General features: G+C 41.2%; 2 protein-coding genes, 1 long non-coding RNA gene and 1 pseudogene across 3 annotated transcripts; all 4 read right to left on the reverse strand.

Moving 5' to 3' along the window:
- Positions 1-46673: 46673 nt before the first annotated feature.
- On the reverse strand, positions 46674-51712 carry LOC131365756 (uncharacterized). The gene is made up of 5 exons (XM_058409560.1): positions 51573-51712; positions 50537-51124; positions 50416-50451; positions 48064-48150; positions 46674-47932 (listed from the first exon to the last, which is right to left on the reverse strand). The coding sequence occupies exons 1-5, from the start codon at positions 51587-51589 to the stop codon at positions 47089-47091; spliced, it is 1572 nt and encodes a 523-aa protein (XP_058265543.1). The 5' UTR covers positions 51590-51712; the 3' UTR covers positions 46674-47088.
- A 523-nt stretch (positions 51713-52235) lies between these two features.
- Positions 52236-58145, reverse strand: LOC131365746 (apolipoprotein L4-like). The gene is made up of 5 exons (XM_058409548.1): positions 57690-58145; positions 54362-54936; positions 54241-54276; positions 53254-53346; positions 52236-53176 (listed from the first exon to the last, which is right to left on the reverse strand). The coding sequence occupies exons 2-5, from the start codon at positions 54922-54924 to the stop codon at positions 52237-52239; spliced, it is 1632 nt and encodes a 543-aa protein (XP_058265531.1). The 5' UTR covers positions 54925-54936; positions 57690-58145; the 3' UTR covers position 52236.
- Positions 58146-60807: 2662 nt separating this feature from the next.
- Positions 60808-62466, reverse strand: LOC131364611 (uncharacterized; annotated as a pseudogene).
- Positions 62467-66311: 3845 nt separating this feature from the next.
- Positions 66312-67515, reverse strand: LOC131365786 (uncharacterized). The gene is made up of 4 exons (XR_009206745.1): positions 67463-67515; positions 67114-67367; positions 66683-66797; positions 66312-66578 (listed from the first exon to the last, which is right to left on the reverse strand). It is a non-coding gene; the product is annotated as an uncharacterized LOC131365786 (long non-coding RNA).
- Between the last annotated feature and the right edge of the window lie 4574 nt (positions 67516-72089).

Raw genomic sequence — 72089 nt, forward strand, 5'->3', positions numbered from 1 at the left:
TGTGTTAGCATTCAGTCTCTGTGTTCACATTGTACCACTATCTGTGTTAGCATTCAGTCTCTGTGTTCACACTGTACCACTATCTGTGTTAGCATTCAGTCTCTGTGTTAGCATTCAGTCTCTGTGTTCCACATTGTACCACTATCTGTGTTAGCATTCAGTCTCTGTGTTCACACTGTACCACTATCTGTGTTAGCATTCAGTCTCTGTGTTAGGCATTCCAGTCTCTGTGTTCACACTGTACCACTATCTGTGTTAGCATTCAGTCTCTGTGTTCACACTGTACCACTATCTGTGTTAGCATTCAGTCTCTGTGTTCACACTGTACCACTATCTGTGTCTTAGCATTCAGTCTCTGTGTTAGCATTCAGTCTCTGGGTTCACACTGTACCGACTTATCTGTGTTTAGCATTCAGTCTCTGTGTTAGCATTCAGTCTCTGTGTTCACACTGTACCACTATCTGTGTTAGCATTCAGTCTCTGTGTTCACATTGTACCACTATCTGTGTTAGCATTCAGTCCTCTGTGTTCACACTGTACCACTCATCTGTGTTAGCATTCAGTCTCTGTGTTCACACTGTACCACTCATCTGTGTTAGCATTCAGTCTCTGTGTTAGCATTCAGTCTCTGTGTTCACACTGTACGACTATCTGTGTTAGCATTCAGTCTCTGTGTTAGCATTCAGTCTCTGTGTTCACACTGTACCACTATCTGTGTTAGCATTCAGTCTCTGTGTTAGCATTCAGTCTCTGTGTTCACACTGTACGACTATCTGTGTTAGCATTCAGTCTCTGTGTTAGCATTCAGTCTCTGTGTTCACACTGTACACTATCTGTGTTAGCATTCAGTCTCTGTGTTAGCATTCAGTCTCTGTGTTCACACTGTACCACTATCTGTGTTAGCATTCAGTCTCTGTGTTCACATTGTACCACTATCTGTGTTAGCATTCAGTCCTCTGTGTTCACACTGTACCACTATCTGTGTTAGCATTCAGTCTCTGTGTTAGCATTCAGTCTCTGTGTTCACATTGTACCACTATCTGTGTTAGCAGTCAGTCTCTGTGTTCACACTGTACCACTATCTGTGTTAGCATTCAGTCTCTGTGTTTCACACTGTACCACTATCTGTGTTAGCATTCAGTCTCTGTGTTCACACTGTACCACTATCTGTGTTAGCATTCAGTGCCCTCTGTGTTCACACTGTACCACTATCTGTGTTAGCATTCAGTCTCTGTGTTCACACTGTACCACTATCTGTGTTAGCATTCAGTCTTCTGTGTTAGCATTCAGTCTCTGTGTTCACACTGTACCGACTATCTTTGTTAGCATTCAGTCTCTGCGTTAGCATTCAGTCTCTGTGTTTCACACTGTACCACTATCTGTGTTAGCATTCAGTCTCTGTGTTCACACTGTACCACTATCTGTGTTAGCATTCAGTCTCTGTGTTCACACTGTACCACTATCTGTGTTAGCATTCAGTCTCTGTGTTAGCATTCAGTCTCTGTGTTCACACTGTACCACTATCTGTGTTAGCATTCAGTCTCTGTGTTCACACTGTACCACTATCTGTGTTAGCATTCAGTCTCTGTGTTAGCATTCAGTCTCTGTGTTCACACTGTACGACTATCTGTGTTAGCATTCAGTCTCTGTGTTCCACACTGTACCACTATCTGTGTTAGCATTCAGTCTCTGTGTTCACACTATCTGTGTTAGCATTCAGTCTCTGTCTTCACACTGTACCACTATCTGTGTTAGCATTCAGTCTCTGTGTTCACACTGTACCACTATCTGTGTTAGCATTCAGTCTCTGTGTTCACACTGTACCACTATCTGTGTTAGCATTCAGTCTCTGTGTTCACACTGTACCACTATCTGTGTTAGCATTCAGTCTCTGTGTTCACACTGTACCACTATCTGTGTTAGCATTCAGTCTCTGTGTTCACACTGTACCACTATCTGTGTTAGCATTCAGTCTCTGTGCTCACACTGCACCACTATCTGTGTTAGCATTCAGTCTCTGTGTTCACACTGTACCACTATCTGTGTTAGCATTCAGTCTCTGTGTTCACACTGTACCACTATCTGTGTTAGCATTCAGTCTCTGTGTTCACACTGTACCACTATCTGTGTTAGCATTCAGTCTCTGTGTTCACACTGCACCACTATCTGTGTTAGCATTCAGTCTCTGTGTTCACACTGTACCACTATCTGTGTTAGCATTCTCAGTCTCTGTGTTCACACTGTACCACTATCTGTGTTAAAGCATTCAGTCTCTGTGTTCACACTGTACCACTATCTGTAAGTTAGCATTCAGTCTCTGTGTTCACACTGTACCACCATCTGTGTTAGCATTCAGTCTCTGTGTTCACACTGTACCACTATCTGTGTTAGCTCAGTCTCTGTGTTAGCATTCAGTCTCTGTGTTCACACTGTACCACTATCTGTGTTAGCATTCAGTCTCTGTGTTCACACTGTACCACTATCTGTGTTAGCATTCAGTCTCTGTGTTCACACTGTACCACTGTCTGTGTTAGCATTCAGTCTCTGTGTTAGCATTCAGTCTCTGTGTTCACACTGCACCACTATCTGTGTTAGCATTCAGTCTCTGTGTTCACACTGTACCACTCATCTGTGTTAGCATTCAGTCTCTGTGTTAGCATTCAGCCTCTGTGTTCACACTGCACTACTATCTGTGTTAGCATTCAGTCTCTGTGTTCACACTGCACTACTATCTGTGTTAGCATTCAGTCTCTGTGTTCACACTGCACCACTATCTGTGTTAGCATTCAGTCTCTGTGTTCACACTGCACCACTATCTGTGTTAGCATTCAGTCTCTGTGTTCACACTGTACCACTATCTGTGTTAGCATTCAGTCTCTGTGTTAGCATTCAGTCTCTGTGTTCACATTGTACCACTATCTGTGTTAGCATTCAGTCTCTGTGTTCACACTGTACCACTATCTGTGTTAGCATTCATTCTCTGTGTTCACATTGTACCACTATCTGTGTTAGCATTCAGTCTCTGTGTTCACACTGTACCACTATCTGTGTTAGCATTCAGTCTCTGTGTTAGCATTCAGTCTCTGTGTTCACATTGTACCACTATCTGTGTTAGCATTCAGTCTCTGTGTTCACACTGTACCACTATCTGTGTTAGCATTCAGTCTCTGTGTTAGCATTCAGTCTCTGTGTTCACACTGTACCACTATCTGTGTTAGCATTCAGTCTCTGTGTTCACACTGTACCACTATCTGTGTTAGCATTCAGTCTCTGTGTTCACACTGTACCACTATCTGTGTTAGCATTCAGTCTCTGTGTTAGCATTCAGTCTCTGTGTTCACACTGTAATGACTATCTGTGTTAGCATTCAGTCTCTGTGTTAGCATGCAGTCTCTGTGTTCACACTGTACCACTATCTGTGTTAGCATTCAGTCTCTGTGTTCACATTGTACCACCATCTGTGTTAGCATTCAGTCTCTGTGTTCACACTGTACCACTATCTGTGTTAGCATTCAGTCTCTGTGTTCACACTGTACCACTATCTGTGTTAGCATTCAGTCTCTGTGTTAGCATTCAGTCTCTGTGTTCACACTGTACGACTATCTGTGTTAGCATTCAGTCTCTGTGTTAGCATTCAGTCTCTGTGTTCACACTGTACCACTATCTGTGTTAGCATTCAGTCTCTGTGTTCACATTGTACCACTATCTGTGTTAGCATTCAGTCTCTGTGTTCACACTGTACCACTATCTGTGTTAGCATTCAGTCTCTGTGTTCACACTGTACCACTATCTGTGTTAGCATTCAGTCTCTGTGTTAGGATTCAGTCTCTGTGTTCACACTGTACGACTATCTGTGTTAGCATTCAGTCTCTGTGTTAGCATTCAGTCTCTGGGTTCACACTGTACCACTATCTGTGTTAGCATTCAGTCTCTGTGTTCACATTGTACCACTTATCTGTGTTAGCATTCAGTCTCTGTGTTCACACTGTACCACTATCTGTGTTAGCATTCAGTCTCTGTGTTAGCATTCAGTCTCTGTGTTCACATTGTACCACTATCTGTGTTAGCATTCAGTCTCTGTGTTCACACTGTACCACTATCTGTGTTAGCATTCAGTCTCTGTGTTCACACTGTACCACTATCTGTGTTAGCATTCAGTCTCTGTGTTCACACTGTACCACTATCTGTGTTAGCATTCAGTCTCTGTGTTCACACTGTACCACTATCTGTGCTTAGGCATTCAGTCTCTGTGTTCACACTGTACCACTATCTGTGTTAGCATTCAGTCTCTGTGTTAGCATTCAGTCTCTGTGTTCACACTGTACGACTATCTTTGTTAGCATTCAGTCTCTGTGTTAGCATTCAGTCTCTGTGTTCACACTGTACCACTATCTGTGTTAGCATTCAGTCTCTGTGTTCACACTGTACCACTATCTGTGTTAGCATTCAGTCTCTGTGTTCACACTGTACCACTATCTGTGTTAGCATTCAGTCTCTGTGTTCACACTGTACCACTATCTGTGTTAGCATTCAGTCTCTGTGTTCACACTGTACCACTATCTGTGTTAGCATTCAGTCTCTGTGTTCACACTGTACCACTATCTGTGTTAGCATTCAGTCTCTGTGTTCACACTGTACCACTATCTGTGTTAGCATTCAGTCTCTGTGTTCACACTGTACCACTATCTGTGTTAGCATTCAGTCTCTGTGTACACACTCGCACCACTATCTGTGTTAGCATTCAGTCTCTGTGTTCACACTGTACCACTTATCTGTGTTAGCATTCAGTCTCTGTGTTCACACTGTACCACTATCTGTGTTAGCATTCAGTCTCTGTGTTCACACTGTACCACTCATCTGTGTTAGCATTCAGTCTCTGTGTTCACACTGTACCACTATCTGTTTGCATTCAGTCTCTGTGTTTCACACTGTACCACTATCTGTGTTAGGCATTCAGTCTCTGTGTTCACACTGTACCACTATCTGTGTTAGCATTCAGTCTCTGTGTTCACACGGTACCACTATCTGTGTTAGCATTCAGTCTTTGTGTTCACACTGTACCACTATCTGTGTTAGCATTCAGTCTCTGTGTTCACACTGTACCACTATCTGTGTTAGCATTCAGTCTCTGTGTTAGCATTCAGTCTCTGTGTTCACACTGTACCACTATCTGTGTTAGCATTCAGTCTCTGTGTTCACACTGTACCACTATCTGTGTTAGCATTCAGTCTCTGTGTTAGCATTCAGTCTCTGTGTTCACACTGTACCACTATCTGTGTTAGCATTCAGTCTCTGTGTTCACACTGTACCACTATCTGTGTTAGCATTCAGTCTCTGTGTTCACACTGTACCACTGTCTGTGTTAGCATTCAGTCTCTGTGTTAGCATTCAGTCTCTGTGTTCACACTGTACCACTATCTGTGTTAGCATTCCAGTCTCTGTGTCTACACTGTACCACTATCTGTGCTAGCATTCAGTCTCTGTTTTAGCATTCAGTCTCTGTGTTCACACTGTACCACTATCTGTGTTAGCATTCAGTCTCTGTGTTCACACTGTACCACTATCTGTGTTAGCATTCAGTCTCTGTGTTCACACTGTACCACTATCTGTGTTAGCATTCAGTCTCTGTTTTCACACTGTACCACTATCTGTGTTAGCATTCAGTCTCTGTGTTCACACTGTACCACTATCTGTGTTAGCATTCAGTCTCTGTGTTAGCATTCAGTCTCTGTGTTCACATTGTACCACTATCTGTGTTAGCATTCAGTCTCTGTGTTCACACTGTACCACTATCTGTGTTAGCATTCAGTCTCTGTGTTCACATTGTACCACTATCTGTGTTAGCATTCAGTCTCTGTGTTCACACTGTACCACTATCTGTGTTAGCATTCAGTCTCTGTGTTAGCATTCAGTCTCTGTGTTCTACATTGTACCACTATCTGTGTTAGCATTCAGTCTCTGTGTTCACACTGTACCACTATCTGTGTTAGCATTCAGTCTCTGTGTTCACACTGTACCACTATCTGTGTTAGCATTCAGTCTCTGTGTTCACACTGTACCACTATCTGTGTTAGCATCTCAGTCTCTGTGTTCTCACACTGTACCACTCATCTGTGTTAGCATTCAGTCTCTGTGTTGACACTGTAGCACTATCTGTGTTAGCATCCAGTCTCTGTGTTCACACTGTACGACTATCTGTGTTAGCACTGAGTCTCTGTGTTAGCATTCAGTGTGTGTGGTCACACTGTACCACTATCTGTGTTAGCATCTCAGTCTCTGTGTTCACACTGTACCACTATCTGTGTTAGCATTCAGTCTCTGTGTTAGCATTCAGTCTCTGTGTTCACACTGTACGACTATCTGTGTTAGCATTCAGTCTCTGTGTTCACACTGTACCACTATCTGTGTTAGCATTCAGTCTCTGTGTTCACACTGTACCACTATCTGTGTTAGCATTCAGTCTCTGTGTTCACACTGTACCACTCATCTGTGTTAGCATTCAGTCTCTGTGTTCACACTGTACCACTATCTGTGTTAGCATTCAGTCTCTGTGTTCACACTGTACCACTATCTGTGTTAGCATTCAGTCTCTGTGTTCACACTGTACCACTATCTGTGTTAGCATTCAGTCTCTGTGTTCACACTGTACCACTATCTGTGTTAGCATTCAGTCTCTGTGTTCACACTGTACCACTATCTGTGTTAGCATTCAGTCTCTGTGTTCACACTGCACCACTATCTGTGTTAGCATTCAGTCTCTGTGTTCACACTGTACCACTATCTGTGTTAGCATTCAGTCTCTGTGTTCACACTGTACCACTATCTGTGTTAGCATTCAGTCTCTGTGTTCACACTGTACCACTATCTGTGTTAGCATTCAGTCTCTGTGTTCACACTGCACCACTATCTGTGTTAGCATTCAGTCTCTGTGTTCACACTGTACCACTATCTGTGTTAGCATTCAGTCTCTGTGTTCACACTGCACCACTATCTGTGTTAGCATTCAGTCTCTGTGTTCACACTGTACCACTATCTGTGTTAGCATTCAGTCTCTGTGTTCACACTGTACCACTATCTGTGTTAGCATTCAGTCTCTGTGTTCACACTGTACCACTATCTGTGTTAGCATTCAGTCTCTGTGTTCACACTGCACCACTATCTGTGTTAGCATTCAGTCTCTGTGTTCACACTGTACCACTATCTGTGTTAGCATTCAGTCTCTGTGTTCACACTGTACCACTATCTGTGTTAGCATTCAGTCTCTGTGTTCACACTGTACCACTATCTGTGTTAGCATTCAGTCTCTGTGTTCACACTGTACCACCATCTGTGTTAGCATTCAGTCTCTGTGTTCACACTGTACCACTATCTGTGTTAGCGTTCAGTCTCTGTGTTAGCATTCAGTCTCTGTGTTCACACTGTACCACTATCTGTGTTAGCATTCAGTCTCTCTGTGTTCACACTGTACCCCTATCTGTGTTAGCATTCAGTCTCTGTGTTCACACTGTACCACTGTCTGTGTTAGCATTCAGTCTCTGTGTTAGCATTCAGTCTCTGTGTTCACACTGTACCACTATCTGTGTTAGCATTCAGTCTCTGTGTTCACACTGTACCACTATCTGTGTTAGCATTCAGTCTCTGTGTTAGCATTCAGTCTCTGTGTTCACACTGTACCACTATCTGTGTTAGCATTCAGTCTCTGTGTTCACACTGTACCACTCATCTGTGTTAGCATTCAGTCTCTGTGTTCACACTGTACCACTATCTGTGTTAGCATTCAGTCTCTGTTTTCACACTGTACCACTATCTGTGTTAGCATTCAGTCTCTGTGTTCACACTGTACCACTCATCTGTGTTAGCATTCAGTCTCTGTGTTAGCATTCAGTCTCTGTGTTCACATTGTACCACTATCTGTGTTAGCATTCAGTCTCTGTGTTCACACTGTACCACTATCTGTGTTAGCATTCAGTCTCTGTGTTCACATTGTACCACTATCTGTGTTAGCATTCAGTCTCTGTGTTCACACTGTACCACTATCTGTGTTACCATTCAGTCTCTGTGTTAGCATTCAGTCTCTGTGTTCACATTGTACCCTTATCTGTGTTAGCATTCAGTCTCTGTGTTCACACTGTACCACTATCTGTGTTAGCATTCAGTCTCTGTGTTCACACTGTACCACTATCTGTGTTAGCATTCAGTCTCCTGTGTTCACACTGTACCACTATCTGTGTTAGCATTCAGTCTCTGTGTTAGCATTCAGTCTCTGTGTTCACACTGTACCACTCATCTGTGTTAGCATTCAGTCTCTGTGTTCACACTGTACCACTATCTGTGTTAGCATTCAGTCTCTGTGTTCACACTGTACCACTATCTGTGTTAGCATTCAGTCTCTGTGTTAGCATTCAGTCTCTGTGTTCACACTGTACGACTATCTGTGTTAGCATTCAGTCTCTGTGTTCACACTGTACCACTATCTGTGTTAGCATTCAGTCTCTGTGTTAGCATTCAGTCTCTGTGTTCACACTGTACCACTATCTGTGTTAGCATTCAGTCTCTGTGTTCACATTGTACCACTATCTGTGTTAGCATTCAGTCTCTGTGTTCACACTGTACCACTATCTGTGTTAGCATTCAGTCTCTGTGTTCACACTGTACCACTATCTGTGTTAGCATTCAGTCTCTGTGTTAGCATTCAGTCTCTGTGTTCACACTGTACCACTATCTGTGTTAGCATTCAGTCTCTGTGTTCACACTGTACCACTATCTGTGTTAGCATTCAGTCTCTGTGTTCACATTGTACCACTATCTGTGTTAGCATTCAGTCTCTGTGTTCACACTGTACCACTATCTGTGTTAGCATTCAGTCTCTGTGTTAGCATTCAGTCTCTGTGTGTTCACATTGTACCACTATCTGTGTTAGCATTCAGTCTCTGTGTTCACACTGTACCACTATCTGTGTTAGCATTCAGTCTCTGTGTTCACACTGTACCACTATCTGTGTTAGCATTCAGTCTCTGTGTTCACACTGTACCACTATCTGTGTTAGCATTCAGTCTCTGTGTTCACACTGTACCACTATCTGTGTTAGCATTCAGTCTCTGTGTTCACACTGTACCACTATCTGTGTTAGCATTCAGTCTCTGTGTTAGCATTCCAGTCTCTGTGTTCACACTGTACGACTATCTGTGTTAGCATTCAGTCTCTGTGTTAGCATTCAGTCTCTGTGTTCACATTGTACCACTATCTGTGTTAGCATTCAGTCTCTGTGTTCACACTGTACCACTATCTGTGTTAGCATTCAGTCTCTGTGTTCACACTGTACCACTATCTGTGTTAGCATTCAGTCTCTGTGTTAGCATTCAGTCTCTGTGTTCACACTGTACGACTATCTGTGTTAGCATTCAGTCTCTGTGTTAGCATTCAGTCTCTGTGTTCACACTGTACCACTATCTGTGTTAGCATTCAGTCTCTGTGTTCACATTGTACCACTATCTGTGTTAGCATTCAGTCTCTGTGTTCACACTGTACCACTATCTGTGTTAGCATTCAGTCTCTGTGTTCACACTGTACCACTATCTGTGTTAGCATTCAGTCTCTGTGTTAGCATTCAGTCTCTGTGTTCACACTGTACGACTATCTGTGTTAGCATTCAGTCTCTGTGTTAGCATTCAGTCTCTGTGTTCACACTGTACCACTATCTGTGTTAGCATTCAGTCTCTGTGTTCACATTGTACCACTATCTGTGTTAGCATTCAGTCTCTGTGTTCACACTGTACCACTATCTGTGTTAGCATTCAGTCTCTGTGTTAGCATTCAGTCTCTGTGTTCACATTGTACCACTATCTGTGTTAGCATTCAGTCTCTGTGTTCACACTGTACCACTATCTGTGTTAGCATTCAGTCTCTGTGTTCACACTGTACCACTATCTGTGTTAGCATTCAGTCTCTGTGTTCACACTGTACCACTATCTGTGTTAGCATTCAGTCTCTGTGTTCACACTGTACCACTATCTGTGTTAGCATTCAGTCTCTGTGTTAGCATTCAGTCTCTGTGTTCACACTGTACGACTATCTGTGTTAGCATTCAGTCTCTGTGTTAGCATTCAGTCTCTGTGTTCACACTGTACCACTATCTGTGTTAGCATTCAGTCTCTGTGTTCACACTGTACCACTATCTGTGTTAGCATTCAGTCTCTGTGTTCACACTGTACCACTATCTGTGTTAGCATTCAGTCTCTGTGTTAGCATTCAGTCTCTGTGTTCACACTGTACGACTATCTGTGTTAGCATTCAGTCTCTGTGTTAGCATTCAGTCTCTGTGTTCACACTGTACCACTATCTGTGTTAGCATTCAGTCTCTGTGTTCACACTGTACCACTATCTGTGTTAGCATTCAGTCTCTGTGTTCACACTGTACCACTATCTGTGTTAGCATTCAGTCTCTGTGTTCACACTGTACCACTATCTGTGTTAGCATTCAGTCTCTGTGTTCACACTGTACCACTATCTGTGTTAGCATTCAGTCTCTGTGTTCACACTGTACCACTATCTGTGTTAGCATTCAGTCTCTGTGTTCACACTGTACCACTATCTGTGTTAGCATTCAGTCTCTGTGTTCACACTGTACCACTATCTGTGTTAGCATTCAGTCTCTGTGTTCACACTGCACCACTATCTGTGTTAGCATTCAGTCTCTGTGTTCACACTGTACCACTATCTGTGTTAGCATTCAGTCTCTGTGTTCACACTGTACCACTATCTGTGTTAGCATTCAGTCTCTGTGTTCACACTGTACCACTATCTGTGTTAGCATTCAGTCTCTGTGTTCACACTGTACCACTATCTGTTTGCATTCAGTCTCTGTGTTCACACTGTACCACTATCTGTGTTAGCATTCAGTCTCTGTGTTCACACTGTACCACTATCTGTGTTAGCATTCAGTCTCTGTGTTAGCATTCAGTCTCTGTGTTCACACTGTACCACTATCTGTGTTAGCATTCAGTCTCTGTGTTCACACTGTACCACTATCTGTGTTAGCATTCAGTCTCTGTGTTAGCATTCAGTCTCTGTGTTCACACTGTACCACTATCTGTGTTAGCATTCAGTCTCTGTGTTCACACTGTACCACTATCTGTGTTAGCATTCAGTCTCTGTGTTCACACTGTACCACTGTCTGTGTTAGCATTCAGTCTCTGTGTTAGCATTCAGTCTCTGTGTTCACACTGTACCACTATCTGTGTTAGCATTCAGTCTCTGTGTTCACACTGTACCACTATCTGTGTTAGCATTCAGTCTCTGTGTTAGCATTCAGTCTCTGTGTTCACACTGTACCACTATCTGTGTTAGCATTCAGTCTCTGTGTTCACACTGTACCACTATCTGTGTTAGCATTCAGTCTCTGTGTTCACACTGTACCACTATCTGTGTTAGCATTCAGTCTCTGTTTTCACACTGTACCACTATCTGTGTTAGCATTCAGTCTCTGTGTTCACACTGTACCACTATCTGTGTTAGCATTCAGTCTCTGTGTTAGCATTCAGTCTCTGTGTTCACATTGTACCACTATCTGTGTTAGCATTCAGTCTCTGTGTTCACACTGTACCACTATCTGTGTTAGCATTCAGTCTCTGTGTTCACATTGTACCACTATCTGTGTTAGCATTCAGTCTCTGTGTTCACACTGTACCACTATCTGTGTTAGCATTCAGTCTCTGTGTTAGCATTCAGTCTCTGTGTTCACATTGTACCACTATCTGTGTTAGCATTCAGTCTCTGTGTTCACACTGTACCACTATCTGTGTTAGCATTCAGTCTCTGTGTTCACACTGTACCACTATCTGTGTTAGCATTCAGTCTCTGTGTTCACACTGTACCACTATCTGTGTTAGCATTCAGTCTCTGTGTTCACACTGTACCACTGTCTGTGTTAGCATTCAGTCTCTGTGTTCACACTGTACCACTATCTGTGTTAGCATTCAGTCTCTGTGTTCACACTGTACCACTATCTGTGTTAGCATTCAGTCTCTGTGTTAGCATTCAGTCTCTGTGTTCACACTGTACCACTATCTGTGTTAGCATTCAGTCTCTGTGTTCACACTGTACCACTATCTGTTTTAGCATTCAGTCTCTGTGTTAGCATTCAGTCTCTGTGTTCACACTGTACGACTATCTGTGTTAGCATTCAGTCTCTGTGTTCACACTGTACCACTATCTGTGTTAGCATTCAGTCTCTGTGTTCACACTGTACCACTATCTGTGTTAGCATTCAGTCTTTGTGTTCACACTGTACCACTATCTGTGTTAGCATTCAGTCTCTGTGTTCACACTGTACCACTATCTGTGTTAGCATTCAGTCTCTGTGTTCACACTGTACCACTATCTGTGTTAGCATTCAGTCTCTGTGTTCACACTGTACCACTATCTGTGTTAGCATTCAGTCTCTGTGTTCACACTGTACCACTATCTGTGTTAGCATTCAGTCTCTGTGTTCACACTGTACCACTATCTGTGTTAGCATTCAGTCTCTGTGTTCACACTGCACCACTATCTGTGTTAGCATTCAGTCTCTGTGTTCACACTGTACCACTATCTGTGTTAGCATTCAGTCTCTGTGTTCACACTGTACCACTATCTGTGTTAGCATTCAGTCTCTGTGTTCACACTGTACCACTATCTGTGTTAGCATTCAGTCTCTGTGTTCACACTGCACCACTATCTGTGTTAGCATTCAGTCTCTGTGTTCACACTGTACCACTATCTGTGTTAGCATTCAGTCTCTGTGTTCACACTGTACCACTATCTGTGTTAGCATTCAGTCTCTGTGTTCACACTGTACCACTATCTGTGTTAGCATTCAGTCTCTGTGTTCACACTGTACCACCATCTGTGTTAGCATTCAGTCTCTGTGTTCACACTGTACCACTATCTGTGTTAGCGTTCAGTCTCTGTGTTAGCATTCAGTCTCTGTGTTCACACTGTACCACTATCTGTGTTAGCATTCAGTCTCTGTGTTCACACTGTACCACTATCTGTGTTAGCATTCAGTCTCTGTGTTCACACTGTACCACTGTCTGTGTTAGCATTCAGTCTCTGTGTTAGCATTCAGTCTCTGTGTTCACACTGTACGACTATCTGTGTTAGCATTCAGTCTCTTTGTTAGCATTCAGTCTCTGTGTTCACACTGTACCACTATCTGTGTTAGCATTCAGTCTCTGTGTTAGCATTCAGTCTCTGTGTTCACACTGTACGACTATCTGTGTTAGCATTCAGTCTCTGTGTTCACACTGTACCACTATCTGTGTTAGCATTCAGTCTCTGTGTTCACACTGTACCACTATCTGTGTTAGCATTCAGTCTCTGTGTTCACACTGTACCACTATCTGTGTTAGCATTCAGTCTCTGTGTTAGCATTCAGTCTCTGTGTTCACACTGTACCACTATCTGTGTTAGCATTCAGTCTCTGTGTTCACACTGTACCACTATCTGTGTTAGCATTCAGTCTCTGTGTTCACACTGTACCACTATCTGTGTTAGCATTCAGTCTCTGTTTTCACACTGTACCACTATCTGTGTTAGCATTCAGTCTCTGTGTTCACACTGTACCACTATCTGTGTTAGCATTCAGTCTCTGTGTTAGCATTCAGTCTCTGTGTTCACATTGTACCACTATCTGTGTTAGCATTCAGTCTCTGTGTTCACACTGTACCACTATCTGTGTTAGCATTCAGTCTCTGTGTTCACATTGTACCACTATCTGTGTTAGCATTCAGTCTCTGTGTTCACACTGTACCACTATCTGTGTTAGCATTCAGTCTCTGTGTTAGCATTCAGTCTCTGTGTTCACATTGTACCACTATCTGTGTTAGCATTCAGTCTCTGTGTTCACACTGTACCACTATCTGTGTTAGCATTCAGTCTCTGTGTTCACACTGTACCACTATCTGTGTTAGCATTCAGTCTCTGTGTTCACACTGTACCACTATCTGTGTTAGCATTCAGTCTCTGTGTTAGCATTCAGTCTCTGTGTTCACACTGTACCACTATCTGTGTTAGCATTCAGTCTCTGTGTTCACACTGTACCACTATCTGTGTTAGCATTCAGTCTCTGTGTTCACACTGTACCACTATCTGTGTTAGCATTCAGTCTCTGTGTTCACACTGTACCACTATCTGTGTTAGCATTCAGTCTCTGTGTTAGCATTCAGTCTCTGTGTTCACACTGTACGACTATCTGTGTTAGCATTCAGTCTCTGTGTTAGCATTCAGTCTCTGTGTTCACACTGTACCACTATCTGTGTTAGCATTCAGTCTCTGTGTTCACATTGTACCACTATCTGTGTTAGCATTCAGTCTCTGTGTTCACACTGTACCACTATCTGTGTTAGCATTCAGTCTCTGTGTTCACACTGTACCACTATCTGTGTTAGCATTCAGTCTCTGTGTTAGCATTCAGTCTCTGTGTTCACACTGTACGACTATCTGTGTTAGCATTCAGTCTCTTTGTTAGCATTCAGTCTCTGTGTTCACACTGTACCACTATCTGTGTTATCATTCAGTCTCTGTGTTCACACTGTACCACTATCTGTGTTAGCATTCAGTCTCTGTGTTCACACTGTACCACTATCTGTGTTAGCATTCAGTCTCTGTGTTAGCATTCAGTCTCTGTGTTCACACTGTACGACTATCTGTGTTAGCATTCAGTCTCTGTGTTCACACTGTACCACTATCTGTGTTAGCATTCAGTCTCTGTGTTAGCATTCAGTCTCTGTGTTCACACTGTACCACTATCTGTGTTAGCATTCAGTCTCTGTGTTCACACTGTACCACTATCTGTGTTAGCATTCAGTCTCTGTGTTAGCATTCAGTCTCTGTGTTCACACTGTACCACTATCTGTGTTAGCATTCAGTCTCTGTGTTCACACTGTACCACTATCTGTGTTAGCATTCAGTCTCTGTGTTCACACTGTACCACTATCTGTGTTAGCATTCAGTCTCTGTGTTCACACTGTACCACTATCTGTGTTAGCATTCAGTCTCTGTGTTCACATTGTACCACTATCTGTGTTAGCATTCAGTCTCTGTGTTCACACTGTACCACTATCTGTGTTAGCATTCAGTCTCTGTGTTAGCATTCAGTCTCTGTGTTCACATTGTACCACTATCTGTGTTAGCATTCAGTCTCTGTGTTCACACTGTACCACTATCTGTGTTAGCATTCAGTCTCTGTGTTCACACTGTACCACTATCTGTGTTAGCATTCAGTCTCTGTGTTCACACTGTACCACTATCTGTGTTAGCATTCAGTCTCTGTGTTCACACTGTACCACTATCTGTGTTAGCATTCAGTCTCTGTGTTCACACTGTACCACTATCTGTGTTAGCATTCAGTCTCTGTGTTAGCATTCAGTCTCTGTGTTCACACTGTACGACTATCTGTGTTAGCATTCAGTCTCTGTGTTAGCATTCAGTCTCTGTGTTCACACTGTACCACTATCTGTGTTAGCATTCAGTCTCTGTGTTCACATTGTACCACTATCTGTGTTAGCATTCAGTCTCTGTGTTCACACTGTACCACTATCTGTGTTAGCATTCAGTCTCTGTGTTCACACTGTACCACTATCTGTGTTAGCATTCAGTCTCTGTGTTAGCATTCAGTCTCTGTGTTCACACTGTACGACTATCTGTGTTAGCATTCAGTCTCTTTGTTAGCATTCAGTCTCTGTGTTCACACTGTACCACTATCTGTGTTAGCATTCAGTCTCTGTGTTCACACTGTACCACTATCTGTGTTAGCATTCAGTCTCTGTGTTCACATTGTACCACTATCTGTGTTAGCATTCAGTCTCTGTGTTCACACTGTACCACTATCTGTGTTAGCATTCAGTCTCTGTGTTCACACTGTACCACTATCTGTGTTAGCATTCAGTCTCTGTGTTAGCATTCAGTCTCTGTGTTCACACTGTACGACTATCTGTGTTAGCATTCAGTCTCTGTGTTAGCATTCAGTCTCTGTGTTCACACTGTACCACTATCTGTGTTAGCATTCAGTCTCTGTGTTCACTTTGTACCACTATCTGTGTTAGCATTCAGTCTCTGTGTTCACACTGTACCACTATCTGTGTTAGCATTCAGTCTCTGTGTTAGCATTCAGTCTCTGTGTTCACATTGTACCACTATCTGTGTTAGCATTCAGTCTCTGTGTTCACACTGTACCACTATCTGTGTTAGCATTCAGTCTCTGTGTTCACACTGTACCACTATCTGTGTTAGCATTCAGTCTCTGTGTTCACACTGTACCACTATCTGTGTTAGCATTCAGTCTCTGTGTTCACACTGTACCACTATCTGTGTTAGCATTCAGTCTCTGTGTTAGCATTCAGTCTCTGTGTTCACACTGTACGACTATCTGTGTTAGCATTCAGTCTCTGTGTTAGCATTCAGTCTCTGTGTTCACACTGTACCACTATCTGTGTTAGCATTCAGTCTCTGTGTTCACACTGTACCACTATCTGTGTTAGCATTCAGTCTCTGTGTTCACACTGTACCACTATCTGTGTTAGCATTCAGTCTCTGTGTTAGCATTCAGTCTCTGTGTTCACACTGTACGACTATCTGTGTTAGCATTCAGTCTCTGTGTTAGCATTCAGTCTCTGTGTTCACACTGTACCACTATCTGTGTTAGCATTCAGTCTCTGTGTTCACACTGTACCACTATCTGTGTTAGCATTCAGTCTCTGTGTTCACACTGTACCACTATCTGTGTTAGCGTTCAGTCTCTGTGTTAGCATTCAGTCTCTGTGTTAGCATTCAGTCTCTGTGTTCACACTGTACCACTATCTGTGTTAGCATTCAGTCTCTGTGTTCACATTGTACCACTATCTGTGTTAGCATTCAGTCTCTGTGTTCACACTGTACCACTATCTGTGTTAGCATTCAGTCTCTGTGTTCACACTGTACCACTATCTGTGTTAGCATTCAGTCTCTGTGTTAGCATTCAGTCTCTGTGTTCACACTGTACCACTATCTGTTTTAGCATTCAGTCTCTGTGTTCACACTGTACCACTATCTGTTTTAGCATTCAGTCTCTGTGTTAGCATTCAGTCTCTGTGTTCACACTGTACGACTATCTGTGTTAGCATTCAGTCTCTGTGTTCACACTGTACCACTATCTGTGTTAGCATTCAGTCTCTGTGTTCACACTGTACCACTATCTGTGTTAGCATTCAGTCTTTGTGTTCACACTGTACCACTATCTGTGTTAGCATTCAGTCTCTGTGTTCACACTGTACCACTATCTGTGTTAGCATTCAGTCTCTGTGTTCACACTGTACCACTATCTGTGTTAGCATTCAGTCTCTGTGTTCACACTGTACCACTATCTGTGTTAGCATTCAGTCTCTGTGTTCACACTGTACCACTATCTGTGTTAGCATTCAGTCTCTGTGTTCACACTGTACCACTATCTGTGTTAGCATTCAGTCTCTGTGTTCACACTGCACCACTATCTGTGTTAGCATTCAGTCTCTGTGTTCACACTGTACCACTATCTGTGTTAGCATTCAGTCTCTGTGTTCACACTGTACCACTATCTGTGTTAGCATTCAGTCTCTGTGTTCACACTGTACCACTATCTGTGTTAGCATTCAGTCTCTGTGTTCACACTGCACCACTATCTGTGTTAGCATTCAGTCTCTGTGTTCACACTGTACCACTATCTGTGTTAGCATTCAGTCTCTGTGTTCACACTGTACCACTATCTGTGTTAGCATTCAGTCTCTGTGTTCACACTGTACCACTATCTGTGTTAGCATTCAGTCTCTGTGTTCACACTGTACCACCATCTGTGTTAGCATTCAGTCTCTGTGTTCACACTGTACCACTATCTGTGTTAGCGTTCAGTCTCTGTGTTAGCATTCAGTCTCTGTGTTCACACTGTACCACTATCTGTGTTAGCATTCAGTCTCTGTGTTCACACTGTACCACTATCTGTGTTAGCATTCAGTCTCTGTGTTCACACTGTACCACTGTCTGTGTTAGCATTCAGTCTCTGTGTTAGCATTCAGTCTCTGTGTTCACACTGTACCACTATCTGTGTTAGCATTCAGTCTCTGTGTTCACACTGTACCACTATCTGTGTTAGCATTCAGTCTCTGTGTTAGCATTCAGTCTCTGTGTTCACACTGTACCACTATCTGTGTTAGCATTCAGTCTCTGTGTTCACACTGTACCACTATCTGTGTTAGCATTCAGTCTCTGTGTTCACACTGTACCACTATCTGTGTTAGCATTCAGTCTCTGTTTTCACACTGTACCACTATCTGTGTTAGCATTCAGTCTCTGTGTTCACACTGTACCACTATCTGTGTTAGCATTCAGTCTCTGTGTTAGCATTCAGTCTCTGTGTTCACATTGTACCACTATCTGTGTTAGCATTCAGTCTCTGTGTTCACACTGTACCACTATCTGTGTTAGCATTCAGTCTCTGTGTTCACATTGTACCACTATCTGTGTTAGCATTCAGTCTCTGTGTTCACACTGTACCACTATCTGTGTTAGCATTCAGTCTCTGTGTTAGCATTCAGTCTCTGTGTTCACATTGTACCACTATCTGTGTTAGCATTCAGTCTCTGTGTTCACACTGTACCACTATCTGTGTTAGCATTCAGTCTCTGTGTTCACACTGTACCACTATCTGTGTTAGCATTCAGTCTCTGTGTTCACACTGTACCACTATCTGTGTTAGCATTCAGTCTCTGTGTTAGCATTCAGTCTCTGTGTTCACACTGTACCACTATCTGTGTTAGCATTCAGTCTCTGTGTTCACACTGTACCACTATCTGTGTTAGCATTCAGTCTCTGTGTTCACACTGTACCACTATCTGTGTTAGCATTCAGTCTCTGTGTTCACACTGTACCACTATCTGTGTTAGCATTCAGTCTCTGTGTTAGCATTCAGTCTCTGTGTTCACACTGTACGACTATCTGTGTTAGCATTCAGTCTCTGTGTTAGCATTCAGTCTCTGTGTTCACACTGTACCACTATCTGTGTTAGCATTCAGTCTCTGTGTTCACATTGTACCACTATCTGTGTTAGCATTCAGTCTCTGTGTTCACACTGTACCACTATCTGTGTTAGCATTCAGTCTCTGTGTTCACACTGTACCACTATCTGTGTTAGCATTCAGTCTCTGTGTTAGCATTCAGTCTCTGTGTTCACACTGTACGACTATCTGTGTTAGCATTCAGTCTCTTTGTTAGCATTCAGTCTCTGTGTTCACACTGTACCACTATCTGTGTTAGCATTCAGTCTCTGTGTTCACACTGTACCACTATCTGTGTTAGCATTCAGTCTCTGTGTTCACACTGTACCACTATCTGTGTTAGCATTCAGTCTCTGTGTTAGCATTCAGTCTCTGTGTTCACACTGTACGACTATCTGTGTTAGCATTCAGTCTCTGTGTTCACACTGTACCACTATCTGTGTTAGCATTCAGTCTCTGTGTTAGCATTCAGTCTCTGTGTTCACACTGTACCACTATCTGTGTTAGCATTCAGTCTCTGTGTTCACACTGTACCACTATCTGTGTTAGCATTCAGTCTCTGTGTTAGCATTCAGTCTCTGTGTTCACACTGTACCACTATCTGTGTTAGCATTCAGTCTCTGTGTTCACACTGTACCACTATCTGTGTTAGCATTCAGTCTCTGTGTTCACACTGTACCACTATCTGTGTTAGCATTCAGTCTCTGTGTTCACACTGTACCACTATCTGTGTTAGCATTCAGTCTCTGTGTTCACATTGTACCACTATCTGTGTTAGCATTCAGTCTCTGTGTTCACACTGTACCACTATCTGTGTTAGCATTCAGTCTCTGTGTTAGCATTCAGTCTCTGTGTTCACATTGTACCACTATCTGTGTTAGCATTCAGTCTCTGTGTTCACACTGTACCACTATCTGTGTTAGCATTCAGTCTCTGTGTTCACACTGTACCACTATCTGTGTTAGCATTCAGTCTCTGTGTTCACACTGTACCACTATCTGTGTTAGCATTCAGTCTCTGTGTTCACACTGTACCACTATCTGTGTTAGCATTCAGTCTCTGTGTTCACACTGTACCACTATCTGTGTTAGCATTCAGTCTCTGTGTTAGCATTCAGTCTCTGTGTTCACACTGTACGACTATCTGTGTTAGCATTCAGTCTCTGTGTTAGCATTCAGTCTCTGTGTTCACACTGTACCACTATCTGTGTTAGCATTCAGTCTCTGTGTTCACATTGTACCACTATCTGTGTTAGCATTCAGTCTCTGTGTTCACACTGTACCACTATCTGTGTTAGCATTCAGTCTCTGTGTTCACACTGTACCACTATCTGTGTTAGCATTCAGTCTCTGTGTTAGCATTCAGTCTCTGTGTTCACACTGTACGACTATCTGTGTTAGCATTCAGTCTCTTTGTTAGCATTCAGTCTCTGTGTTCACACTGTACCACTATCTGTGTTAGCATTCAGTCTCTGTGTTCACACTGTACCACTATCTGTGTTAGCATTCAGTCTCTGTGTTCACATTGTACCACTATCTGTGTTAGCATTCAGTCTCTGTGTTCACACTGTACCACTATCTGTGTTAGCATTCAGTCTCTGTGTTCACACTGTACCACTATCTGTGTTAGCATTCAGTCTCTGTGTTAGCATTCAGTCTCTGTGTTCACACTGTACGACTATCTGTGTTAGCATTCAGTCTCTGTGTTAGCATTCAGTCTCTGTGTTCACACTGTACCACTATCTGTGTTAGCATTCAGTCTCTGTGTTCACTTTGTACCACTATCTGTGTTAGCATTCAGTCTCTGTGTTCACACTGTACCACTATCTGTGTTAGCATTCAGTCTCTGTGTTAGCATTCAGTCTCTGTGTTCACATTGTACCACTATCTGTGTTAGCATTCAGTCTCTGTGTTCACACTGTACCACTATCTGTGTTAGCATTCAGTCTCTGTGTTCACACTGTACCACTATCTGTGTTAGCATTCAGTCTCTGTGTTCACACTGTACCACTATCTGTGTTAGCATTCAGTCTCTGTGTTCACACTGTACCACTATCTGTGTTAGCATTCAGTCTCTGTGTTAGCATTCAGTCTCTGTGTTCACACTGTACGACTATCTGTGTTAGCATTCAGTCTCTGTGTTAGCATTCAGTCTCTGTGTTCACACTGTACCACTATCTGTGTTAGCATTCAGTCTCTGTGTTCACACTGTACCACTATCTGTGTTAGCATTCAGTCTCTGTGTTCACACTGTACCACTATCTGTGTTAGCATTCAGTCTCTGTGTTAGCATTCAGTCTCTGTGTTCACACTGTACGACTATCTGTGTTAGCATTCAGTCTCTGTGTTAGCATTCAGTCTCTGTGTTCACACTGTACCACTATCTGTGTTAGCATTCAGTCTCTGTGTTCACACTGTACCACTATCTGTGTTAGCATTCAGTCTCTGTGTTCACACTGTACCACTATCTGTGTTAGCGTTCAGTCTCTGTGTTAGCATTCAGTCTCTGTGTTCACACTGCACCACTATCTGTGTTAGCATTCAGTCTCTGTGTTCACACTGTACCACTATCTGTGTTAGCATTCAGTCTCTGTGTTCACACTGTACCACTATCTGTGTTAGCATTCAGTCTCTGTGTTCACACTGTACCACTATCTGTGTTAGCATTCAGTCTCTGTGTTCACACTGTACCACCATCTGTGTTAGCATTCAGTCTCTGTGTTCACACTGTACCACTATCTGTGTTAGCGTTCAGTCTCTGTGTTAGCATTCAGTCTCTGTGTTCACACTGTACCACTATCTGTGTTAGCATTCAGTCTCTGTGTTCACACTGTACCACTATCTGTGTTAGCATTCAGTCTCTGTGTTCACACTGTACCACTGTCTGTGTTAGCATTCAGTCTCTGTGTTAGCATTCAGTCTCTGTGTTCACACTGTACCACTATCTGTGTTAGCATTCAGTCTCTGTGTTCACACTGTACCACTATCTGTGTTAGCATTCAGTCTCTGTGTTAGCATTCAGTCTCTGTGTTCACACTGTACCACTATCTGTGTTAGCATTCAGTCTCTGTGTTCACACTGTACCACTATCTGTGTTAGCATTCAGTCTCTGTGTTCACACTGTACCACTATCTGTGTTAGCATTCAGTCTCTGTTTTCACACTGTACCACTATCTGTGTTAGCATTCAGTCTCTGTGTTCACACTGTACCACTATCTGTGTTAGCATTCAGTCTCTGTGTTAGCATTCAGTCTCTGTGTTCACATTGTACCACTATCTGTGTTAGCATTCAGTCTCTGTGTTCACACTGTACCACTATCTGTGTTAGCATTCAGTCTCTGTGTTCACATTGTACCACTATCTGTGTTAGCATTCAGTCTCTGTGTTCACACTGTACCACTATCTGTGTTAGCATTCAGTCTCTGTGTTAGCATTCAGTCTCTGTGTTCACATTGTACCACTATCTGTGTTAGCATTCAGTCTCTGTGTTCACACTGTACCACTATCTGTGTTAGCATTCAGTCTCTGTGTTCACACTGTACCACTATCTGTGTTAGCATTCAGTCTCTGTGTTCACACTGTACCACTATCTGTGTTAGCATTCAGTCTCTGTGTTAGCATTCAGTCTCTGTGTTCACACTGTACCACTATCTGTGTTAGCATTCAGTCTCTGTGTTCACACTGTACCACTATCTGTGTTAGCATTCAGTCTCTGTGTTCACACTGTACCACTATCTGTGTTAGCATTCAGTCTCTGTGTTAGCATTCAGTCTCTGTGTTCACACTGTACGACTATCTGTGTTAGCATTCAGTCTCTGTGTTCACACTGTACCACTATCTGTGTTAGCATTCAGTCTCTGTGTTAGCATTCAGTCTCTGTGTTCACACTGTACCACTATCTGTGTTAGCATTCAGTCTCTGTGTTCACACTGTACGACTATCTGTGTTAGCATTCAGTCTCTTTGTTAGCATTCAGTCTCTGTGTTCACACTGTACCACTATCTGTGTTAGCATTCAGTCTCTGTGTTCACACTGTACCACTATCTGTGTTAGCATTCAGTCTCTGTGTTCACATTGTACCACTATCTGTGTTAGCATTCAGTCTCTGTGTTCACACTGTACCACTATCTGTGTTAGCATTCAGTCTCTGTGTTCACACTGTACCACTATCTGTGTTAGCATTCAGTCTCTGTGTTAGCATTCAGTCTCTGTGTTCACACTGTACGACTATCTGTGTTAGCATTCAGTCTCTGTGTTAGCATTCAGTCTCTGTGTTCACACTGTACCACTATCTGTGTTAGCATTCAGTCTCTGTGTTCACATTGTACCACTATCTGTGTTAGCATTCAGTCTCTGTGTTCACACTGTACCACTATCTGTGTTAGCATTCAGTCTCTGTGTTAGCATTCAGTCTCTGTGTTCACATTGTACCACTATCTGTGTTAGCATTCAGTCTCTGTGTTCACACTGTACCACTATCTGTGTTAGCATTCAGTCTCTGTGTTCACACTGTACCACTATCTGTGTTAGCATTCAGTCTCTGTGTTCACACTGTACCACTATCTGTGTTAGCATTCAGTCTCTGTGTTCACACTGTACCACTATCTGTGTTAGCATTCAGTCTCTGTGTTAGCATTCAGTCTCTGTGTTCACACTGTACGACTATCTGTGTTAGCATTCAGTCTCTGTGTTAGCATTCAGTCTCTGTGTTCACACTGTACCACTATCTGTGTTAGCATTCAGTCTCTGTGTTCACACTGTACCACTATCTGTGTTAGCATTCAGTCTCTGTGTTCACACTGTACCACTATCTGTGTTAGCATTCAGTCTCTGTGTTAGCATTCAGTCTCTGTGTTCACACTGTACGACTATCTGTGTTAGCATTCAGTCTCTGTGTTAGCATTCAGTCTCTGTGTTCACACTGTACCACTATCTGTGTTAGCATTCAGTCTCTGTGTTCACACTGTACCACTATCTGTGTTAGCATTCAGTCTCTGTGTTCACACTGTACCACTATCTGTGTTAGCGTTCAGTCTCTGTGTTAGCATTCAGTCTCTGTGTTCACACTGCACCACTATCTGTGTTAGCATTCAGTCTCTGTGTTCACACTGTACCACTATCTGTGTTAGCATTCAGTCTCTGTGTTCACACTGTACCACTATCTGTGTTAGCATTCAGTCTCTGTGTTCACACTGTACCACTATCTGTGTTAGCATTCAGTCTCTGTGTTCACACTGTACCACCATCTGTGTTAGCATTCAGTCTCTGTGTTCACACTGTACCACTATCTGTGTTAGCGTTCAGTCTCTGTGTTAGCATTCAGTCTCTGTGTTCACACTGTACCACTATCTGTGTTAGCATTCAGTCTCTGTGTTCACACTGTACCACTATCTGTGTTAGCATTCAGTCTCTGTGTTCACACTGTACCACTGTCTGTGTTAGCATTCAGTCTCTGTGTTAGCATTCAGTCTCTGTGTTCACACTGTACCACTATCTGTGTTAGCATTCAGTCTCTGTGTTCACACTGTACCACTATCTGTGTTAGCATTCAGTCTCTGTGTTAGCATTCAGTCTCTGTGTTCACACTGTACCACTATCTGTGTTAGCATTCAGTCTCTGTGTTCACACTGTACCACTATCTGTGTTAGCATTCAGTCTCTGTGTTCACACTGTACCACTATCTGTGTTAGCATTCAGTCTCTGTTTTCACACTGTACCACTATCTGTGTTAGCATTCAGTCTCTGTGTTCACACTGTACCACTATCTGTGTTAGCATTCAGTCTCTGTGTTAGCATTCAGTCTCTGTGTTCACATTGTACCACTATCTGTGTTAGCATTCAGTCTCTGTGTTCACACTGTACCACTATCTGTGTTAGCATTCAGTCTCTGTGTTCACATTGTACCACTATCTGTGTTAGCATTCAGTCTCTGTGTTCACACTGTACCACTATCTGTGTTAGCATTCAGTCTCTGTGTTAGCATTCAGTCTCTGTGTTCACATTGTACCACTATCTGTGTTAGCATTCAGTCTCTGTGTTCACACTGTACCACTATCTGTGTTAGCATTCAGTCTCTGTGTTCACACTGTACCACTATCTGTGTTAGCATTCAGTCTCTGTGTTCACACTGTACCACTATCTGTGTTAGCATTCAGTCTCTGTGTTAGCATTCAGTCTCTGTGTTCACACTGTACCACTATCTGTGTTAGCATTCAGTCTCTGTGTTCACACTGTACCACTATCTGTGTTAGCATTCAGTCTCTGTGTTCACACTGTACCACTATCTGTGTTAGCATTCAGTCTCTGTGTTAGCATTCAGTCTCTGTGTTCACACTGTACGACTATCTGTGTTAGCATTCAGTCTCTGTGTTCACACTGTACCACTATCTGTGTTAGCATTCAGTCTCTGTGTTAGCATTCAGTCTCTGTGTTCACACTGTACCACTATCTGTGTTAGCATTCAGTCTCTGTGTTCACATTGTACCACTATCTGTGTTAGCATTCAGTCTCTGTGTTCACACTGTACCACTATCTGTGTTAGCATTCAGTCTCTGTGTTCACACTGTACCACTATCTGTGTTAGCATTCAGTCTCTGTGTTAGCATTCAGTCTCTGTGTTCACACTGTACCACTATCTGTGTTAGCATTCAGTCTCTGTGTTCACACTGTACCACTATCTGTGTTAGCATTCAGTCTCTGTGTTCACATTGTACCACTATCTGTGTTAGCATTCAGTCTCTGTGTTCACACTGTACCACTATCTGTGTTAGCATTCAGTCTCTGTGTTAGCATTCAGTCTCTGTGTTCACATTGTACCACTATCTGTGTTAGCATTCAGTCTCTGTGTTCACACTGTACCACTATCTGTGTTAGCATTCAGTCTCTGTGTTCACACTGTACCACTATCTGTGTTAGCATTCAGTCTCTGTGTTCACACTGTACCACTATCTGTGTTAGCATTCAGTCTCTGTGTTCACACTGTACCACTATCTGTGTTAGCATTCAGTCTCTGTGTTCACACTGTACCACTATCTGTGTTAGCATTCAGTCTCTGTGTTAGCATTCAGTCTCTGTGTTCACACTGTACGACTATCTGTGTTAGCATTCAGTCTCTGTGTTAGCATTCAGTCTCTGTGTTCACACTGTACCACTATCTGTGTTAGCATTCAGTCTCTGTGTTCACATTGTACCACTATCTGTGTTAGCATTCAGTCTCTGTGTTCACACTGTACCACTATCTGTGTTAGCATTCAGTCTCTGTGTTCACACTGTACCACTATCTGTGTTAGCATTCAGTCTCTGTGTTAGCATTCAGTCTCTGTGTTCACACTGTACGACTATCTGTGTTAGCATTCAGTCTCTGTGTTAGCATTCAGTCTCTGTGTTCACACTGTACCACTATCTGTGTTAGCATTCAGTCTCTGTGTTCACATTGTACCACTATCTGTGTTAGCATTCAGTCTCTGTGTTCACACTGTACCACTATCTGTGTTAGCATTCAGTCTCTGTGTTCACACTGTACCACTATCTGTGTTAGCATTCAGTCTCTGTGTTAGCATTCAGTCTCTGTGTTCACACTGTACGACTATCTGTGTTAGCATTCAGTCTCTGTGTTAGCATTCAGTCTCTGTGTTCACACTGTACCACTATCTGTGTTAGCATTCAGTCTCTGTGTTCACATTGTACCACTATCTGTGTTAGCATTCAGTCTCTGTGTTCACACTGTACCACTATCTGTGTTAGCATTCAGTCTCTGTGTTAGCATTCAGTCTCTGTGTTCACATTGTACCACTATCTGTGTTAGCATTCAGTCTCTGTGTTCACACTGTACCACTATCTGTGTTAGCATTCAGTCTCTGTGTTCACACTGTACCACTATCTGTGTTAGCATTCAGTCTCTGTGTTCACACTGTACCACTATCTGTGTTAGCATTCAGTCTCTGTGTTCACACTGTACCACTATCTGTGTTAGCATTCAGTCTCTGTGTTAGCATTCAGTCTCTGTGTTCACACTGTACGACTATCTGTGTTAGCATTCAGTCTCTGTGTTAGCATTCAGTCTCTGTGTTCACACTGTACCACTATCTGTGTTAGCATTCAGTCTCTGTGTTCACACTGTACCACTATCTGTGTTAGCATTCAGTCTCTGTGTTCACACTGTACCACTATCTGTGTTAGCATTCAGTCTCTGTGTTAGCATTCAGTCTCTGTGTTCACACTGTACGACTATCTGTGTTAGCATTCAGTCTCTGTGTTAGCATTCAGTCTCTGTGTTCACACTGTACCACTATCTGTGTTAGCATTCAGTCTCTGTGTTCACACTGTACCACTATCTGTGTTAGCATTCAGTCTCTGTGTTCACACTGTACCACTATCTGTGTTAGCATTCAGTCTCTGTGTTCACACTGTACCACTATCTGTGTTAGCATTCAGTCTCTGTGTTCACACTGTACCACTATCTGTGTTAGCATTCAGTCTCTGTGTTCACACTGTACCACTATCTGTGTTAGCATTCAGTCTCTGTGTTCACACTGTACCACTATCTGTGTTAGCATTCAGTCTCTGTGTTCACACTGTACCACTATCTGTGTTAGCATTCAGTCTCTGTGTTCACACTGTACCACTATCTGTGTTAGCATTCAGTCTCTGTGTTCACACTGCACCACTATCTGTGTTAGCATTCAGTCTCTGTGTTCACACTGTACCACTATCTGTGTTAGCATTCAGTCTCTGTGTTCACACTGTACCACTATCTGTGTTAGCATTCAGTCTCTGTGTTCACACTGTACCACTATCTGTGTTAGCATTCAGTCTCTGTGTTCACACTGTACCACTATCTGTTTGCATTCAGTCTCTGTGTTCACACTGTACCACTATCTGTGTTAGCATTCAGTCTCTGTGTTCACACTGTACCACTATCTGTGTTAGCATTCAGTCTCTGTGTTAGCATTCAGTCTCTGTGTTCACACTGTACCACTATCTGTGTTAGCATTCAGTCTCTGTGTTCACACTGTACCACTATCTGTTTTAGCATTCAGTCTCTGTGTTAGCATTCAGTCTCTGTGTTCACACTGTACCACTATCTGTGTTAGCATTCAGTCTCTGTGTTCACACTGTACCACTATCTGTGTTAGCATTCAGTCTCTGTGTTCACACTGTACCACTGTCTGTGTTAGCATTCAGTCTCTGTGTTAGCATTCAGTCTCTATGTTCACACTGTACCACTATCTGTGTTAGCATTCAGTCTCTGTGTTCACACTGTACCACTATCTGTGTTAGCATTCAGTCTCTGTGTTAGCATTCAGTCTCTGTGTTCACACTGTACCACTATCTGTGTTAGCATTCAGTCTCTGTGTTCACACTGTACCACTATCTGTGTTAGCATTCAGTCTCTGTGTTCACACTGTACCACTATCTGTGTTAGCATTCAGTCTCTGTTTTCACACTGTACCACTATCTGTGTTAGCATTCAGTCTCTGTGTTCACACTGTACCACTATCTGTGTTAGCATTCAGTCTCTGTGTTAGCATTCAGTCTCTGTGTTCACATTGTACCACTATCTGTGTTAGCATTCAGTCTCTGTGTTCACACTGTACCACTATCTGTGTTAGCATTCAGTCTCTGTGTTCACATTGTACCACTATCTGTGTTAGCATTCAGTCTCTGTGTTCACACTGTACCACTATCTGTGTTAGCATTCAGTCTCTGTGTTAGCATTCAGTCTCTGTGTTCACATTGTACCACTATCTGTGTTAGCATTCAGTCTCTGTGTTCACACTGTACCACTATCTGTGTTAGCATTCAGTCTCTGTGTTCACACTGTACCACTATCTGTGTTAGCATTCAGTCTCTGTGTTCACACTGTACCACTATCTGTGTTAGCATTCAGTCTCTGTGTTCACACTGTACCACTGTCTGTGTTAGCATTCAGTCTCTGTGTTCACACTGTACCACTATCTGTGTTAGCATTCAGTCTCTGTGTTCACACTGTACCACTATCTGTGTTAGCATTCAGTCTCTGTGTTAGCATTCAGTCTCTGTGTTCACACTGTACCACTATCTGTGTTAGCATTCAGTCTCTGTGTTCACACTGTACCACTATCTGTGTTAGCATTCAGTCTCTGTGTTCACACTGTACCACTATCTGTGTTAGCATTCAGTCTCTGTGTTCACACTGTACCACTATCTGTGTTAGCATTCAGTCTTTGTGTTCACACTGTACCACTATCTGTGTTAGCATTCAGTCTCTGTGTTCACACTGTACCACTATCTGTGTTAGCATTCAGTCTCTGTGTTCACACTGTACCACTATCTGTGTTAGCATTCAGTCTCTGTGTTCACACTGTACCACTATCTGTGTTAGCATTCAGTCTCTGTGTTCACACTGTACCACTATCTGTGTTAGCATTCAGTCTCTGTGTTCACACTGTACCACTATCTGTGTTAGCATTCAGTCTCTGTGTTCACACTGCACCACTATCTGTGTTAGCATTCAGTCTCTGTGTTCACACTGTACCACTATCTGTGTTAGCATTCAGTCTCTGTGTTCACACTGTACCACCATCTGTGTTAGCATTCAGTCTCTGTGTTCACACTGTACCACTATCTGTGTTAGCATTCAGTCTCTGTGTTCACACTGCACCACTATCTGTGTTAGCATTCAGTCTCTGTGTTCACACTGTACCACTATCTGTGTTAGCATTCAGTCTCTGTGTTCACACTGTACCACTATCTGTGTTAGCATTCAGTCTCTGTGTTCACACTGTACCACTATCTGTGTTAGCATTCAGTCTCTGTGTTCACACTGTACCACCATCTGTGTTAGCATTCAGTCTCTGTGTTCACACTGTACCACTATCTGTGTTAGCGTTCAGTCTCTGTGTTAGCATTCAGTCTCTGTGTTCACACTGTACCACTATCTGTGTTAGCATTCAGTCTCTGTGTTCACACTGTACCACTATCTGTGTTAGCATTCAGTCTCTGTGTTCACACTGTACCACTGTCTGTGTTAGCATTCAGTCTCTGTGTTAGCATTCAGTCTCTGTGTTCACACTGTACCACTATCTGTGTTAGCATTCAGTCTCTGTGTTCACACTGTACCACTATCTGTGTTAGCATTCAGTCTCTGTGTTAGCATTCAGTCTCTGTGTTCACACTGTACCACTATCTGTGTTAGCATTCAGTCTCTGTGTTCACACTGTACCACTATCTGTGTTAGCATTCAGTCTCTGTGTTCACACTGTACCACTATCTGTGTTAGCATTCAGTCTCTGTTTTCACACTGTACCACTATCTGTGTTAGCATTCAGTCTCTGTGTTCACACTGTACCACTATCTGTGTTAGCATTCAGTCTCTGTGTTAGCATTCAGTCTCTGTGTTCACATTGTACCACTATCTGTGTTAGCATTCAGTCTCTGTGTTCACACTGTACCACTATCTGTGTTAGCATTCAGTCTCTGTGTTCACATTGTACCACTATCTGTGTTAGCATTCAGTCTCTGTGTTCACACTGTACCACTATCTGTGTTAGCATTCAGTCTCTGTGTTAGCATTCAGTCTCTGTGTTCACATTGTACCACTATCTGTGTTAGCATTCAGTCTCTGTGTTCACACTGTACCACTATCTGTGTTAGCATTCAGTCTCTGTGTTCACACTGTACCACTATCTGTGTTAGCATTCAGTCTCTGTGTTCACACTGTACCACTATCTGTGTTAGCATTCAGTCTCTGTGTTAGCATTCAGTCTCTGTGTTCACACTGTACCACTATCTGTGTTAGCATTCAGTCTCTGTGTTCACACTGTACCACTATCTGTGTTAGCATTCAGTCTCTGTGTTCACACTGTACCACTATCTGTGTTAGCATTCAGTCTCTGTGTTAGCATTCAGTCTCTGTGTTCACACTGTACGACTATCTGTGTTAGCATTCAGTCTCTGTGTTCACACTGTACCACTATCTGTGTTAGCATTCAGTCTCTGTGTTAGCATTCAGTCTCTGTGTTCACACTGTACCACTATCTGTGTTAGCATTCAGTCTCTGTGTTCACATTGTACCACTATCTGTGTTAGCATTCAGTCTCTGTGTTCACACTGTACCACTATCTGTGTTAGCATTCAGTCTCTGTGTTCACACTGTACCACTATCTGTGTTAGCATTCAGTCTCTGTGTTAGCATTCAGTCTCTGTGTTCACACTGTACCACTATCTGTGTTAGCATTCAGTCTCTGTGTTCACACTGTACCACTATCTGTGTTAGCATTCAGTCTCTGTGTTCACATTGTACCACTATCTGTGTTAGCATTCAGTCTCTGTGTTCACACTGTACCACTATCTGTGTTAGCATTCAGTCTCTGTGTTAGCATTCAGTCTCTGTGTTCACATTGTACCACTATCTGTGTTAGCATTCAGTCTCTGTGTTCACACTGTACCACTATCTGTGTTAGCATTCAGTCTCTGTGTTCACACTGTACCACTATCTGTGTTAGCATTCAGTCTCTGTGTTCACACTGTACCACTATCTGTGTTAGCATTCAGTCTCTGTGTTCACACTGTACCACTATCTGTGTTAGCATTCAGTCTCTGTGTTCACACTGTACCACTATCTGTGTTAGCATTCAGTCTCTGTGTTAGCATTCAGTCTCTGTGTTCACACTGTACGACTATCTGTGTTAGCATTCAGTCTCTGTGTTAGCATTCAGTCTCTGTGTTCACACTGTACCACTATCTGTGTTAGCATTCAGTCTCTGTGTTAGCATTCAGTCTCTGTGTTCACACTGTACGACTATCTGTGTTAGCATTCAGTCTCTGTGTTCACACTGTACCACTATCTGTGTTAGCATTCAGTCTCTGTGTTAGCATTCAGTCTCTGTGTTCACACTGTACCACTATCTGTGTTAGCATTCAGTCTCTGTGTTCACATTGTACCACTATCTGTGTTAGCATTCAGTCTCTGTGTTCACACTGTACCACTATCTGTGTTAGCATTCAGTCTCTGTGTTCACACTGTACCACTATCTGTGTTAGCATTCAGTCTCTGTGTTAGCATTCAGTCTCTGTGTTCACACTGTACCACTATCTGTGTTAGCATTCAGTCTCTGTGTTCACACTGTACCACTATCTGTGTTAGCATTCAGTCTCTGTGTTCACATTGTACCACTATCTGTGTTAGCATTCAGTCTCTGTGTTCACACTGTACCACTATCTGTGTTAGCATTCAGTCTCTGTGTTAGCATTCAGTCTCTGTGTTCACATTGTACCACTATCTGTGTTAGCATTCAGTCTCTGTGTTCACACTGTACCACTATCTGTGTTAGCATTCAGTCTCTGTGTTCACACTGTACCACTATCTGTGTTAGCATTCAGTCTCTGTGTTCACACTGTACCACTATCTGTGTTAGCATTCAGTCTCTGTGTTCACACTGTACCACTATCTGTGTTAGCATTCAGTCTCTGTGTTCACACTGTACCACTATCTGTGTTAGCATTCAGTCTCTGTGTTAGCATTCAGTCTCTGTGTTCACACTGTACGACTATCTGTGTTAGCATTCAGTCTCTGTGTTAGCATTCAGTCTCTTTGTTCACACTGTACCACTATCTGTGTTAGCATTCAGTCTCTGTGTTCACACTGTACCGCTATCTGTGTTAGCATTCAGTCTCTTTGTTCACACTGTACCGCTATCTGTGTTAGCATTCAGTCTCTGTGTTCACACTGTACCGCTATCTGTGTTAGCATTCAGTCTCTGTGTTAGCATTCAGTCTCTGTGTTCACACTGTACGACTATCTGTGTTAGCATTCAGTCTCTGTGTTAGCATTCAGTCTCTGTGTTCACACTGTACCACTATCTGTGTTAGCATTCAGTCTCTGTGTTCACATTGTACCACTATCTGTGTTAGCATTCAGTCTCTGTGTTCACACTGTACCACTATCTGTGTTAGCATTCAGTCTCTGTGTTCACACTGTACCACTATCTGTGTTAGCATTCAGTCTCTGTGTTAGCATTCAGTCTCTGTGTTCACACTGTACGACTATCTGTGTTAGCATTCAGTCTCTGTGTTAGCATTCAGTCTCTGTGTTCACACTGTACCACTATCTGTGTTAGCATTCAGTCTCTGTGTTCACATTGTACCACTATCTGTGTTAGCATTCAGTCTCTGTGTTCACACTGTACCACTATCTGTGTTAGCATTCAGTCTCTGTGTTAGCATTCAGTCTCTGTGTTCACATTGTACCACTATCTGTGTTAGCATTCAGTCTCTGTGTTCACACTGTACCACTATCTGTGTTAGCATTCAGTCTCTGTGTTCACACTGTACCACTATCTGTGTTAGCATTCAGTCTCTGTGTTCACACTGTACCACTATCTGTGTTAGCATTCAGTCTCTGTGTTCACACTGTACCACTATCTGTGTTAGCATTCAGTCTCTGTGTTAGCATTCAGTCTCTGTGTTCACACTGTACGACTATCTGTGTTAGCATTCAGTCTCTGTGTTAGCATTCAGTCTCTGTGTTCACACTGTACCACTATCTGTGTTAGCATTCAGTCTCTGTGTTCACACTGTACCACTATCTGTGTTAGCATTCAGTCTCTGTGTTCACACTGTACCACTATCTGTGTTAGCATTCAGTCTCTGTGTTAGCATTCAGTCTCTGTGTTCACACTGTACGACTATCTGTGTTAGCATTCAGTCTCTGTGTTAGCATTCAGTCTCTGTGTTCACACTGTACCACTATCTGTGTTAGCATTCAGTCTCTGTGTTCACACTGTACCACTATCTGTGTTAGCATTCAGTCTCTGTGTTCACACTGTACCACTATCTGTGTTAGCATTCAGTCTCTGTGTTCACACTGTACCACTATCTGTGTTAGCATTCAGTCTCTGTGTTCACACTGTACCACTATCTGTGTTAGCATTCAGTCTCTGTGTTCACACTGTACCACTATCTGTGTTAGCATTCAGTCTCTGTGTTCACACTGTACCACTATCTGTGTTAGCATTCAGTCTCTGTGTTCACACTGTACCACTATCTGTGTTAGCATTCAGTCTCTGTGTTCACACTGTACCACTATCTGTGTTAGCATTCAGTCTCTGTGTTCACACTGCACCACTATCTGTGTTAGCATTCAGTCTCTGTGTTCACACTGTACCACTATCTGTGTTAGCATTCAGTCTCTGTGTTCACACTGTACCACTATCTGTGTTAGCATTCAGTCTCTGTGTTCACACTGTACCACTATCTGTGTTAGCATTCAGTCTCTGTGTTCACACTGTACCACTATCTGTTTGCATTCAGTCTCTGTGTTCACACTGTACCACTATCTGTGTTAGCATTCAGTCTCTGTGTTCACACTGTACCACTATCTGTGTTAGCATTCAGTCTCTGTGTTCACACGGTACCACTATCTGTGTTAGCATTCAGTCTTTGTGTTCACACGGTACCACTATCTGTGTTAGCATTCAGTCTCTGTGTTCACACTGTACCACTATCTGTGTTAGCATTCAGTCTCTGTGTTAGCATTCAGTCTCTGTGTTCACACTGTACCACTATCTGTGTTAGCATTCAGTCTCTGTGTTAGCATTCAGTCTCTGTGTTCACACTGTACCACTATCTGTGTTAGCATTCAGTCTCTGTGTTCACACTGTACCACTATCTGTGTTAGCATTCAGTCTCTGTGTTCACACTGTACCACTGTCTGTGTTAGCATTCAGTCTCTGTGTTAGCATTCAGTCTCTGTGTTCACACTGTACCACTATCTGTGTTAGCATTCAGTCTCTGTGTTCACACTGTACCACTATCTGTGTTAGCATTCAGTCTCTGTGTTAGCATTCAGTCTCTGTGTTCACACTGTACCACTATCTGTGTTAGCATTCAGTCTCTGTGTTCACACTGTACCACTATCTGTGTTAGCATTCAGTCTCTGTGTTCACACTGTACCACTATCTGTGTTAGCATTCAGTCTCTGTTTTCACACTGTACCACTATCTGTGTTAGCATTCAGTCTCTGTGTTCACACTGTACCACTATCTGTGTTAGCATTCAGTCTCTGTGTTAGCATTCAGTCTCTGTGTTCACATTGTACCACTATCTGTGTTAGCATTCAGTCTCTGTGTTCACACTGTACCACTATCTGTGTTAGCATTCAGTCTCTGTGTTCACATTGTACCACTATCTGTGTTAGCATTCAGTCTCTGTGTTCACACTGTACCACTATCTGTGTTAGCATTCAGTCTCTGTGTTAGCATTCAGTCTCTGTGTTCACATTGTACCACTATCTGTGTTAGCATTCAGTCTCTGTGTTCACACTGTACCACTATCTGTGTTAGCATTCAGTCTCTGTGTTCACACTGTACCACTATCTGTGTTAGCATTCAGTCTCTGTGTTCACACTGTACCACTATCTGTGTTAGCATTCAGTCTCTGTGTTCACACTGTACCACTATCTGTGTTAGCATTCAGTCTCTGTGTTCACACTGTACCACTATCTGTGTTAGCATTCAGTCTCTGTGTTCACACTGTACCACTATCTGTGTTAGCATTCAGTCTCTGTGTTAGCATTCAGTCTCTGTGTTCACACTGTACCACTATCTGTGTTAGCATTCAGTCTCTGTGTTCACACTGTACCACTATCTGTGTTAGCATTCAGTCTCTGTGTTAGCATTCAGTCTCTGTGTTCACACTGTACGACTATCTGTGTTAGCATTCAGTCTCTGTGTTCACACTGTACCACTATCTGTGTTAGCATTCAGTCTCTGTGTTCACACTGTACCACTATCTGTGTTAGCATTCAGTCTCTGTGTTCACACTGTACCACTATCTGTGTTAGCATTCAGTCTCTGTGTTCACACTGTACCACTATCTGTGTTAGCATTCAGTCTCTGTGTTCACACTGTACCACTATCTGTGTTAGCATTCAGTCTCTGTGTTCACACTGTACCACTATCTGTGTTAGCATTCAGTCTCTGTGTTCACACTGTACCACTATCTGTGTTAGCATTCAGTCTCTGTGTTCACACTGTACCACTATCTGTGTTAGCATTCAGTCTCTGTGTTCACACTGCACCACTATCTGTGTTAGCATTCAGTCTCTGTGTTCACACTGTACCACTATCTGTGTTAGCATTCAGTCTCTGTGTTCACACTGTACCACTATCTGTGTTAGCATTCAGTCTCTGTGTTCACACTGTACCACTATCTGTGTTAGCATTCAGTCTCTGTGTTCACACTGCACCACTATCTGTGTTAGCATTCAGTCTCTGTGTTCACACTGTACCACTATCTGTGTTAGCATTCAGTCTCTGTGTTCACACTGTACCACTATCTGTGTTAGCATTCAGTCTCTGTGTTCACACTGTACCACTATCTGTGTTAGCATTCAGTCTCTGTGTTCACACTGTACCACCATCTGTGTTAGCATTCAGTCTCTGTGTTCACACTGTACCACTATCTGTGTTAGCGTTCAGTCTCTGTGTTAGCATTCAGTCTCTGTGTTCACACTGTACCACTATCTGTGTTAGCATTCAGTCTCTGTGTTCACACTGTACCACTATCTGTGTTAGCATTCAGTCTCTGTGTTCACACTGTACCACTGTCTGTGTTAGCATTCAGTCTCTGTGTTAGCATTCAGTCTCTGTGTTCACACTGTACCACTATCTGTGTTAGCATTCAGTCTCTGTGTTCACACTGTACCACTATCTGTGTTAGCATTCAGTCTCTGTGTTAGCATTCAGTCTCTGTGTTCACACTGTACCACTATCTGTGTTAGCATTCAGTCTCTGTGTTCACACTGTACCACTATCTGTGTTAGCATTCAGTCTCTGTGTTCACACTGTACCACTATCTGTGTTAGCATTCAGTCTCTGTTTTCACACTGTACCACTATCTGTGTTAGCATTCAGTCTCTGTGTTCACACTGTACCACTATCTGTGTTAGCATTCAGTCTCTGTGTTAGCATTCAGTCTCTGTGTTCACATTGTACCACTATCTGTGTTAGCATTCAGTCTCTGTGTTCACACTGTACCACTATCTGTGTTAGCATTCAGTCTCTGTGTTCACATTGTACCACTATCTGTGTTAGCATTCAGTCTCTGTGTTCACACTGTACCACTATCTGTGTTAGCATTCAGTCTCTGTGTTAGCATTCAGTCTCTGTGTTCACATTGTACCACTATCTGTGTTAGCATTCAGTCTCTGTGTTCACACTGTACCACTATCTGTGTTAGCATTCAGTCTCTGTGTTCACACTGTACCACTATCTGTGTTAGCATTCAGTCTCTGTGTTCACACTGTACCACTATCTGTGTTAGCATTCAGTCTCTGTGTTAGCATTCAGTCTCTGTGTTCACACTGTACCACTATCTGTGTTAGCATTCAGTCTCTGTGTTCACACTGTACCACTATCTGTGTTAGCATTCAGTCTCTGTGTTCACACTGTACCACTATCTGTGTTAGCATTCAGTCTCTGTGTTAGCATTCAGTCTCTGTGTTCACACTGTACGACTATCTGTGTTAGCATTCAGTCTCTGTGTTCACACTGTACCACTATCTGTGTTAGCATTCAGTCTCTGTGTTAGCATTCAGTCTCTGTGTTCACACTGTACCACTATCTGTGTTAGCATTCAGTCTCTGTGTTCACATTGTACCACTATCTGTGTTAGCATTCAGTCTCTGTGTTCACACTGTACCACTATCTGTGTTAGCATTCAGTCTCTGTGTTCACACTGTACCACTATCTGTGTTAGCATTCAGTCTCTGTGTTAGCATTCAGTCTCTGTGTTCACACTGTACCACTATCTGTGTTAGCATTCAGTCTCTGTGTTCACACTGTACCACTATCTGTGTTAGCATTCAGTCTCTGTGTTCACATTGTACCACTATCTGTGTTAGCATTCAGTCTCTGTGTTCACACTGTACCACTATCTGTGTTAGCATTCAGTCTCTGTGTTAGCATTCAGTCTCTGTGTTCACATTGTACCACTATCTGTGTTAGCATTCAGTCTCTGTGTTCACACTGTACCACTATCTGTGTTAGCATTCAGTCTCTGTGTTCACACTGTACCACTATCTGTGTTAGCATTCAGTCTCTGTGTTCACACTGTACCACTATCTGTGTTAGCATTCAGTCTCTGTGTTCACACTGTACCACTATCTGTGTTAGCATTCAGTCTCTGTGTTCACACTGTACCACTATCTGTGTTAGCATTCAGTCTCTGTGTTAGCATTCAGTCTCTGTGTTCACACTGTACGACTATCTGTGTTAGCATTCAGTCTCTGTGTTAGCATTCAGTCTCTGTGTTCACACTGTACCACTATCTGTGTTAGCATTCAGTCTCTGTGTTCACATTGTACCACTATCTGTGTTAGCATTCAGTCTCTGTGTTCACACTGTACCACTATCTGTGTTAGCATTCAGTCTCTGTGTTCACACTGTACCACTATCTGTGTTAGCATTCAGTCTCTGTGTTAGCATTCAGTCTCTGTGTTCACACTGTACGACTATCTGTGTTAGCATTCAGTCTCTGTGTTAGCATTCAGTCTCTGTGTTCACACTGTACCACTATCTGTGTTAGCATTCAGTCTCTGTGTTCACATTGTACCACTATCTGTGTTAGCATTCAGTCTCTGTGTTCACACTGTACCACTATCTGTGTTAGCATTCAGTCTCTGTGTTCACACTGTACCACTATCTGTGTTAGCATTCAGTCTCTGTGTTAGCATTCAGTCTCTGTGTTCACACTGTACGACTATCTGTGTTAGCATTCAGTCTCTGTGTTAGCATTCAGTCTCTGTGTTCACACTGTACCACTATCTGTGTTAGCATTCAGTCTCTGTGTTCACATTGTACCACTATCTGTGTTAGCATTCAGTCTCTGTGTTCACACTGTACCACTATCTGTGTTAGCATTCAGTCTCTGTGTTAGCATTCAGTCTCTGTGTTCACATTGTACCACTATCTGTGTTAGCATTCAGTCTCTGTGTTCACACTGTACCACTATCTGTGTTAGCATTCAGTCTCTGTGTTCACACTGTACCACTATCTGTGTTAGCATTCAGTCTCTGTGTTCACACTGTACCACTATCTGTGTTAGCATTCAGTCTCTGTGTTCACACTGTACCACTATCTGTGTTAGCATTCAGTCTCTGTGTTAGCATTCAGTCTCTGTGTTCACACTGTACGACTATCTGTGTTAGCATTCAGTCTCTGTGTTAGCATTCAGTCTCTGTGTTCACACTGTACCACTATCTGTGTTAGCATTCAGTCTCTGTGTTCACACTGTACCACTATCTGTGTTAGCATTCAGTCTCTGTGTTCACACTGTACCACTATCTGTGTTAGCATTCAGTCTCTGTGTTAGCATTCAGTCTCTGTGTTCACACTGTACGACTATCTGTGTTAGCATTCAGTCTCTGTGTTAGCATTCAGTCTCTGTGTTCACACTGTACCACTATCTGTGTTAGCATTCAGTCTCTGTGTTCACACTGTACCACTATCTGTGTTAGCATTCAGTCTCTGTGTTTGCCAAATGGTCATTGTGGGGAACAAGGATTTTGCTTTCTTCATATCTGAACAAATGAATAATTTTGCAGTGTGTGAGAAATTTTTTTGAAACATTTGCTTTCCATGCACCTAATCATTAAGTACATTTGATTTTAATCAGTAAGGGAAGGTTAATGCTAATTCTAATTCTAATTCTGTTTCTAATAACTTTGAATGCTCTCCTTTAGTCTTTAAGATAAATCTAATTCAGGTTTATTTCATTAAAACTAACAAAGAGACATTACTAGGTAAATTGAGAAAGTGTTTAATCATTAAACTTACTCAGGTATGCTTAATCAAATGATGATTTTAAGGTAATATAGCTAAATTATTTCGATCATTTTTTCAATGTTCAATGTTTCATTCAATGTTGCCTGTCTAATTATCGTGTCTAATCTACGGGTTATCTGATTATCTAATAATCCTTTCAGTATTAGGCACCTTTCATAATTAGCACAAACGTAGTCATAGAATTTGATTAGGGAACCAGTTGGTTCGTTATAGAGGGAAAAAATTAAATAAAATCACAAAAATAGAGATGAGCAAAACTGGCTGAATCATCGTTAGTGGGTTATTATTCTGGAACTTTCTGGCTTTGGCATAAACATCACAAGGACATAGGCTAGCACATCGTACCATATCACGGTGTTGGCTCCACTGAGACCGAGAAAACGTTGACGAAGTTCAAAATCCTTGGGCTTAAGGGTGAGAACACCATAACAGTCTTATTTGACCCAATTCTGACTTGAGTGTTTATTTTAGGAAAAATTAAAGTTAAAACTACCTTTATATAATGTACAAGTGTTATATTGCACCTTATCATCTTATGCAAATAAAAAGTAGCTTACCGTAGTAAGTGGAAAGTTGGTAAAACTCCTTGTGGCATAAGTAAGAACAAAACAATAGGTCCGAGACGGGAGGAGGTTTGGAGAAGATGTTATTGAAGCGCCAGGAGAAACGAGCAAAATATTATTGTAGTGGCTGATGTTAATGAAAACATCGGGAGAAAACGCTGAATAGGTGTAATGGAAATATACAGACTTAAAAACATGAAGCAATGGAAGATTTAGAGAATTAAATTAAACTAGATTAAAATAAATTGGAATCCTAGCCTAAATACATGAATAATAAAATAAAATAAAGTAAATGACTAAATAAATAGGTTAAAGGTAAACTTGGTTAGTTAATCTAAATTAAAAAAAACTAGACTAACATCACAGAGCCATTTTCCCCCTTTTACCTTTACTACCACATAGGCAATGAGTGAAAACTGAAGTAAAATAAGGGCAGCACCCTTCCCTTAAATAATAATAATCCTTAAATAAAAATCCTCAGGATTCTAAGTAATTGCCCAGCAGTCACCATGAACCACACCGGAACAACAAACAAGTACACAAACATATGGAACATGTGGGTTATGTAGGTTAAAGTATGAGTGATAAATTAAAGGGGTAATGAAATAAATGTGGTTTTGGTCTAAATAAGTTCTGAAGTTTAGACAAATCAACAAATAATACGTGTTAAAATTAAAACTTGTGACCCATAGGCTGTATGAAGGCCACAGAAAGGTGGGGCTGTTTTTCAGGGGAAAAATTAGTGAACGTCAAAACAATCCATAGAGAAGTAGAGCCCAGCAAGTTTAGGCAGCTGGGCAGGAAGGTATATATACTGGGGGATTTGTGAAGGGGGGTGTGCTTGACTGCATCGGTTCATGACTCTGTGTATCTGAGTGCCATTTCCAGTGATATTTTTTAATAAAACCGGTTGCTTTTTCTCATCCAAGCCTGGAGGAGTGCTTTATTTCTTTGTTTCTGTCCTGCATTTTTGATCTGAACTATGAGACTTTTTGATAATATTGGTAATTGAAAAATGCTCTAGAACCACCCTGAAGTGTCCACCCGGAGAGGGGCTCTGGGTTCTGACAGTGTCCTGCTGCTGATGCGGCTGGTCAGGCAAATATTTCTACTTTATTTCTGTTTGATATAATTGTAAAGCTTATTTATTCTGATAGAACTATATTTGAGACATTTTTTCTGATAAAAACCTATAAACTTTATTACACTATAACATTGTGCTTTAACCGAATCCGTGCTTGCTGATATTGTGGTCTATAACTCCTTCTTGAACTGACCGCTGCCCTGTATCTCACTCTCTCATTGGCTGTAGGTCATCACAGAGGTGTGTTCCAGTCAGAGCTCCTTTCACACTGCAGGACTTTGAGTCGCTGGTCCAGATATTTAGCATGGCGAATATTTCCTGGGCGTCAGTGTCTGATTGGCAACTCGGTCAGATTGAGGTTTTGGTCATTCACACTGTGCCATTGATCACTCACATACACGAGCTCCGCTTTGCCTTGATTTTGCAAAACTAGTCAGCGACTGTAAACTCCTGCAGTGTGAACTCGGGATAAACTTATTAAAAATCTTAATTAAACTTAACTTATTTTCTTAGTTTGATGACTTTACTTGGTTTAACTAAGTAACTACAACTTTTTCACACACAATGTGATTAAACTCAACTGATTCATTTAGCTCCACTTTTATGCCCAGTTATGTGGTTCTACCTGCAGATGACCGGGTCGGTTTGCACATTACCGGCTGGGATGAGAGCATGAAGAGGTGAGTCGGTGCATATCTATCATTTTTATTGTTTAATTGATAAATTATAATGGTATGATAATTGTTGTTTTTTACAGAAGTTCATTTCTTTGAAGAACACAGATGATGTCCGGTAGAAATAAGTTCTGTGTTTATTTCTGTGAAAGCAAAGCTCTGCTATTGAAGCATTATCGGATTAAACATGGAAGCTACACAAGAACCAATCAAATTCCTTCTCTTATTTTAAATCATTCAATGCTTTTAAAGTGCATTTAACAAGAAATAGGCCTGCTGGTGAAAATGAATGCAGAATGGAATCAAAACTATTAGAACTTGTGGAGGAAATGAAGAAACGTCATCCAGGTTCTACCCTGATATCACAGTACATGGACATAACTTTTTCACTGTGGAGAAAAGAGTTGGTTAAAAATGAGCCTTCAGAAAAAGAGACTTCAGAAAGATGACCAGCATTCTTCATGGAAAGGTCAGGGTAATGAACACATTTATCTAGTTCATGTAAAAACATGTGAAGTCTTAATCTGTTGTTTCTTCTGTTCTTCTCCTTTCACAGATTATTGCCAAATTCAGCCGAATCACAAGCAGGAACCTCGAGCAGGAATTCTTCTCAGCACTTGATAACCGTACTTCATCGTTTTCTGGAAGTTTTTAAATTAAAGAAAGACACAGCTGGAAGAAAGCTCTCAGAGTATCTAATGCTAATGAACTCTGAGGTAGATTTTAGTGATCTGTTGGTACTGTTGATCTTGATGTTCCATTCTGTTATTAATATCTGTCACAACATCACTGATGTCACTGATCAGTGGACAGAGGTTCTCCACGGTCCTGCAGTCCTTCTCGGGGAAGAGACTACAGACTGCAGGCTTTATCATCACTCTTCTGACTTAATCAGTATCACTCTCAGTAATAATGCTAGGCTCTGTGTTAGCACAGTGTCATTTGGCTGTAAACACCAGTGCTAAAGGTTTATTAGAAATTATTTTAAAATCATATTAAAATAACTGAAAGTCATTTAACAGTCTGTTACATTATCAAAAGAATATAGAGTGATGCTGTAAGGTGAGTTTATGGCTCATAAATATTTGTTAATTTAGCATTTTTCTGGTTTGGTAAACATATAGTGTGAGCAAGCAATACTTCACACTGAGTGTAACATGAGTTCAGTATTTACGGCTCTAACACCAGGAGTGAACAGTTGAGTATTCAGGTGAGGGCTCCCTCTGGTGGGAGAAGTGGAGAACAGCAGGTGGAATTCTTACACAAGCACGTGCTCTGAATAATTTTCATCAACTTTACTGATTCTGTGTTTGATATCCGTGGTCAGCTGATGGCCTGTAACATGAGTTTAAGTAGAAGACTTAAGCTTCTACTTCCCCACTTATTCCCACTTAATCCCCACTTCTGCTCTCAATCTACACTGTGAGAACAACTATGGCACAGAGGAGGAGAATAATCATACACCCATGATCACAGCAGCCCAGGTGTGCGGAGAGCTGAGGAGGCTCCGTCCAAATAAAGCTGCAGGTCCAGATGGAGTATCTCCACGACTACTGAAGGCCTACGCAATGGAGCTGGGAGACCCTTTACAGCGCATCTTTAACCTGAGCCTTGAGCAGGAGAGGGTACCTCAGCAGTGGAAAACATCCTGCATCATCCCAGTCCCAAAGAAACCACACCCTGGAGAGCTGAATGACTTCAGGCCAGTCACCCTGACGTCTCACATAATGAAGACCATGGAGTGGGTGATGCTACACCACATCAGGCCACAGGTCCGCCACGCCCTCGACCCTGCAGTTTGCATACCAGGAGAAGGTGGGAGTGGAGGATGCCATTACCTTCATGCTACACAGATCCCTCTCTCACCTGGACAGTGGCAGTGGGGCTGTGAGAATAACATTTTTGGACTTCTCCAGTGCATTCAACATCATCCAGCTGCTGCTCCTCAGAGACAAACTAACAGAGATGGGAGTGATCTCACACCTGATCACGTGGATCACAAACTACCTGACCGGCAGACCTCAGTATGTGAGACTGGGGGATTGCAGGCCTGACACTGTGGTCAGCAGTACTGGGGCACCACAAGGGACTGTTCTCTCTCCGGTCCTGTTCACCATCTACACCTCAGACTTTCAGTACAGCTCAGAGCTCTGCCACGTGCAAAAGTTTGCGGATGATACTGCTATCGTTGGCTGTATCAGGAAGGGACAGGAGGAAGAGTACAGAAAACTGATACAGGACTTCGTTGCGTGGTGTGACGTTAACCATCTGCACCTCAACACTACAAAGACCAGGGAGATGGTGGTGGACTTCAGGAGGCCCAGGCCTCAACCTGAGCCTGTAACTATCAACGGGGACTGTGTGGAGTTTGTCAAGACCTACAAGTACCTTGGAGTACAGCTGGATGAAAGAATGGACTGGACAGCCAACACAGACGCTCTGTGTAGGAAAGGACAGAGCCGGCTGTGCTTCCTAAGAAGGCTGGCTTCCTTTAACATCTGAAAAAAGCTGCTGCACATGTTCTGTCAGACTGTTGTGGTGAGTGCCCTCTTCTATGCGGCAGTGTGCTGGGGAGGCAGCATAAAGAAGAAGGACGCCTCATGTCTGGACAAGCTGGTGAGGAAGGCAGGCTCGATTGTAGGCTCAGAACTGGACAGCCTGACATTGGCAGAGAGGAGGACACTGAGCAGGCTCCTGTCCATCATGGACAATCCACTGCATCCACTGTACAACATCATCTCCAGACAGAGGAGCAGCTTCAGTGACCGGTTGGTGTCACTGCCACAGACTGAGGAGGTCGTTCCTCCCCCATGCCATGAGACTCTTTAATTCCACACGGGGTGGGAGGAGTCAGTGCTGACACTACTCTCTTTATATGGAACTCTCACTACACTCCGGTTTATACAGAACTCTCACTACACTCCGGTTTATACAGAACTCTCACTACACTCCGGTTTATACAGAACTCTCACTACACTGATTTGCACAGGACTCATAAACACAGTTTTTGCACATCGAATAGGTCTGTAACCTTAAACACTTATTCTGCACATTACTTATCTTGTTTTTCATCTCATTCTCCATATTTATTCCAAAATCTATCTATCTATCTATCTATCTATCTATCTATCTATCTATCTATCTATCTATCTATCTATCTATCTATCTATCAGATACCTCTTTCAGGGAAATGTTTCTGTCATACAGAATAAGGCAAATTCTCTGTGATGGCACAGTGACTGACGTGTTTGTGGGAATCTTCTGTAACTCTTGGGAAGAATTTATGAAAATCATTATTTTTTGTTGTTTAAACTGGACACATTTTAATGTACAGAAAAAAGACAAAGCTGTAAGTTGTATTACACTTTAATTTCTTTGAAGATTATGAACCCTTTTTGGTCTTGTACCCGTACACAGCCATGCTGATACAGAGTCGTAACAGCACCATGTTACTGTGCACTTATACAAGAGTTTTACTAACAATAACAACATTATTATTAAATATGTTCCAAGAACATCACTTCAAGAGCTAGAAACAGCACCTGGAGCAGTCTGGATTTTTAAATAACACACACACACACAAACACAAACACACACACACACATATGTTTGCATTTGTAATGCATTTCTTATCAGGACTGTGACTCTGACCCTCCTCAGGTATGGAGTTCTCAGGGTGGAGCCGGAGGACAGCCAGCTTCGTCCACATGGATTGCCATGGAGGCCACTGACACTGCGATTATTCTGGAGGACATCATAGCCCTGGATGGAGTTGAGAACAAGAAGAAGAACACTTTCAAATGCAAAGGGTTTTCTTTCCTTGGGACTCAAATCACTAAAGCCAAAACTGTAATCACTACAAAATCTTCTGATGTGTTAATCACTATGTTTTTGTAGGTCTGTTGTTGACTTTTGTGAGTTTAAAAAACCCTTTATTTAGTTTTTTTCAGTCAGGATGTGTTCCAGATGTTCGTGATGGTGAACAGGACTGTCTTAGGTCTGTAGTTGGAGTTTTGTGTCCAGGTCGATGAGTGACTGATTAAAACAAATCCCTGTAACTAAAAGCTCTGGTGTTTTACTCAGTATGTCTTCAGTGTGTTTCTAATTACAGAAGTGTTACAGTGTGTTTTAATCATTCACCTATCAACCTTTTAGTTTTAAAAATATTGATATTTTGTAGATTTTACTTTTATATTTATATTACTAAATTAATAAACTAAATTTTTCTTAATAATTTTCTGAAAGCATTAAAAAGTATAAATGGCCACGAAATTAGCCGTAAACACTTCCAAAGAAAATTTCGTGGATCAGTGAAGTCACGAATCGTGAGACGCAAATCTGAGAGGTATTACTGTATAGTCATTTATACCTGACAGGGGAACTGGGGGATTATCAATAATTAATAAACTTTAATAAAGATGCGTCACTAAGCACTTTTCTAAACAATCTATAGTTATCTTATTTTCATTATAAAACACAGATCAGAGAAACTTTCAGGCATTATTTATTATTATTATTATTATTTATTATTATTATTATTATTCACAATTTTATTAACATGTTCTTAACAATTTGTGACTCTTCAATGTAAAATTCACTGCACTATCTGAAACTGTAAATATACTTGAATTAGACATTACTCAGGTGTGTTTACATTCGGAGAGATAAAAAGCTTTATAAATGTCTCTTTAAACAATATAAATGCAGCTACTGTATGAGGGGAAGATCTCAAATGAACAGCTAATGACTGAACCCCAGTGCAGTTCAGCAGAATGATGCAGATGCAGCAGGAAGATAATGAAGTGATGACAGAATGTCAAAGTCTTTAGTCTCTTACAGCATTAACATTTAACCTTTAAGATTTCAGGAGGAAGTGTTTATAGCTTAAAGACTGTAATCATGCTCACTGCAGGTCAACATGCTGGTCAAAGTATAAAGGCTGCTCTAGAATTTCCAGATTCTTGTTAAACTCTGAGATTCCTTTATGCAGATGGTCATGAATCTTCTCCCAGGCCTTCACCTCTGAGTGCCACAGAACTGATCTGGAGCGATTGAGCTGAGCCTCTTCATTTTTGCTTCCTTTGGACAGACTGATACTGTTTTTACAGATGGAATACACATCCAGACCAATAAAGAAGGCATTTATGCATATGAACCCCACCCTGACTGTCTTTGAAAGGGCCACAGGAGCTCCTTTAGCCAAGTTTTTTGAGAGAGCTTTTACAGATGAAGCTTTTCGTAATACTTTTCCTGCATGTTTTCCCAATTTCACGGTTTCAAATAGCATGTTAACATTATTAGAGTCTTCTAAAGCTTCATCCCTGCTGGCCACTATATCCATACAATCTAGGATCTTCTGCACATCTTCCTTAAATCTGCTGTATTTGTCCTTGGTGGTTTTTTTACAACGACTTTTGACTGCTATTTTAGCGATGCCTCGAGCAAGACTATTGGTGCCACAGGCGACTCCGAGACCAGCTGCTGTGATTGTGAGACCCAAAGATGCTCCTGCAGTCACAGGAGCAAGAGCTAAACCTGCGATGGTCAAAGCACCTCCTGCAATACCGACTGAACTTCCAGCCACAGTGGAGATGTTGGAGCCCAGCTTCATCTTGTCCAGCTGATCTGCAGCTTCATCTAAATCAGACAGGAACTGAAGAATTCTGGAGTGATGCTCACTGAATATGAGGATGAAGTCTTGGGCCTTATTATTAAATAGGAAAGTCAGCCTGAACGACTCGTCCATCCTGTAAAGAAAAGGTTCTGAAATATTCATTTGTCCACTGTAAATATCAGTCACAACATGAATTAGAAGAATCTCACCAGAATTCTCATTGTGCAGAAAAAGATATTCAGAATAAAAAGGAAGTGTTTTTACCTGATTTTAGTTAGCTGGAGTAAATGATCATACTGTTTCTGCACAGACACCTCGGTCATGTACAAATGAAATTTCCCATTTATCCATCTGGAACATAATACACATGATTTTAACCATCTAAACCATGTACAACATCAATTCTGCACACAGATGTTCCCTCTGGGAAACATTTTCTCATAACCAATCATGGTCATAATATTTTACGAGACAGACTGGAAGAATTCATTGTCGGTGAAAATGAAAATTTCTGTTAATGTGAACAGTAAAGCAAGTGGAAGATGAAATGATCTCCAAAAGGCATAAAGTTACAGACGACACATTTTCTTTATATTTTAAACAAAACCTTTTTTTTCCATCTTTTCCATTTTTAAATAACAGAAAAGGAAAAGGGCCCACAGCAAAAGTTTGTGCACCCTGCATCATTAACCTAGTAGCATCCCTTAGGCAGCTTGTAAACACTTTGTATCCAGCCAAGAGTCTTTCCGTTCTAGTTTGAGGGATTTTTCACCCATTCTTCCTTACAACTGTCCTCCAGTTCTGTGAGATTTCTGGGCACTAACTGCATACACTGCTCTTTTGAGGTCTATACACAGATTTTTAATGATGTTTAGGTCAGGACACTGTGAGGGCCATGGCAAAACCTTCAGCTTGCGCCTCTTGAGGTTGTCCAATGTGGATTTTGAGGTGTGTTTAGGATCTTTATCCATTTGTAGAAGCCATCCTCTTTTCAACTTCAGTTTTTTTTTTACAGATGGTGTTAGGTTTGCTTCCAGAATTTGTTGGAATTAAATTGAATCCATACTTCCCTCTATCTGTGAACTGTTCCCCGTGCCATTGGCTGCAACACACCCCTAAAGCATGATCGATCCACCCCCATGCTTAACAGCTGGACTGGTGTTCTTTTCAAAAAAAATTCCATGCCCTTTGTTCTCCAAACATACCTATGCTCATTGAGGCCGAAGAGTTCTATTTTAACCTCATGGGTCCACATGACTTTTTTCCAAAATGCTTGTGTAAATGTTCTTTTGCAAAATTCAGACGCAGGAGAGGTTTTCTTCTGATGACTGTTCCAAGAAGGCCATATTTGTGCAGGTGTGGCTGAACAGTGGAACAGTGTGCCCCAACTTCAAAGTCTGCCAAATCTTCCTGGAGATCTTTTGCAGTCAAATGGGGGTTCTGACTTGCTTTTCTGGCAATCCTACAAGTAGTTCTTCTGAGAAATATCTTGGTCTTCCAGACCATATCTTGACATCCACTATTCCTGTTAACTGTCATTTCTTAATTACATTCCGAACTGAGGAATCTAGGCAACTGCTTAGAGGAACCCATGGCTGCTGATTGTTGGGACAAGGTTAAAGGTTTCTGGGTATTTATAAAGCTTTGAAATTTGCATCACCTGGCCTTTCCTAATGATGACTGTGAACAAGCCATGACCCTAACAGGTGAATTAAGGTCTGATACCTTGGTCTTATCTGAGAGCTCAAGTCTCCTGGGGTTCCCATACTTTTGCAGGGTGCTGTTTTCCCTTTTTCACTCTAAAATTGTTATGCCTTTCGGAGATCATTTCATCTTCCACTTGCTTAACTGTTCACATTTACCACTGTATTAATGATGCCACTGTATTAATGATGGCTTTCTAATGATTAATAATTTTAGTTTGGTGTCCCACAAGGCTGTGATTAACACCTGCTACTGGCCTGTAAGTAAGGCCCTTCTCATCTGACCAGTTTGTCAAATGCTGTGAATGTCAGTGTTATGCCTTAATGGATCATTGTCTGTGACCAGTGCCTCGTTTTGGATAGCCCTCTGACCTGATCTTCATGACGTACCGTGTTTAATTAAATAACAGAACAGTTCTTAATAGTTTGTTTTTTAGGATGAATTTGACCAGATAGTTTGAACTGAAATGCAAATGAAATTAAACAAATTGTGAGACTCACACTGATGTATCATGTCATTGGTTAGATTTGGAGAGAAAACACCTTTGAGTTTTGAGTATTTTGCTTTCTGATTTTGTAAAAACTCTTTACTGTTTTCAAGAAAAGAAACAAACTTGCGCGATCTTATCGCTCTTCTCCTAATTCTTTATACGAGTTAAATTCCCTAATTTGTGTTCTTCACATGTTCATTTATTTCCCTGATGCAGGGGATAATACTTCCCTGATTCCACTGCTTTAATCAGTCCATCTTAGATAATACTGCCCTGATTCCTCAAAGTCTCGTAATCCCCAAAGTTCTGTTAGTTATTTAACAGTTGTGTTCATTTTAAGACTCCTATTCACTTCCAGTATATCCCTGATTTAAAAAACAAGTCTACATGAAAGGAGAGAAGCTCCTGTGACTGATACTTACTCAGGAACACCTTCAGAGCCTGAGATGTACTTGGATCTGCAGAAAGAAAACACAGTTTGTCAGATCTGTTTTGGAGTGATTCTAAACCTACATGCTGTAATCAGAAGGATATGGTCAATACTTTTTCTCCATCTTCTCACAGATCTGCTGAGTGACCTGGATGTATTTCTCCAGCTGGGAGGCCAGGACTTCCACATTGCTGAGGCTCGGCTGGAAGAAAGCTCCTGCGTCTCTCTTGAAGTGGACGAGGAGTGGACACACCATTCTGGCTGCAGAGATCACCGAACGTACGGACATGGAACTCACTCCCTTTGGCATGAAGCTCTCGCCCATGAAGACGAACAGTGACGTGACAGCAAGCTTCTCCACTGCATCCAGGAAGTGTTGGAGTTTCTCCAGACCTTCTAAAGTATTCTTCAGAACTTCTCCCAGCTCCTTCTCCAGCTCCTGCCTTCTGGAATCTGCTGTAACCTGAGTAAAGCTACTGCGCATGAATTCACCAAAAGCTTTGGTCTTGTCCTCAGCCTTCTGAACATGCTCAAACTTCAGAGTGATTTGATCGGCCCGGTCTTTGATGTCTCTCATCATCTCCAGCTCAGTCTCTCTCTGTAAGGTCCATTTGGACTCTCTGTCACAGAACTCCTTCACAGTCTCAGCGTATTTGAGAGTGTCTAAGATGTAGTCACTCATCTGCTGCTGCAGTTTCTCTCTGTGATAAAAACACATCACTCAATCAGGACAAATTCCTGAAGCTGTCCTACAAACTGAGCTTCAAACCTGAATCATCACAAGCTGCACATGATAAAGGGGAAGTTTTACAGAAGCACATGAACAGTGTGATAAAACTGAATAACCTTCATGAAGAATGTGATGTTTTCTTCTCATTAATTAAATTAGAAAAACTAAAAATTAAAGTAAAAAAAAAAACAGATTTAAAAAAGCTTATGAAAATTTTAATGATCAGCCCAGATTTGCAAAAAACTCAATGTAAATGCAAAGGCTGAAGAACAGCAGATTACAACAGCAGAATAACAAAATGTTTAAAAGCAAATCCACATTAATTTAGGACAAGTGCAGTGTTTATGTTGTGAACATGCGCAGTACAGAACACATGATCATTACATTTACATTCCAAACTTTACACTTAACTCACAAACCTGGTGTTGGAGCTCATCTTAATCAGAACTGTAGTTATTTCTTGCTTCTACTTCTTCCTCAGCTCTAAATCATGTCATATGGATCACTTCTTCTTCTTCTTCTTCTTCTCTCTGGAATAAATATGTTTCTGCTCTCTAAGTTTCCCTAAAAGGACTGGGACATGTTTGTCGAAGTTTTTTCCAATTTCTTTACAAACTTTTAAACTATCAATGTTCTGTATCTCTGTTTTCATAACACAGGATGTGGTGGCGTGTTAGAGCAAAAACAAATGATGTGATAAGGTTTCAGTTTCCGTCTTTAGATGCAGTAAGAATCAGATCTCAAGGAAGCAGGGTAAAAAAACACACCTTAAGATTTCATTAAAAAAAATCTAATACATAGTCTAATAAAAAAAGGGAAAAAGCAAAGTCTCCGATTCTCTTCCCTGAAAAACAAGTTCACAGCGGTTAATAAGTCCAAACGTTCTTTTCTGAATGAGAATCGATTCATTAAGAATCATTTTGCTCTCATGCTGTCGTATCGCTATTTAGAATATTTAGCAACTGTATATAGCTACATTTACAATAGTACACAGTTGTGAGTTCTTTGAATAGGAAAAGCACTCTAAACTAAAAAATAAAACTAAACTCTAGGCCCTCACTGACTGCAGATCAAATTCAGTCTTTAAAAGTATAAAGGCTGCTCTAGAATTCGCCGATTCTCGTTAAACTCTGAGATTCCTTCATGCAGATGGTCATGAATCTTCTCCCAGGCCTTCACCTCTGAGCGCCACAGAACTGATCTGGAGCGAATTAGTGGAGCTGCTTTGTTTTTGCTTCCTTTGGACAGACTGATACCACTTTTGTAGATAATAAACATGTCCAGACCAATAAAGAAGGCATTTACAGTTATGAACCCTGCCCTGGCTGTCTTTGAAAGGGCCAGAGGAGCTCCTTTAGCCACTGGTCTAATGTCAGGAAGATCTGCAGCCAGTTTTGTGATGCTCCGACCTGCTTTAGCTTCCTTAAACCCCATATTAGCTGCCTTCGCCATCACCACCTCACTTCTGAGAGCTTTTACAGCTGAAGCTCCATCCACAATAGCATCAATACTTTTGCCTACAGCTCCAGCTGCAGCAGGCAGTTTCACAGCTTCAGATTGTGTGGTAACACCATCAGGACCTGCTAAAGGAGCCTCAGTTCTGGCCACTTCATCCATATAATCTAGGATCTTCTGAACATCATCCCTAAATCTGACAAAGTTCTTTTTGGCCTTTTTCGTTTGGCGACGATTGACTGCCATTTCAGTGATACTGGTAACGATGGTGTTAACGCCGCTGGTGACTCCAAGACCAGCTCCTATGATTGTGAGAGCCAAAGATACTCCTGCAGTCTCAGGAGCAAGAGCTAAACCTATGATGGACAAAACACCTCCTGCGATACCGACTGAACTTCCAGCCACAGAGGAGATGTCAGAGCCTCGCTTCATCTTGTCCAGCTGATCTGCAGCTTCATCTAAATCAGACAGGAACTGAAGCATTCTGGAGTGACGCTCACTGAATATGAGGATGAAGTCCTGTGCCTTCATATTGAACAGGAAAGTCAGCCTGAACGACTCGTCCATCCTGTAAAGAAAAGGGTCTGAAATACTAATAGCAACTTTGACTGATCAAATAAATAAATAAATAAATAAATAAATAACCTGATTTTGGTTAGCTGGAGTAAATGATCATACAATTTCTGCTCCTCATTCATGATGAAATTTAATTTCAGTGAAAGTTTCTCATCTATCCATCTGGAACGTAATGCATTTGGTGTTAAACATATAAACATAAATTCTTCACAGGGATGTTCTTTCTGGGCAACATAACCACTGACGGTCATCTGCTGTCAGCAAGATAGCATTTAACTACAAGCTAGTTTCTGTTTATTCTAGTAAGTTCTGAGTCAGGTTTCGTGACAGCTCAGTGTGTAAGCTGTGGACAAACTGACCAGCAGGTCATCAGTTCAAATCCCAGTGCTAACACATTGCCTCTGCTCACCCTGGAATAAGACCCTTTACCCTCAACTGATCAGTTGTATAAATGAGATACTTTGCTCTGGACAGGACGTCTCTTCTGTTTTCTCAGATTGGGACAGCCCCCTGATCTGATCTGAGCTCTTGATGTACTGTGTGTATTATTATGACTGTGGTTCTGTTTGTCAGGATGCGTTGACCTGTTTTGTGTATTTTGTGATTGCTGTAATAAACCTCTGGTGTATGGATCCTAACCACTCCTTTAAGTCTCCCTCTTTACACTTTCTCTGTGTATAATTACTTACCTGGCTGTTAGCTACCACTACCATGATGATGATGATGAAGAATGCAGAAGTAGAACAATTTCTCATAAATTATAACTAATTAAAAATGCAAGTATCCAGCCAATTGTTTTTCATTATTATCCACAAAGTGTGGGTGTGGCTGCTGGTGTTCACTCTAATCCAGCAGGAGTCACACCTGATTCCACTGCTTTAATCAGTCCATCTTAGATAATACTGCCCTGATTCCTCAAAGTCTCGTAATCCCCAAAGTTCTGTTAGTTATTTAACAGTTGTGTTCATTTTAAGACTCCTATTCACTTCCAGTATATCCCTGATTTAAAAAACAAGTCTACATGAAAGGAGAGAAGCTCCTGTGACTGATACTTACTCAGGAACACCTTCAGAGCCTGAGATGTACTTGGATCTGCAGAAAGAAAACACAGTTTGTCAGATCTGTTTTGGAGTGATTCTAAACCTACATGCTGTAATCAGAAGGATATGGTCAATACTTTTTCTCCATCTTCTCACAGATCTGCTGAGTGACCTGGATGTATTTCTCCAGCTGGGAGGCCAGGACTTCCACATTGTTGAGGTTCGGCTGGAAGAAAGCTCCTGCGTCTCTCTTGAAGTGGACGAGGAGTGGACACACCATTCTGGCTGCAGAGATCACCGAACGTACGGACATGGAACTCACTCCCTTTGGCATGAAGCTCTCGCCCATGAAGACGAACAGTGACGTGACAGCAAGCTTCTCCACTGCATCCAGGAAGTGTTGGAGTTTCTCCAGACCTTCTAAAGTATTCTTCAGAACTTCTTCCAGCTTCTTCTCCAGCTTCTTCCTTCTGGAATCTGCTGTAACCTCATTAAAGTTACTGCGCATGAATTCACCAAGAGCTTTGTTCTTGTCCTCAGCCCGGTCTTTGATGTCTCTCATCATCTCCAGCTCGGTCTCTCTCTGTGAGGTCCATTTTGACTCTCTGTCATAAAAGTCCTTAACAGTTTTTGTGTATTTGAGAGTGTCTAAGAGGTAGATGATCAACAGCTGCTGAGTCATTCCAGAAATGGAGGACATTTTCAGTCCCAGCTGTGAAATTTCAAATAAACCATGAGCAAAAATACTAAATCATGCACGTGTTGTGTAAATTGTACTTTCCCTGACAGAAAATATGAATACAGCTGCAGAAAAACTGGTTCCAAAATATTATTTAAAATATCAAATAGCCTTCAAGCACCCCCTAAAATGGCTTTTTTCTCTTGTCCCAACTTCCTGATGACCAAATTGCATTTCAAATATAACAGTTAAAATAAGTTTTAAATCTCCTTTTTTTGGTATGCTTTTGTTGATATATGTCTCTTGCAATTGTTATAACATTGTTTAAATGATCAACACATTTTAAATAAATGTAATTATGCCCTGAATTTGTGTCCCACAACATGCACTCAACCCTGTTACCAAAACCATTTAGCCTGGCAGAGTAAGAGAAAAAAAAACTGAGTCACATGAAACAGAGGAATTAACATCATCAAGCCACATGCTAACACCACGGGGAGACCAAAGGTAAGTCCTCTCTTCTATTTTTCATATTTTACCAACCTTTCCAACCTTTCAAGTGAGGGTGTCACTCTAACCAATGCAACTCTGTTACTCATATTATTAGAGTAAGGCAAAAAATGTTCAAATATTTTTTTCTTTATTTATATAACTAAGTTTGACCTTGACCTTGACAGTAATGCTACATTCCACAGCTAGCATCTATTCCAGAGAAAAAGCTAAAATTAGCATTGATTTGCAACCTGTTACTGTAATTAGAGTAACAGGGTGGCACTACAGTAACAGGGCTGAATCTTACTGAGTACAATCTTCTTTGGTATAGCTTTGAGGATGTGCTGAGGCTCATTCCTCCCCCAGAGAATGTTACCTCACGCCATATGGCCATCGCAAGAGAGATATGGGATACGCTGGCCAGCCACGAAAATTAAACATGAACATTATAACATCTGCTTTCTAAAATATGGACCAGTTCATACTGTTCAGTCCTGTTTTTGATGATTCATTTTAACACCAGGTCATCAGCCTAGTGTAACATGGCTATTTTTTATGTATGTCCGTATGTCCGAATATTTGATCAGATCCAGTTTGTGGTCTTGTTGATTATCATTCATTCATACAGAATTCATTCTCTTGAATATTATTAAATAACATTTGTTCTTTATCACATTTATGTCATGATCTACTTCTTCTTCTTCTTCTTTGGTCTTTTCCCTTCAGGGGTCTCCACAGTGAATCGTCTCTCTCCACCTATCCCTATCTTCTGCATCCTCAACACTTACACCCACTAGCTTCATATCCTCATTTATTACATCCATATACCTCCTCTTTGGCCTTCCTCTTTGCCTCCTGCCTGGCAGCTCCATGTCCAACATTCTCCTACCAATATACTCACTCTCCCTCCTCTGGACATGTCCAAACCATCTTAATCTGTCATGATCTACAATCAAAAGAAATGTATCCAAGTAACCCTGTTACTTTAATTTCAACCCTGTTATCATATAATTTTTCCATAAAATAATCTTAAATGCTTTTCTAAGCTTGTGAGGGTTTAAGCTATTGTCATTTTAAAAGTTTCAGTGATTACATGCATATTGTGTTTGAGCAAATATTTGAAAATAAATAATTAAATGAGTAAAAATAAAAGTGTGATTACCAAAAAGTTGAGAAAGATAGGTTTTAAAAGTTGTTTATGTTAAAATAAGACAAGTCTTATCTGAAATTAAATGAGAATTCAATGTGAATATGACTTTCTTTACTTAAGGGTAAAAGATTTATTAAGCAATATTTTAAAATCTACTTTTTTCAGGTTTCTGAGTATTTGTAACAGGGTTGCACCAGGCAGAGCACACAACAAATAAAATATCTCATAAAAAGTGTACCTTTGATGTTTGAGCTGGACAAATCAAATTATTTGACAGATTATTACTTGTTTTTCTTTAATACATAACAGCAAATGATAAAAATAAAGGTTAAATTTTTCAAATGTTCTGGTGCCTAAATTGTCCTCTAATACTGGAATGTCTCTGCTGCAGTTTCTCTCTGTGATAAAAACACATCACTCAATCAGGACAAATTCCTGAAGCTGTCCTACAAACTGATATATAAATATACAGTATACTGCTGTAGTTTTATCTGACTTCATCATCATTTACCTATGAACTAAAGGAATGAGGCAGTGCAGGAACCAGATCTGCTTGTTCAACCGCTCTGTTGATCAGCATTACTCAGATTTTAGAGCCTTCACGCTTACAAACTTTAAGATCTTATTTCCTCATGGAACTGAAATGTTTTTCTATGAACTTTCAAAGTAAATCTGTGTACAGATAAATATAGGATAAATACACTGTGTGTGTGTGTGTGTGTGTGTGTGTGTGTGTGTGTGTGTGTGAACAGAACAGTAGTGAGATGACAATAACATTTAGATTTCTGGTATTTGGCAGACAGACTTATCCAGAGAGACCCACAATTTATCTCATTATATATAACTGAGAAATTGAGGATTAAGGGCCTTGCTCAGGGGCCCAGCAGGGGCATCTTGGTGGACCTGGGATTCAAACTCACAGCCTTCAAATCAGCAGTCCAACACCTTCACCACTGAGTACCACATCCCCCTCATACCACAATAACATTCCATTACTGAGATCATTCACTCTACAGCACTATTATAACTAGAAGAGTTTTATTATTAGCTGAGTTGTTGAATCAGTTTTAATACAGAGAAGATTTTATTGTAATGGACAAAGTCTTGTTTGATAAATCAGATTTTTCAAGTGTAAACCACTAACCTGATTTAATGCTCCATTAAAATCAAAGCTGTGGATTTTCCTGATTCAGTTCCTCCTCAGGTCTAAATGTTGGAATGTAGATCACTTCTCTGTGGAATAAAATATTTCCTCACGCGGAGTCTTGGTCAGTCAGGTGGATGCTGTGTTGTTTTCTTTGTCAGCAAATTTGATCAATAAAGTTAGTTTCTATCATTAGTGATATACAAACACCATTTTATCTCTCTGATCACTTTCAGTCCCAGAAAATGTCACAATAAACGATTATAGACTTTCGAACCCTAACTCTTCTCATCAGCTCTCCTGACAGACTGACCTCACAGCAGCTCTGGCTCTTTACCAAACGACTCTTTTAGGTGAGTCAAAAGAATTGATTCACAAAAATTGTTTGTTTGTTTGTTTTTATCATTTTATCTTCTACACTTTGACATTCTTATTTAGATGAAGCAAGTCACAGCAAGAACCGATCACTAGTTAGGGTAAAAATGAAGCTAAACTGCAGCCTATAGAATTTTACTGATTCTGCTGAGTGAATCAAATGAACCAAAACACTTTGACTGATTCAGTTCACTTGTTTACTCGAAACCGGTTTGTTGAGAAAAATGAATCATACCTTTCACTTTCTTTTCTGTGTGGGGATTTTAGATCACATTCCAAATGGCTGCATGTGATTTTACAGAGAATTAAAGCTGTTAAAGCTAGGTTTTATCTGAAGTTGGTTTATAACATGCACAAGGATGAACAGCGATTCTTTTTCACTGCTTCCACAAACTTTAGAGTTAGACTGAGCTTGAATCCAGTTTACTGATCCACAGAGTTTACTCTGAATGAAGAACCAAACAGGAAGACTCCAGTCACTTAATAATCACTCTATACAACTGTGAGGAACAGAAAAGCATCTCAGGACACACTGATGCTCTACTGAAACATCCTGAACCCATGAGTCCTCATGTGATAAATGTGGAGACGGCGTGGAAAAGTCACTACGTTTTTCTGTTCCTGCAACATCTCAGTATGAAGAAGTATGAAGGAAGGGAAGTATGAAGAAAATGAGAAACATGTGGACGGGAAACTCACAAAATCCTGACACAATGCTCTCACTGACTACAGGCCTGGATTCAGTCTGGTGGACTTTGACAGTGTTTATTATATATATGAAGAAACATGTTTGGACTTTATCAGTATTTCTTATAAAATGAAACCCACAGACACAGACAGAGGTGAAGAGTGTTCTAGTCTAATCCTCTTATTTATGAAGATTTTCACTATAAAAATCATATTTAGTCTCTAAACTACACTGAAAATGATATTTATTGAATTTCAGGAATTTAAGAACATTTATTAACATTTTATTTAGAATTTGTTTCTCTTAAAAGTTTCAGTGATTACATGCATATTGTGTTTGAGCAAATATTTGAAAATAAATAATTAAATGAGTAAAAATAAAAGTGTGATTACCAAAAAGTTGAGAAAGATAGGTTTTAAAAGTTGTTTATGTTAAAATAAGACAAGTCTTATCTGAAATTAAATGAGAATTCAATGTGAATATGACTTTCTTTACTTAAGGGTAAAAGATTTATTAAGCAATATTTTAAAATCTACTTTTTTCAGGTTTCTGAGTATTTGTAACAGGGTTGCACCAGGCAGAGCACACAACAAATAAAATATCTCATAAAAAGTGTACCTTTGATGTTTGAGCTGGACAAATCAAATTATTTGACAGATTATTACTTGTTTTTCTTTAATACATAACAGCAAATGATAAAAATAAAGGTTAAATTTTTCAAATGTTCTGGTGCCTAAATTGTCCTCTAATACTGGAATGTCTCTGCTGCAGTTTCTCTCTGTGATAAAAACACATCACTCAATCAGGACAAATTCCTGAAGCTGTCCTACAAACTGATATATAAATATACAGTATACTGCTGTAGTTTTATCTGACTTCATCATCATTTACCTATGAACTAAAGGAATGAGGCAGTGCAGGAACCAGATCTGCTTGTTCAACCGCTCTGTTGATCAGCATTACTCAGATTTTAGAGCCTTCACGCTTACAAACTTTAAGATCTTATTTCCTCATGGAACTGAAATGTTTTTCTATGAACTTTCAAAGTAAATCTGTGTACAGATAAATATAGGATAAATACACTGTGTGTGTGTGTGTGTGTGTGTGTGTGTGTGTGTGCTTCCACAAACTTTAGAGTTAGACTGAGCTTGAATCCAGTTTACTGATCCACAGAGTTTACTCTGAATGAAGAACCAAACAGGAAGACTCCAGTCACTTAATAATCACTCTATACAACTGTGAGGAACAGAAAAGCATCTCAGGACACACTGATGCTCTACTGAAACATCCTGAACCCATGAGTCCTCATGTGATAAATGTGGAGACGGCGTGGAAAAGTCACTACGTTTTTCTGTTCCTGCAACATCTCAGTATGAAGAAGTATGAAGGAAGGGAAGTATGAAGAAAATGAGAAACATGTGGACGGGAAACTCACAAAATCCTGACACAATGCTCTCACTGACTACAGGCCTGGATTCAGTCTGGTGGACTTTGACAGTGTTTATTATATATATGAAGAAACATGTTTGGACTTTATCAGTATTTCTTATAAAATGAAACCCACAGACACAGACAGAGGTGAAGAGTGTTCTAGTCTAATCCTCTTATTTATGAAGATTTTCACTATAAAAATCATATTTAGTCTCTAAACTACACTGAAAATGATATTTATTGAATTTCAGGAATTTAAGAACATTTATTAACATTTTATTTAGAATTTGTTTCTCTTATCATTAATGTGCTACTTGCTTTACTCATTAAACATTACAACTATTATTTCTTCATTACAGTGAAAATGATCATGAAGTGAAAGTGCAGAAACGCTCTGATTAAACATTACTTATCATTCTGTTGTGCTTTAAAGTGCGAATAACAGAAAACATTTGAGATCCAGTGAAATACAGTGACACCAGATAAAGTGCTGAAGTGTAAAAGAACATTCATCTTCATTCTGTTCAAGTGAAAATGTGAAAGATTTCAGATTATTTTCAACGGAAATTTTAGGATTTTTGGATGAACTCTATGCTCTCACTCACTGCAGATCAAATTCATTCTTTAAAAGTCTAAATGCTGCTCTAGAATTTTCAGATTCTTGTTAAACTCTGAGATTCCTTCATGCAGATGGTCATGAATCTTCTCCCAGGCCTTCACCTCTGAGCGCCACAGAACTGATCTGGAGTGAATGAGCTGAGCCTCTTCATTTTTGTTTCCATTTGATGGACTGATACTGTCTTTACAGATGGAATACACATCCAGACCAATAAAGAGGGCATTTAGGCCTATGTTCCCCGCTCTGACTGTCTTTGAAAGGGCCAGAGGAGTTCCTTTAGCCAGCTGCCCAATGTCAGGAAGATCTACAGCCAGTTTTGTGATGCTCCGACCTGCTTTAGCTTCCTGGAGCCTCAAATTAACTGCCTTTGCAATCACCTCCTCACTTCTGAGAACTTTTACAGCTGAAGCTCCATCCACAATAGCATCAATACCATTTCCTACACCCACAGGACGTGCAGCCAGTTTTCCAAACTTAACTACTGTTAAACCATCAACTGCTATTGGAGTCTCATTGCTGGCCACTTCATCCAAACAATCTAGGATTTTCTGCACTTCCTTAAATTTGCTGAAAATGTTGTTGGCATTTGTTCCGTGATGACTGTTGACTGCTATTTCAGTGATACTGGTAACGATGGTGTTAACACCGCTGGTTACTGTGATTGTGAGACCCAAAGATACTCCTGCAGTCCTCCTACGATGGACAAAACACCTCCTACAAAACCAACTGAACTTCCAGCCACAGTGGAGATGTCGGAGCCTCGCTTCATCTTGTCCAGCTGAACTGCATCTTCATCTACATCAGACAGGAACTGAAGCATTCTGGAGTGACGCTCACTGAATATGAGGATGAAGTCTTCTGCCTTATTATTGAACAGGAAATTCAGCCTGAACGACTCGTCCATCCTGTAAAGAAAAGGTTCTTTCTGAAATACTCATACCAGATTTGTCCATTTAAAATTTCAAGCTTGAATTAGAAGAATCTCACCAGAATTCTCATCATGCAAAAAAAGATATTCAGAATTAAAAGGAAGTGTTATTACCTGATTTTAGTTAGCTGGAGTAAATGATCGTACAGTTTCTGCACAGACTCCTCGGTCATGTTCAAATTCAGTTCCCATAAAGCTTTCCAATTCATCCATCTGGAATATAATACATGTGTCTTCAAACATCTGAGTTTCTTCAAACAGGACATGTTCCTGAATGTTTGTCCTACAATATGTCTGAAAACCAATCACAGTCATCAGGATGTTCCTTCTACTTCCTCCAGATCTGACCCACAGAGAATTCCCTCCAGATGCACTGGACTTACACTTTAACCTACACCACAGAGAGATACAGTAGCTGCAAAGATAAAGCTAACACACCCTCAGGACACCACTCCTCTCTAATTAAATATAGTGAAATGATCTCAGCCTACAGGAACACTAGCAGCTACAGTTAGCTCTGTATTGATTTTATACACACTACATAATGATTTCCTCCTGAAACATACTCACAAACATGATACTCACCCCAAACCTGATATACTCCTGGATCTGCAGAGAGAAAACACAGTTTGTCAGATCTGTTTTGGAGTGAATATAAACCTACATGCTGTAATCAGAAGGATATGGTCAATACTTTTCCTCCATCTCCCCACAGATCTGCTGAGTGACCTGGATGTATGTATTCAGATGAAAGGCCAGGACTTCCACAATGCAGAGGCTCAGCAGGAGTGTCTGAGATGTAGTCTCTCAGCTGCTGCTGCAGTTTCTGTTACACAACACAGAGCTAGGACAGGAGTTTGTCTTAGACACATAAAGTGCAGAGTGAGGAACTAGGTGCAAACAGAGCAAAGACAAGACAGTGCAGAAACAATAAATACAAAAAAACAACACAAAAACAGGACACTTAGTGCCGAAAAAGAGAACATCTGCAATGAAATGAAAAATTAAATAAAATGAAATGATGGACAAAACATATTGTGTAGAACTACAGTAGCTGCGATTGAAGTAGTGCAAATAGAAATAAATATAAACATAAATATAGCAGTGGATGAAATATTAATAAGGGTTGAGGTAGTGCAACAAGTAATGAACAATATAAGTTTGTTCACACAGGTGAGAGAGAGAGAGAGTGTGTGTGTGTGAGAGAGAGAGCGAGAGAGAGAGAGAGAGAGCAAGAGAGAGAGAGAGCGTGTGTGTGTGTGAGAGAGAGAGAGAGAGAGTGTGTGTGAGAGAGAGAGCGAGAGAGAGAGAGAGCGTGTGTGTGTGTGTGTATGTGTGTGAGAGAGAGAGCGAGAGAGAGAGAGAGAGAGAGAGAGAGAGCAAGAGAGAGAGAGAGCGTGTGTGTGTGTGTGTGTGTGAGAGAGAGAGCGAGAGAGAGAGAGTTTCATATGAATTAGTATGAGAGGGCGTCTGGTACAAAACACACTGAAACACTTGGAACACACAAACACTTTGTGCACATACATATAAAGCATATATAGAGCATTCTTACATACACTATATTTATTTATGTATTGTTACACCCTGACAAATCTAGTGCATTTTCATACATTGTGTTCTTATGTGAGGGAGAAAGAGAGCAAAACAATCTTTAGTGTTACTGGAAGTCGTTTCACTGTAACCGGAAGTCGTTTCACTGCAACCGGAAGTCGTTTCACTGCAACCGGAAGTCGTTTCACTGCAACCGGAAGTCGTTTTAACTGTAACTGGAAGCCGTTTCACTGTAACCGGAAGCCGTTTCACTGTAACCGGAAGTCGTTTCACTGTAACCGGAAGCCGTTTCACTGCAACCGGAAGTCGTTTCACTGTAACCGGAAGTCGTTTCACTGCAACCGGAAGCCGTTTCATTGTACACGGCAGTTTCCATGAAGTGTGTAAAAATGAAGTACCTGTTATTTGTTTCAGTAGGCTTTTTCGTCTGTGATCATGTTATTGGTAACTCTGAGGATATTTTTAATATTTTTTCCCGTGTCCTTCGGTGCATAGAATGTTTACAAACTGACCCTGCAATCTCCTACTTTACTGAACTAGAGCACCATGCATGGACAGTCCATTCAATTACGAATGTAGTTCGTCGTGTGGGAGACCAGAGATCTGAAGAATGCATTATTGTTCTGGAGTCTTTATATCATAATCTCAATTTAATTTTGCAGCAGTTTGACAGACAAATTCTACAAGGAACAGAAAATTGCATCGTCCCGCTAACAGCTCACAGTGGCACTGCTGGTCGCCCAAGGTATGATTTGACAGCGGATCAGATCAACCACTGCTTGGATCTGGGTTATAGCTGGCAGGGAATATCTGCTCTGTTTGGAATAGATCGGCGAACATTATTTCGTCACAGGCAACGTCTTTCTATCCCATCAACTGAATACACACCACTGTCAGATGAGAATCTGACATTAAACATTAGGCAAATTCTAGAGAACACTCCAAATGCTGGTGAAACATATGTGAGGGGAAGCCTTCGCTCAAGGGGATTCCGCATTCAGCGGTGGAGGGTACGCCAAACCCTTCAGGAAATTGACCCTGTCGGACGATGCTTTCGAAGAAGGCAAGCCGTTCGCCGCAGAAGTTACAGTGTGGGAGGTCCCAATGAATTATGGTACACTATATTGCCAAAAGTATTCGCTCACCTGCCTTGACTCGCATATGAACTTAAGTGACATCCCATTCCTAATCCATAGGGTTCAATATGACGTCGGTCCACCCTTTGCAGCTATAACAGCTTCAACTCTTCTGGGAAGGCTGTCCACAAGGTTTAGGAGTGTGTTTATGGGAATTTTTGACCATTCTTCCAGAAGCGCATTTGTGAGGTCACACACTGATGTTGGACGAGAAGGCCTGGCTCTCAGTCTCCGCTCTAATTCATCCCAAAGGTGTTCTATCGGGTTGAGGTCAGGACTCTGTGCAGGCCAGTCAAGTTCATCCACACCAGACTCTGTCATCCATGTCTTTATGGACCTTGCTTTGGTCACTGGTGCACAGTCATGTTGGAAGAGGAAGGGGCCAGCTCCAAACTGTTCCCACAAAGTTGGGAGCATGGAATTGTCCAAAATGTCTTGGTATGCTGAAGCATTCAGAGTTCCTTTCACTGGAACTAAGGGGCCAAGCCCAGCTCCTGAAAAACAACCCCACACCATAATCCCCCCTCCACCAAACTTTACACTTGGCACAATGCAGTCAGACAAGTACCGTTCTCCTGGCAACCGCCAAACCCAGACTCGTCCATCAGATTGCCAGATGGAGAAGCGCGATTCGTCAGTCCAGAGAACGCGTCTCCACTGCTCTAGAGTCCAGTGGCGGCGTGCTTTACACCACTGCATCCGACGCTTTGCATTGCACTTGGTGATGTATGGCTTGGATGCAGCTGCTCGGCCATGGAAACCCATTCCATGAAGCTCTCTGCGCACTGTTCTTGAGCTAATCTGAAGGCCACATGAAGTTTGGAGGTCTGTAGCGATTGACTCTGCAGAAAGTTGGCGACCTCTTCGCACTATGCGCCTCAGCATCCGCTGACCCCGCTCCGTCAGTTTACGTGGCCTACCACTTCGTGGCTGAGTTGCTGTCGTTCCCAAACACTTCCACGTTCTTATAATACAGCTGACAGTTGACTGTGGAATATTTAGGAGTGAGGAAATTTCACGACTGGATTTGTTGCACAGGTGGCATCCTATCACAGTTCCACGCTGGAATTCACTGAGCTCCTGAGAGCGACCCATTCTTTCACAAATGTTTGTAAAAACAGTCTGCATGCCTAGGTGCTTGATTTTATACATCTGTGGCCATGGAAGTGATTGGAACACCTGATTCTGATTATTTGGATGGGTGAGCGAATACTTTTGGCAATATAGTGTATATTGGTGTCCAGAGTGCAGGCTCTGCCTTTACGCACTCTTCCCACCTCACCGAGCACTGCATGAAAAGGCAGATTTTCGTCCCTGTGAATTCCCGATAATCTCTCTAATCACCGGCAGTTATCGACAATTCACAGCCTGGGAAGTTCCCATTCGCGAGTGACAGAAACAGTCGTTTTCCTACCAGGGGGTGTATAGGGAGGGAGGTGTGTGTGGAAGTACAAGGTGCGAAATGTGAATTAGCATATGAATGAAACCACCTTGAATGTTCTACAGTACCTACTGGATGAAAGCACAATTTTTAAAACAGAAAGATCACCTGTGATTGGCTGAGACATGTGTTGCTATTGGTCAGTCTGGGCAATTATAATACTGTTTTGAGTAAACCCCTCCCTTTTCCCTTTTGTTATATATTTATTATATAAATAATAATATTTTTATTTATATTTATTATATTAATCTATAAAAATTGTTAAAGATATATTATAACAATATAGATGTCAAAGGCTAATAGTAAATATTAGGAAAACAGACATTTGGGAGAGACATGCTGATTAAATGTAAGAGTTTTATTAAATAGATATATGAAATATAAATACACAAAAAGTAGCCAGAGATTATTTTCATGGCATCACGTGTGGCATCAAATGTCTTTTTGCTGCCTCGGGGTCGTAGGTATGTGGTGGTGTTCTGTTAGACGGAAGCCCAGTTCACAGACGCCGGTGATGCAGTGCTGCACACTTTGGACTGGCTTCTAGTCTCGTCTGCAGCTTATCACACAGATTGCTGAGCTCCTGGCTGTGGAACGATGGAGGTCTCACAATCCACCCCGAGACTCCATCAACGGCACGGTCTTCTTCATCTGACATCATGTCAGCGGTCATTCCCCTCCAGAAGTCCACTTCGTCCGCAGCCAGTACACTTTGCCTCGCTGAAAACACAATTGTTACATATAATAAGCTACATGTACATCATTACAGTTTATACTGATGCAACAGAAATAAGTAAAACGAATTTATTTCTAAACAGTCTTACCTTTTTCCTCCTCTGGCGACTTCGGGTTGAGGTCTTATTAGCTGTAGCCACATTGGCTAGCTCTGGCTGGACCGGACATTTCTACGCACGGTCTCGTAGTATATCTTACAGGCAACTAGAAAAAAATGAATGGGTTTTTTAAAAACTACAACCAACTAAACATAACTACACAGATAAATAACAAAAACAGAATTAAGAACAACAACATGGTGACAACAAAATATTAAAACACTTTATGTGGCTTGGCGAACTTTTGGTCCTAGCTCTGTGTTCTTCTTGTGTTTGAACTCCATGTTGTATGTTTCTGTAGCACCAGGTGTTTCATTTCACTCTGTACTGCGTCAGATATATGTGGTTGAAGTGACAATAAAGCTTCTTGAATCTAACAACTAAATAACAACAACAACAACAACACAGTGAAAATTACTTACCAACAAAGTCATTTTTATCCAGGCCTTCATAACACAATTCCGGGCTTATGGACAGTGCTCCATTAAAATGAGGAGACCGTCTCATTATATGGCGAGTTTAATCTGTGGAGGACAAAAGTACAGAGTTACAACAACGTGTTTATTTACTTCTGAAACAACAGAGTGCATGTTAGCCCATATCTTTAATCCGTCCCCCTGCTCCGGGTCATAGCGCCTACAGTTTCCTCAGAGTTGTGTAGCGGGCGGACTGCCTCCTACAAAATAAAAGGAAAAATGCTTTGTTACAAAACTTACACTGGTTCTGACAAATGAAAGGATGGGTTATGTCGTTAGAAGAATTTAGACTTACCGAATTTTAGGATTGTGCAGCCGCCTCTTCCTCTTCAGTTCCTTGGCTAGCCATTGTACAGAGCGAAGGTAAATATAAAGAGAGGGGGTAAATATAAAGAGAGCAGAGGTAAATATAAAGAGAGCGGAGGTAAATATAAAGAGAGCGGGGGTAAATATAAAGAGAGCAGAGGTAAATATAAAGAGAGGGGGTAAATATAAAGAGAGCGGAGGTAAATATAAAGAGAGCGGGGGTAAATATAAAGAGAGCGGGGGTAAATATAAAGAGAGCGGGGGTAAATATAAAGAGAGCGGAGGTAAATATAAAGAGCGGGGGTAAATATAAAGAGAGCGGGGGTAAATATAAAGAGAGCGGAGGTAAATATAAAGAGAGCGGGGGTAAATATAAAGAGAGCGGGGGTAAATATAAAGAGAGCGGAGGTAAATATAAAGAGAGCGGGGGTAAATATAAAGAGAGCGGGGGTAAATATAAAGAGAGCGGGGGTAAATATAAAGAGAGCGGGGGTAAATATAAAGAGAGCGGAGGTAAATATAAAGAGCGGGGGTAAATATAAAGAGAGCGGAGGTAAATATAAAGAGAGCGGGGGTAAATATAAAGAGAGCGGGGGTAAATATAAAGAGAGCAGAGGTAAATATAAAGAGAGCAGAGGTAAATATAAAGAGCGGGGGTAAATATAAAGAGAGCGGGGGTAAATATAAAGAGAGCAGAGGTAAATATAAAGAGAGCAGAGGTAAATATAAAGAGAGCGGGGGTAAATATAAAGAGCGGGGGTAAATATAAAGAGAGCGGGGGTAAATATAAAGAGAGCAGAGGTAAATATAAAGAGAGCGGGGGTAAATATAAAGAGAGCGGGGGTAAATATAAAGAGAGCGGGGGTAAATATAAAGAGAGCGGGGGTAAATATAAAGAGAGCGGAGGTAAATATAAAGAGAGCGTGGGTAAATATAAAGAGAGCAGAGGTAAATATAAAGAGAGCGGGGGTAAATATAAAGAGAGCGGGGGTAAATATAAAGAGAGCAGAGGTAAATATAAAGAGAGCGGGGGTAAATATAAAGAGCGGGGGTAAATATAAAGAGAGCGGAGGTAAATATAAAGAGAGCGGAGGTAAATATAAAGAGCGGGGGTAAATATAAAGAGAGCAGAGGTAAATATAAAGAGAGCGGAGGTAAATATAAAGAGAGCAGAGGTAAATATAAAGAGAGCGGGGGTAAATATAAAGAGAGCAGAGGTAAATATAAAGAGAGCGGAGGTAAATATAAAGAGAGCAGAGGTAAATATAAAGAGCGGGGGTAAATATAAAGAGAGCGGGGGTAAATATAAAGAGAGCAGAGGTAAATATAAAGAGAGCGGAGGTAAATATAAAGAGAGCAGAGGTAAATATAAAGAGCGGGGGTAAATATAAAGAGAGCGGGGGTAAATATAAAGAGAGCAGAGGTAAATATAAAGAGAGCGGAGGTAAATATAAAGAGCGGGGGTAAATATAAAGAGAGCGGGGGTAAATATAAAGAGAGCGGAGGTAAATATAAAGAGCGGGGGTAAATATAAAGAGAGCAGAGGTAAATATAAAGAGAGCGGAGGTAAATATAAAGAGAGCAGAGGTAAATATAAAGAGAGCGGAGGTAAATATAAAGAGAGCAGAGGTAAATATAAAGAGAGCGGGGGTAAATATAAAGAGAGCAGAGGTAAATATAAAGAGAGCGGGGGTAAATATAAAGAGAGCAGACGTAAATATAAAGAGAGCAGAGGTAAATATAAAGAGAGCGGGGGTAAATATAAAGAGAGCAGACGTAAATATAAAGAGAGCGGGGGTAAATATAAAGAGAGCAGAGGTAAATATAAAGAGAGCGGGGGTAAATATGAAGAGAGCAGAGGTAAATATAAAGAGAGCAGAGGTAAATATAAAGAGAGCGGGGGTAAATATGAAGAGAGCAGGGGTAAATATGAAGAGAGCGGGGGTAAATATGAAGAGAGCGGGGGTAAATATGAAGAGAGCAGGGGTAAATATAAAGAGAGCGGGGGTAAATAAAAAGAGAGGGGGGGTAAATAAAAAGAGAGCAGAGGAAAATATAAAGAGAGGGGGGGAAAATATAAAGAGAGCAGAGGTAAATATAAAGAGAGCGGAGGTAAATATAAAGAGAGCGGGGGTAAATATAAAGAGAGCGGAGGTAAATATAAAGAGAGCGGAGGTAAATATAAAGAGAGCGGAGGTAAATATAAAGAGAGCGGGGGTAAATATAAAGAGAGCGGGGGTAAATATAAAGAGAGCGGGGGTAAATATAAAGAGAGCGGGGGTAAATATAAAGAGAGCGGGGGTAAATATAAAGAGAGCGGGGGTAAATATAAAGAGAGCAGAGGTAAATATAAAGAGCGGGGGTAAATATAAAGAGAGCAGAGGTAAATATAAAGAGCGGGGGTAAATATAAAGAGAGCGGAGGTAAATATAAAGAGAGCGGGGGTAAATATAAAGAGAGCAGAGGTAAATATAAAGAGCGGGGGTAAATATAAAGAGAGCAGAGGTAAATATAAAGAGAGCGGGGGTAAATATAAAGAGAGCAGAGGTAAATATAAAGAGCGTGGGTAAATATAAAGAGAGCAGAGGTTAATATAAAGAGCGGGGGTAAATATAAAGAGCGGGGGTAAATATAAAGAGAGCAGAGGTAAATATAAAGAGAGCAGAGGTAAATATAAAGAGAGCGGGGGTAAATATAAAGAGAGCGGGGGTAAATATAAAGAGAGCGGAGGTAAATATAAAGAGAGCGGAGGTAAATATAAAGAGAGCGGGGGTAAATATAAAGAGAGCAGAGGTAAATATAAAGAGAGCGGGGGTAAATATAAAGAGAGCAGAGGTAAATATAAAGAGAGCAGAGGTAAATATAAAGAGAGCGGAGGTAAATATAAAGAGAGCGGGGGTAAATATAAAGAGAGCGGGAGTAAATATAAAGAGAGCGGAGGTAAATATAAAGAGAGCGGAGGTAAATATAAAGAGAGCGGGGGTAAATATAAAGAGAGCAGAGGTAAATATAAAGAGAGCGGGGGTAAATATAAAGAGAGCGGGGGTAAATATAAAGAGAGCGGAGGTAAATATAAAGAGAGCGGGGGTAAATATAAAGAGAGCAGAGGTAAATATAAAGAGCGGGGGTAAATATAAAGAGAGCGGAGGTAAATATAAAGAGAGCGGAGGTAAATATAAAGAGAGCGGAGGTAAATATAAAGAGAGCGGAGGTAAATATAAAGAGAGCGGGGGTAAATATAAAGAGAGCGGAGGTAAATATAAAGAGCGGGGGTAAATATAAAGAGAGCGGAGGTAAATATAAAGAGCGGGGGTAAATATAAAGAGAGCGGAGGTAAATATAAAGAGAGCGGAGGTAAATATAAAGAGAGCGGAGGTAAATATAAAGAGAGCGGAGGTAAATATAAAGAGAGCGGAGGTAAATATAAAGAGCGGGGGTAAATATAAAGAGAGCGGAGGTAAATATAAAGAGCGGGGGTAAATATAAAGAGAGCAGAGGTAAATATAAAGAGAGCGGGGGTAAATATAAAGAGAGCAGAGGTAAATATAAAGAGAGCAGAGGTAAATATAAAGAGCGGGGGTAAATATAAAGAGAGCAGAGGTAAATATAAAGAGCGGGGGTAAATATAAAGAGAGCGGAGGTAAATATAAAGAGAGCGGAGGTAAATATAAAGAGAGCAGAGGTAAATATAAAGAGAGCGGGGGTAAATATAAAGAGAGCAGAGGTAAATATAAAGAGAGCGGGGGTAAATATAAAGAGAGCGGGGGTAAATATAAAGAGAGCAGAGGTAAATATAAAGAGAGCGGAGGTAAATATAAAGAGAGCAGAGGTAAATATAAAGAGCGTGGGTAAATATAAAGAGAGCAGAGGTTAATATAAAGAGCGGGGGTAAATATAAAGAGAGCGGGGGTACATATAAAGAGAGCAGAGGTAAATATAAAGAGCGGGGGTAAATATAAAGAGAGCAGAGGTAAATATAAAGAGAGCGGGGGTAAATATAAAGAGAGCGGGGGTAAATATAAAGAGAGCAGAGGTAAATATAAAGAGAGCGGGGGTAAATATAAAGAGAGCGGGGGTAAATATAAAGAGAGCGGGGGTAAATATAAAGAGAGCGGAGGTAAATATATAGAGCGGGGGTAAACATAAAGAGAGCAGAGGTAAATATAAAGAGAGCAGAGGTAAATATAAAGAGAGCAGAGGTAAATATAAAGAGAGCGGGGGTAAATATAAAGAGAGCAGAGGTAAATATAAAGAGAGCAGAGGTAAATATAAAGAGAGCGGGGGTAAATATAAAGAGAGCGGAGGTAAATATAAAGAGCGGGGGTAAATATAAAGAGAGCAGAGGTAAATATAAAGAGAGCAGAGGTAAATATAAAGAGAGCAGAGGTAAATATAAAGAGAGCGGGGGTAAATATAAAGAGAGCAGAGGTAAATATAAAGAGCGGGGGTAAATATAAAGAGAGCAAAGGTAAATATAAAGAGCGGGGGCAAATATAAAGAGAGCGGAGGTATATATAAAGAGAGCGGAGGTAAATATAAAGAGAGCGGGGGTAAATATAAAGAGAGCGGAGGTAAATATAAAGAGAGCGGAGGTAAATATAAAGAGAGCGGAGGTA

Source organism: Hemibagrus wyckioides, linkage group LG02 (genome assembly GCF_019097595.1).
Source record: "Hemibagrus wyckioides isolate EC202008001 linkage group LG02, SWU_Hwy_1.0, whole genome shotgun sequence".
NCBI classification, from domain to species: domain Eukaryota; kingdom Metazoa; phylum Chordata; class Actinopteri; order Siluriformes; family Bagridae; genus Hemibagrus; species Hemibagrus wyckioides.

Coding starts and splice junctions, on each gene's coding strand:
- LOC131365756 (XM_058409560.1), bottom strand. Junction 50,452..50,536: donor TGTGAGAAGATGGAGAAAAA/GTATTGACCATA, acceptor TTCTTTCTGCAG/ATCCAAGTACATCTCAGGCT. Junction 48,151..50,415: donor GGCTCTGAAGGTGTTCCTGA/GTAAGTATCAGT, acceptor ATTATGTTCCAG/ATGGATAAATGGGAAATTTC.
- LOC131365746 (XM_058409548.1), bottom strand. CDS start 54,924: ATGTCCTCCATTTCTGGAATGACTCAGCAGCTGTTGATCATCTACCTC. Junction 54,277..54,361: donor TGTGAGAAGATGGAGAAAAA/GTATTGACCATA, acceptor TTCTTTCTGCAG/ATCCAAGTACATCTCAGGCT. Junction 53,347..54,240: donor GGCTCTGAAGGTGTTCCTGA/GTAAGTATCAGT, acceptor ATTACGTTCCAG/ATGGATAGATGAGAAACTTT.